Source organism: Puma concolor, chromosome B3 (genome assembly GCF_028749965.1).
Source record: "Puma concolor isolate L17-30 chromosome B3, mPumCon1.1.hap2, whole genome shotgun sequence".
In the NCBI taxonomy this organism is placed as follows: Eukaryota; Metazoa; Chordata; class Mammalia; order Carnivora; family Felidae; genus Puma; species Puma concolor.
Genome location: NC_141672.1, coordinates 22,278,047 through 22,350,135, shown reverse-complemented (window position 1 = coordinate 22,350,135; position 72,089 = coordinate 22,278,047). Strand labels below are relative to the sequence as shown.

Below are 72,089 nucleotides of genomic sequence, written 5' to 3'. Positions count from 1 at the left end.
CTTGCCCCATATGTGTTCATCTTTTATATGTGGTGTGTGTGTGTGTGTGTGTGTGTGTGTGTGTGTGTGTTTGATTTAGTTTCTAGGGTGGAAAAACATCTTTGCCAACAAATTTATGCTCCTTCAGTGAGGAATATATGAGAAATTGATTTAAGTCTCCTCATTCATTCAACCCAGATATGTGGAGCATCGTCCGCGTGCTGGTTTTATGCAGGAGTTGGAGATAAAGATAAACAAAATACAGCCTCTGTTTTTAAGGAATTCCTAGTGGAGTGAAGAGGAGATAGGTATGCAAACAGGTAATTGCAGTACAGTGTCACAAATGATATAGTGGAGGTGGCAATAAAGTGTTATGGGAACACGGAGGAGGGAGGGGCAGGCTTTGTTTGGGAAATTAGCTGGTTTCACGGAATACGGAATACATGCTATCTGCAGATGGTGAAGTTGCAATACTTAATTTCCACATTGTATCTTCAACTTCCAGATGACATTTGATTGTTTAAGGGCTCAGTAACAAATCTTTCCCTTTATCTGTGGTCCCTCTGTAACAGAGCAAACAATTGCAATCAACTGAAATGCATCAAGGCAAATAGTGTAGGGTTAAAAGTAAAAGCCACTCTGCTGATGTGGCTCGGCTCCTGGCAGCTGCAGAAAGCACTTAATTTTATAGTTTTTCTGATTAAGGCTTTTTCTAGCCACTCCTTCAGTAGAATAGGTAAGCAAAGCAAACAGGGTAGCAAGCAACATCACAGATCTTGTATTTCAGTCTTCCTTGCTTCTGGCATACTTAGCAGGATGTCATCTGCCTGGTGCACAAGGAAAATAAAATTGCTTGCATGGGGCCCCAGTTACAGTGAAGAAAGAGGGAAGCAGGAAGGAATTCAATCTTTGGCTTAGAGAAATCTAATTCTCTCAAGGTGTATTGAAGTCTGCAAAGCAGTTATCTTTCTGAGCAGCTAGATGAAACCTGGAAATGTAGCTCCTAATAGCCTTGGTGAGATTAAGTGAAGTTTCTGTGATTGTGGTCCTTACACGCAGGTCAGGTAGGGTTTGACACCCATCCCCCCAATCAGCCTGTACCAGTGGTCCCACCTCGTCCACCCCATGGTTTTTCACCTCCTCCCTGCTGCCCCTAATACACTGGCATCTCTGTAGGAGGAAGGAGGAATGAACGGCTTGACAGCTTGGAAGGATACGTTTAATAGTAATTGATGGAAGGGACCCAAGAAAGCCACCATTCTATTATTCTTGCAGCAAGAAAGGTTATCAGGGCTTGATGGAGCCACGCTCTCTTGCTGAAGTATTTTGTGACTGAGGAGACTTGGTGTTTACTGGACTTGCAAGGGGAAAGGGGAGAGGCTGAAAGGGAAATTAATTTGAACTGTAATTGATATAAGGTCAGTCACAGGACAGTGGTAGAGAGCAGAGTTGTGGGATGGTTTTGGGGTGGGGGAGACAATAATGCTCCAAAGGTGGTGCAGGACCCTTTGTTGTAAGAGGTGTAATTTGCAAACAAGGGGTCAGTTTGTGGGTCTGGTGGGTGTGTTTGATGATAATGGATGTATCAGATTTTCAGATGGAAATATGGGTTGGTAAACACACAAACAGATCCAATGTCACCTAATCTAATATTCTTTGCATGTAGCAGTCAATCTTCTGAAGAAATTCAGACTCCTTAGACAAAAGCTATTTCAGCAACCGCTGCCTGGAATTATACTTCAGACTTTGATTTCAGTTCAGTGTTTCTTCTTTCTTTTTTTCCTGCCTCCCTCCATCCTTCTTCTCTCTCTTTTATCCTTATTCTCTTATGACTTCAGTAGCCTCTTCCTACAGAAGGAAGAGGGAATAATGCCTTCGAAGGAAACCCTAAAAGTCCTTGCCTGTCCCAGCTCAGGCTGAGGAATGACTTTCCCGAAGAACAAGACTCCCAAAGATTCACGGGAAGTGTAGCTTGTTTTCTTTTCTGATCATTAATAAGGCAGATGTACATTTATCATTTCCTAGTGATTCCTGTAGTTGTCAATAACATAAACCAACTCAAACTGACTTAAGGAAGACAAAGGTGAGAATTTGGTGTGTAGAAACAGTAAGTTAAAGGGGTGCTTTGGGGTTGCCTCTGTTAGATTGGGGACCTCAAAGGATGGTGTCAGCTCCCCACCTCTGCCCCCATCTCTAGACTCTGCTTCTCCTTGTGTTCTTCATAGTGATGGGCTGATGGTGGCCCTAAGCTCATAGCCTACGGTATAAGAGTCAAAAGGAAGTACTCCATTCCAAATTTTATGTAACATTTTCTTGGAAGGAAAATTGATAGTTTCTGTCTTGGTAAAGTGCCCACTGTGGCTTAAGGAATGGGGGACAGTGACGGGTCAGGTCTTGTGTGCATCTTGTAAGCTTCTGTGGGAAGGTGAGGCACTGTGGTTGAGCTGGACAACATGCAGTAGGAAAGGGACAGTTTCCAAAAAGAAAGAGGGGTGCTGAGTAGACAAATATATCTGATATCTACTATGGTGCTGTCTTGGTTTGTTTCTCTTTCAGGTGGCTATAGTTCTGGTAGAAGATAATTTTCTCTTGGTAGAAATATAGTTTTGATTCTTCTCTTTAGGCATCTCAAGTCCTTTAAATAATCTGGCCTCAATTTACATTTTCAGTTTATTTTCTATTGTTCTCAGTGTCATATCTGGGCTCTAGGGAGACATGACCACTCACTGTTCTCCAAATATTTCCTTCTCCATGGCTTTGTACTGAGGACCCTTTGTTGTCAGAATTGAGGTAAACTATGCTTTCACAAATTAAAAAGCAGAATATTTATGTCTCTTTTTTCTCTTCTTTCCAAAATTGAACTAAGGGTCAGACTTTTTTTTTTTCTTTGAGGATGCAATGCCTTGAATAGCATTTGAATAATATCTTGGGCTTTTTTTTCTGGTTCTTTCATTGCTGTTTCAATAATTGATTTAAGAACCATTGTATTGTATTCTGCATTGTCCTCATCTATATTGTTTTATAGCCCTCTAATTAATTTTTTTTTCATTTCATTAAAGAGTATTTTTATCTCTCCTTTTTCTTAAATGTAAGTATCCTGGACAATAGCAAAAAAAGTGACAAAGGCTTCAATTAATATGTAGTCAGAGGACAATGCAATAGAAATAGTGACTATGAATGTCTAAGAAGAAAATTAGGCCCTGAGAAGAAAAGCCCCCAAAGTTTCTCTAGTATTTTGGTTAAGGATGCCTTTGTTTATTCTTGAATGTGGATTGTCATTGTGACGAAGCAGCAAAAAAAAAAAAAAATAGGAATGAATATTAGAGAGGTTGTTGTAGTAGGAGAAACTCCTTTGAAATTATGCTTGTTTTGAATTTTTTAAGCATTATGAAAATGGAAGTATCTTTATTGTCTGTCTTTTATTTCTAGATTTTCAAGGACCACAAAAGTGTATGGGAAGGGGGAAAGTCCTTGTGATTTTACCTTATTGATTGGTGCACTACTTTCATTTCTAAAATGCCCTTTCTCTCATTTTCCATGCTGCACTCTTCAACCCTTAAGACCCAGCTGATGGTTAACTGTCTCAGTGAAGCTATCCCTGAGGGCCTCAGCCAAAAGCACTCTCTGCCATCCTCTAAAACAGTGGTTCTCAGAGTGTAATCACCAGACCAACAGCAGCAACACTACCTGGGCTCTTACTGGAGATGCAAAATCTGCCCCCCAACCTACAGATTCAGGAACTCTGGCGGTGAGGCTTAGCAACCCCTGGTTTAACAAGCCCTCTGGGTTGTTAACCGATACAGTTTGAATACCACAGCTCTGAAACTGTCTCATATTTACATAGAGAATGTATAACATCTGCTCTACCAGATACCGTGCTCCTGGGAGGACATCTATGTCATTTTTTATTTGGAGGCCCCTATAAAAGGTAGAAGACATAGAGACATGAAAGTTTGTAGATTAATGGGCACAATAGGACATAGAGCTTACATTAGCAAGAGAGAGGGAAACAGAGCCTAATCCAGTTCCTCAACTTTCCAATTTGCCTCCTGCTTTGACTGAATGGACCGGATAATTACTAAATCCCTATTTCACTTTATGGCCAAATCCCCATTTTGCTTTATGTGGTGTCTGTCTGAACACAGAACAGACGTACTCTCCTGCTATAGTCACTAGATACGTGTTCATTGATGGTGATCTGCTTCCCTTTTTGCAACCCAGCAATTGCAGTATTATTGCTTAGAGCTTTTGTGGAGTCTGCTGGTCAAGTTTAAGTAAAGGGCAAATCCACTTTAAATATATAGAACAGTCTATTAAACATTTTTTTTGTTGTTCTTCAGAAGACACTGTTCCGTTCCATCCAAACAGACTCTCGCTCACTTCAGGTGTTGCCCGTGAGGCTGTGGAACTCTCTGGGTGTCTAACCTTGCCCTCTTGTCATCAGCTATTAAAACTGCTAAAACAGAAGAATGCTTAACCACTCCAGCTGTTAAAACATTAGTACATGCTTTGGTGAGCTCAAATTTAAATGCTTTGAATGGCCCTTTAGGGGATCTTCTTCTTTTTTAACTTAGAGTTCAGTCAAAATTCAGCAATAGTTGTAACTTCTTCAGTTCCTGGATGTGCTCCTATTTCTCCATTTCCCCCCAAATGGCCCAGTTAGCCATTAGTGTCAGGATTACTTTTTAAGCTGTTAGTTTTGTATTTAGAATTCACCAATCAAACTCTAATGACATTTTGGCTTTGCCTTCTGTTTTTCACTCCAAGCTTTCCCAGATTTTTTTTTCTAAATCTAAAATTCCAAATGATTCTTCTAGGATGAATCAGGATAGGATTAGTGAAAAGGGAATCAGAGGGAGCCTTTGTCATCTTACCTGCCTAGTAGATCTAGGATGCAACCACCAGGCCTATCTCTGTTTCCTGAGCCTTACCACAGTTCCTTTCTCTCTTTTAACTTCTTTTGCACCTGTACACATGCCAGCTTCTTATACAGTCTCTACTAAGTTTTATAGGATTTCCCCTTAAACTCTCTGGTTTGCTCATTCTTCCATATATTTCCAATTCACTTGGACTTTCTTCAAAGAATGTATTCAATGTTCCCCAAGTTTTATAACTCAATCTCTTACCTTTGTACAGAACTCCAGATTTATGTTCTACCTGCATTCAACTTGGTTGTCTAAGGTCCTGCTACTCAAAGCATGATCTGTGTATCAGCATCATTGCCATTACCTGGGAAATGTCAGAAATGTTGGCTCTAGGGCCCACCCAAAACCTACTGAATTAGAATCTGCATTTTAACAAGATCCCCAGGTGATTTCTGTGCATGTTAGTGTTTGAGAAGGACTATTCTAATAGGTACCTCACACTAAGTTAAGCCAAAACAGAAATTTTGACTCCTTTTTCTATCCAATTCCTCCCTAGGTGCTCTTTCTCATCACCATCATCCCCCATATCTCATTTCTTTCCTTCCCTCACTCCCCTCATATACTCCATTAAAAAGTCCAATGAGTCCTACCTCCAATGTGTGTCATGAATCCATCCATTTGTACCATTCTCCTTGATGGATATTTTCCATCACTATATTCACTGTATCACTCACTCATCACTGTTTGATCTTATATTTCTGTACTTGTGTTTTGTCCCCTCCTTGCAACTAAAAGGTAAAATCCTTAAGGATTTCTGTCTTGTTCTTCTCTGTAACCCTAGCACCTAAGAGGATGAATGCATGGGGAAGATGCTCAAAAAACAGTAGTTAATGAACGAGGGTTTCCCCCCACCCCCCCCCCCAACGGCATCTATCATGTATGAGATGCCTCATGACAATGTGAATAATTAATGCTTTGTGACTTAACACTGGCTTCTCTCTGGATCCTAAATTCTTACATAGAGAATTGTTTCATGCTAAAGAAACAAATTTCATTTTGAGCAAACTGGCAGGTAAATTAACAATCAGTAATTAGAATCAAATGATTTGAATTCATATCCATATTTAGTCACATTCCAACTGTGTGATTGTGGATGTTATATTAGTTTGAGTTTCAGTTTCCTCATCTGTAAAAGGAGGGCATTGCATTACATGTCTTCTTGATTGAATGTATCCTATGAAAAATGTTTTACCTACCCATTTCCCTTCCCCTATTTTTCAATAGTTACCTGGTACTCATCAACTGATAGGCTATTTGTGCTCCTGTGTTATTGCTACCAGATATTATGGTAATAACTTTGAATCTGTGATCATTTTTAATTGAAGCTGAATATATTTAATTATATAATTTTGAGCTGCGTCAGTTTAATTGCACCAAAATAACAACCAGAAACTGGGACGCTATGAAAGACAGCTGACAAAAGGGTAAAATAGTATGAATAAAGCTTGATATGCACTAGCTGACCTATTATATCCTATACTTGTATGCTAGTGATGGATTTTCTCTGTTTATTGTTCTCATCAACAAAGTAAACTTTATGTAGTCCACCTTTACATGGACTTTTTTTTTATTTTAGAGAGAGAGAGAAAGTGTGAGTGGGGGAGAAGAGCAGAGCCAGATAGAGAGGGAGCCTCAAGCTGAGCATGGAGCCTGACACCAGGCTTGATCCCACGACCCTGGGATCATGACCTGAGCTGAAATCAAGAGTCACATGCTTAACTGACTGAGCCATACAGGTGTCCCTCTGTTTACATGAACTTTTGATCATGTGGCCTACAGTTAAAAAGAAAAACACAATACTGACACATTTTGAAGCCTTTGGAATAGAGTTTCTCTAAGATCTCTCTCTGTTTTAAAACCTATAAACATATACAAATAGGTTGCCTTTAATGTTTTTTAAATACCTTGTAATAAATTACAGACAGATTTATTTATGTAATTCAATAATTTGTGTATCAAGATGTAGATATAAAAAAGTACATAGGGTTTCTGGTCAAGATGAAGAAATAGGGCCCAAATTTACTCTCTTATCTGAAATAATTAAAAACTAGTCAAAGTTTATGAAACGACTATTTTTGAGATGTTGATCAACAAAGGACAAATAAGATAAGCCCTAAAATTTCCTGAATGCTGTCTAGGCTGTGACTAAGGGGAGAGGAATGTAACTGAGTTCTTCCTCAGTCAAAGAGATGGAGCTGGGAGTCTGGGGAAGCCAAAGGAGCTGCAGCCACAGAAAGGAGAGAGCCATAGAGATATGAAGGCCTCTATCAAGTCTTTTCCCGAGCGTTGATCTGTGCATGTATGAGGAACTACTGAGGCTGGGGAAATAACCATCCAAAATGATTAGAGAGGCGTGTTCAGAACTGACACAGTGTTTTGGAAGAAATGGGGAGATATTGGTCAACTGGTACAAATGCCCCATTATAAGATCCACAAGTTCTGGGGATGTAATGGATAGCATGGTGATTATAGCTAATAGTACTGTGTTGGATACTTGAAAGTTGCTAAGAAAGTAGATCTTAAATAGTCTCACCACAAAAAAGAAATGGTAATTAGAAAAGGTACAAAAGGCTCTATGCTCAGCAGAAAAAATTGAGAAGTTGATTGTCTCCAAAATTAAGACAATCTGCAAAATGAAGAAAAGCCATAGACTGGGAAAAAATATCAGCAAGTCACATATAGGACAAAGGACTTTCATCCATAACATACAAAAATTCTCAAAATTCAATAGTAAGAAAAGAAACAACTTTTTTTAATGGGCAAGATGTTTGCATAGACACTTTACAAAAAATATGTGGATAGCAAATAAACACATAAAAAGATACTCAACACTATGAGTTATTTAGGAAATGCCAGTTAAAACCACAATGAGATACCACTGCAAACCTATTAGAAAGTCAAAAAGGAAGAAGAATGAGAATATTAAGTTTTGGTAAGATGTGAAACAAATGGAACTTTTATACACCGATAGTAATAATGTGAAATGGTACCCCCAGTTTGAAAAACAGCTTGACAGTTTTGTACATAGTTCAATATACACCTACCAAATGACCCTGCCATTCCATTCCCAGCTACTTACCCAAGGGCAGTGAAAACATACGTTTACACAAAGGCTAGGTCATGAATTTCACAGCAGCTTTATTTATAATAGCCCCAAACCTGAAAAAACCTATTTGTTTATCAAGAGGGGAATGGATAAAGAAAATGTTGTATAGATGTTCAGTAGCCCCCTGTATCCAAGGCTTTTCTTTCTGTGGTTTCAGTTATGTGGTCAACCAAGGTCCAGAAGACCATCTGACGTATCATCAGAGGATCAGTAGTTGCCTAATGCTATGTGGCAATGCCTGTGCTACTTACCCCAGTTCATCTCATTATGTAGGCATCTTATCATCTCACATCATCACAAGAAGAAGGGTGAGAACAGTACAATGAGATATTTTGAGAGAGAGAGAGAAAGACTACAGTCGCATAACCTTTATTACAATATATTATTATAAATGTTCTATTCGATTATTAGCTATTGTTAATCTCTTACTGTGTCCAATTTATAAATTAAATTTTATTATCAGTACATATGTATAGGAAAAACATAGTATATATATATATATATATATATAGGGTTCAGTACCATTGCAGACATCCACTGGAGTTCTTGGAACGCATACGCCAAGGATAAGGAGGTCTAATGTATAATGGAATGCCATTCAACAATGAAAATGAATGGACTATATATACAACATGTGAGTAAATGTTCAGAGAAAGGTTAACACTGACAGGCCTGAGACTGCTTTCTTACAAAGGCCTGCTGAACTGGTTGGCCTTGGCTTGTGTCTGGGAACTTCGATTTCAAGAGTGTTCTCACCATCCCCAGAATTGTTAAGAAGGACTCGGTGTACCTAAACTGCACAAACAGTATCGTTTATGTTGAACCGCTTGCTTTTCTTTTGAGAGTCTGGAAGGTTGAAACATTCTGGGCAGGTGCTGCCTACACAACCAACCCCCAATAAAAGCCTTGGGCACTGAGTCTCTAATAAGCTTCCCTGGCAGTTAACATGACACATATGTGTTGTTATAACTTGTTGCCAGGCTGGGGGAGGGGAATTAAGTGTATCCTGTGTGACTTCATTGGGAGAGGACTCTTGTTTCCTCAGGACTTCACTTCATGCATCTTTTCCTTTTCTTATTATATTTTGTATCCTTTTTGCTACAGTAAGTCATAGCCATGGGCAGTTAAGTCCTGTGAATTCTCCTAGCAAATCCAGTGGTCTTGAACTTATGAAAGAAGCTAGACTCCCTCTTTCTCAAAAAAAGGAGTACATAGTATATACTATATGATATTTTTAATATGTGTGTGTGTGTGTGTGTGTGTATCAATCATACTATATAAGTTTCTATGGGTATGTTCATTTTCCTAATTATAGAGCTGGTTATATGCAAGAATACATATGTTAAAACTTACCAAATTGTACATCCTACATATGTGTAGTTTATTGTAGGTCATTTATACTGGAATAAAGCTGTTCTTAAGGAAAAAATAGGACATAGCACTTTCTATGTAATAGGTAATATTTTCAGCACTTTATGTGAATTATACTGTTTTGTCTTTCTAAAACCTTGTGAGGTAAGCACTATTATTATTCTCAGGAGGCTGAGTTTTAGATAGGCAGCATTACTAACCAAAGCACACAATAGTGAGAGAAAGAGCTTGCAACTTAACCCATGTCTGGCAGAATTCCATCTACTGTTTTATATTCCATGTATGAAACATAAAATTAATTTTGGTAATTATTTTTGAGATTCTCTTCTATGAATTCCATTGGCACTTGAATTTGAGGATTATAAGATATCATTAGTTCAGCTTTGTGTCCTCTGTCTCTTTGACCTGTTAACCATTATTGCTCTGCCATCATGGCCTTAGGCTTTTAGGACCACATAGACCAATGGCTTCTGTTTCAGAATTCACTTACACTGACTCCTGGTGCCATTACTCAAGGTTCCTACTTCATCACTCTTATCTTCTACCCTTGGTTCTGTGCTTTAAGCCCCAATTCTGTTTCATATTTGCTATTCAGCTACTGGCTTACTTGGTCTCTTTTTCCCAGCTCATTATCTTTGGCTCTCTCCAACTTATATTTTGACTATTGATTCCCTGGGATTCTTGGCAATGACAGCAAGGGACCCTCTTTCCAGCCCACCCTGACTCCCAAGCTAAAGCCCATCTCCAGAAAAGAAAAGCCAGACATTGAGGTCCGTGAATCAGGTAAAGTTTCAAAGATTAAGCTAAAGTTAAAAGAGAATAAAGGAGAACGTCTGCTCTTATGTTTTGATGTATGTAACTTATTGCTGTTTAGAACTCTGCTGTACATCATCTATTGTTACATTTGTCACATCAATCAATCAGATGCAATTATGAACCTGCCAACTTTGTCCTTTTTATTCAGCAAAGCTGTCTAATTCTACAGCTATTAATAATCTTCTTAACTCTCTTAGTTTACCATCCCCCCCTTTTCCCTACTTTTATCCCCAGCATTTTGATCACTGGTACTGAAAATGGCTTGTGAGATAGTTGCATGTAGAACATGTTAGGAAATTAAACAATATTGGTTGCACCAGCCTGAAGTAAGAGGGAATTATTTTCACGGTGGTGCCTGGTATGTGCATTTTGTAATGCAAATAATGTAAGCTGTTTTGAAATGGAGAAAAAAGGTCCTTCTCTTAGAGTGTGGACCTGAATGTTATCACTGGATTGTGTAAGAAATAGTTTCACTGGCATAGGAGGCAGTATAATCACCCAGAATTTCATGTCCTGTCATAGACTTGCAGTCTGGCTGGGAACTAGAGAGTTCACATTTAATTTTATCTTTCTCACATCTAGTAATACTAAGGAGTCATAGTGAAAATAAATTCTTGCCTCAGTAGCATTTGGAATGTTAAATTGGCATCTAAAATTGTGACTCCAAAAGCCTTATTTCTGTGGAGCCAGCGAGTCTATCTGTGAAGGTTAAGGGCTAAGTGTGTGCTTTAGCCTGGCTGCAAGTTTCTCTCGGCCCTATGATCTTTCTTCATGTAATGGATACGATATAAGGAAGACAAGGATGCAATTTTATGGCAGCTTACAGGAAAGAGAGAAAAAAATCCTTGAATTTTATAACGTTTGGTGATCAGGCCAAACTCTTTGTCAAGATATTCCTCTTGGAATAAAAAAACAATCTGCTTCCATTCAGTCTCTGGAATTAGATCTACCAAGTTCTGACTCTTTTGCTTTTAAGCCATTAGATGTGAACAAGTTCTTAACCTCTTTGATTTTGTTTCCGTATCTATAAAATAGTGGTGGTAATATTACCTGGAAGGTTAAATAAGTAAATAAGACTAGTTATTTGACCATTGGTAACATAAATGGCAATCATGTTGACAAACCGTGGGACTTAAAAAAAAATCCCCAACCCTCTGAATTCCTAAAACACATCCATTGTGGAATGTGTGAAATGGTATTTTCTTCTCTACTCACCAAGAAAATGGTTAAAAGTAGATCTTAGTTCTTATTCTCTTCTGCCTGATTTACATTTTAGTGATTGCCTCATCACCGATTTTACATTAAATACAGAGGTGTGACTAAATAATTCTGTCTTGAAGCATAAATTAAGAACGCAAATGTACTTAGAATTACACCTCCCCCTCCTTTCTCTCTTCCTCCTCCTTATCGACATAAAATACCATTTACTGAACACCTACACACAATGTGTGGTGCATCGTCCCGTGCGCTCCTAATTTTCTCGGCTTTTTCTAAAAGGCTTTTTATTACAGAAAGGAAATAAATCATTGAAAAGTATGACATTTTTCTGTAAATAAGTAGGGGTTTATGTAACTCTTGAAAAGAGATAGTATAAATATGTATTTTAGTAACATTTTATCACTAACACGGGTGACAGGAGTTTCCTAAACAGGAACCATATATTCAAAATAATGAGACAAAACTGTTAAGTTCTGGAAGAAAGAGGCAACTATTGTTTGTTTTTCTGTTTCTTTGGGTACCCATCAAAATGTGTTTTTCTCCTTCATGCATCGTCTTGCTTTTCTCCTAAAAGAGAGCATTTTACCAACTCCTTTAAGGAGTGAAATGGACAATAAAAAACATTACGGCATGTTTCCAAGTCTGTCTCCTTAAAAGCTAAATAATATACTTTTTAATGAACAATTGGGGAACCAGAAAATGGAACTCCCTTCCTGTTTGATTAAAAGGATGTTTAACAGGAGCTCCTGGTAGGCTCAGCAGGTAGAAAATGTGGACTCTTGATTTCAGGGTCTCAGGCTCATGAGCTCAAGCCCCATGTTGGACATAAAGCTTACTTTTTTGTTGTTGTTGTTGTTAACGGATGTTTGGGAGATAACATTTAGCCAAGAAAGTGGATGGAAGACATAAAAAAGAGGTTTGTTCTTTTGCATTAAATATCTGGAAACCGCCTATTACATGTTTCTTAATTTTTTGATTATGTGTTTAAAACCATACTTTCATTTTGCCTGGCATCTGGTAAAACTTGCCAAAGTAGACTTTCCAGTTGAGTTCTGTTGGCCTCATATTCTCTGAAATGGTGCACAGAAAGGAACATTATCAGTGTCTTAGGTGGATTTTGGTTTCAATACTATCAATATGTGACCTTAAGCAAGTTCTCTAGAAAGCAGGTCAAGTCTACTGATGATTTGTTAACCAAATAACCAGTTTTTACCAAATTTTCTTGTGAAAGTTTTAACAAAATATTAGTAAGTTTAGCAAAAGTATGATTTACACTAAAGTTGATATGCTAGCTGACCACATGGTCAAAGAACTTAAAAATGATTAAAAGTTCCTATAAAAAATGTTACCTTCCAACTGATATTTTGACGTTTCATACACGTTGGAATTGTTTCCACTCCTTCTTTTGGATTTGAATTTGGATGCTTTTGACTATCATTTTGTGTTTTTTCAAACTTAAATCACTTTTAATATTCTGTTGCCAACATCTTAAATGACATATCAGCTTTCAGTTTGTATCTCTAGCCATTTAAAATTTAAATTTAAATTCAATAGCATGTGAAATATCACAATTTTAAATTAAATTTTAATTTTAAATTAAATTGAATTTCAACTTGAAATGGAATTATGTCTATTTTAAATTAAGTCTAATTTTCAGTTATTTTTATTAAAGAAAGATTTAATCACATTAAGCATTTAAATTCAATTAAAATTTAAACTTAAATCCAAGAGCATCTTAAAGAAATAAGAATAATCTTATTCTTAAAAAAAAAAAACCTCATAGGAAATGCAGAAACTTTGTTTGCTGATAAGAGATAACTGGGGTAGGCCAATGTACTGTTATTTATCGAAATACCAGATGTAAAAGGATGAAAAAGTTCAAAGCATCTAAAGAAAGTGACTTTCAACATCTTTTATGGCAGATACAATGATTAGTTCTGCTAATATTCTTTGACAAGACAGAAAATATGAGGGAGAATTAAAAAAATTTGTTTTTAGTTTATTCATTTATTTGGGTGGGGGGAGAGACGGGGAGAGAGAAAATCCCAAGTAGGCTCTGCACTGTTAGCACAGAGCCCGATGGAGGGCTTGAACTCACAAATTGTAAGATCATGACCTGAGCCAAAACCAAGAGTTGGACACTTAAGCAACTGAGCCACCTAGGCACCCCTAAAGGAAGAATTTTAAAAATAGACTAAAAAATCCTAAAATTGCTAAAATCTGACAAAACAGAAATGATGTTAAAATAAACTTAGAAATCCGTAGAAACTGAAAGATTCTTACAATAAATGCTGACATTTCTGTTCTGCCAAAAAAAATGTTTTATTAGCAGAAATAAAAATTCAACCTTCCTTCTAAAGTTCTTAAAATATTCCTATTTGATTTTCAGTTTCCTCATCGATTCAAACTATAAAAATTTTCATTAAATCAGTAAATTTGACAAATAGAACAAATTAGACATGTAGGAAGTTGAATTTGGCTGAACTAATTTTGAGGACATTGACCTACTGCTGGTTGCTATCTTCTCTAAACCTCACTTTCCATGTCTATAAAATGAGAATGACAGTAACATTGCTTTCTTCCTTCCTTGTTCTCTTATCTGTATTTCTCTTGTACCATTTGTGTATTTCCATCAAAGTATCTTCCCTGTAAATATTCCCAGGGCTCGACACATGGTAGTATCATAATATTAATAATTGCTCATTTCATGCCAGACATTGTGCAAATGCTTTACCCAATTATCTCCTTTAATGCCGACATCAAGCCAGTGAGAAAGGGACTATTATCTCCTCACTATAGATAAGGAAACAGATGTTCAAAGAACTGACTTTATGAAAAAGAGGCACAGGGAGCAAATAATGGAACTGAACTTCAAACCCAAGTGGTGTCACTCCATGCTTGCTGAACTGTATTTCTGAGAATACCAATCGGTCAGCTCTTTTGTGTGTATGTGTCTGTGTTTACCGTACAGAGCTATTCTGTTGTCTGGTTCATTTGTTTCTTTTAGGACTAAATACATTTTCAAATGTGAGGCCCTTTCAAGAGGCTAACATGGCATGCGGATGCAGATACGTCTTTCAGTGCAGATGTGGACTGGGCAAGGATGAGAGATGAGCAATGTGACCTGATGATTAACTACAAGAGAAGGGGGATGAAACATATACAAGGGAAGACAACTTTCCAGATGTGCTTGTGCTTTGACCCTCAGTAAGACTGGTGTGGATTATTCTGAATTCAAGAGATATTCTAGGTCATTAGTCCTCATTGCTTCTCATTAGCTTCTGTGGAATTGCATAAACTAGATTTGTTGGAGATGTGTAATGAGACGGGGCCACAGGCACCTCTCTGTCTCTGTTTGCAGGGACTTCTTGATGTCTTTGTCTTCGGCAGTTTAATGCTACGAATGTGGTGAACTTACGTATTCTGGAAATTAACAGAGAACACCTGGTTATCCTTTTCTGGGCTTAAAGCCTCATTTGATGTAAAATGTTAGTTTGCCCATTGAGAAAGACTTGTCTATCCATCCATCCCTTAATGTACTATTACTACATTTCAGACACTTCTAAACCTTACAGCTACCAAGATGAAAATGATATTGCCCCTGACTTTTGGGGTTTATGATGTAATAGGAGAGACAGACAAGCAGGAAAAATTAGGATGCAACCAGATATGTACAATGTGAGGGCTGCAAGATAATGATAATTTCTAATATTACTGAGAGCTTAGTTTGTACTAGACATTGTCTCAGAATTTTATATCACTTAACGTCATTTTATTCTTATAAAATCTTATGAGGTAGTTACTCTAGTTATGCTGAATTAAGATGAGAAAACCAAGACAGAGATTTCAGATAACTTGTCAGGGTCATAGAAGCAGCAAAGAAATGAACCTATATTTGTATCCAGATAATCTCTCACCAAAGTCACGGTACATGAAACAGTGCGATATTACCTCTTGCATGGGAATACAAATAGAGGCTCCAATGGAAATGTAATACACAGTCTCATTGTATTCAAGTTATAATGAAGATTGGATACTTAGAAAAATGTCTGCCTTTGGGAAAAGAAATATAAAATTAAATAAGCATGTTTCAATCGAGGCAGTAACACATGATGCTTAAGAACCAGACTGCTGGGTTGAATCTGGGCTCACCCACTCATTACTAGATGTATAATCTAGGACAAGCTGTTTAATGTCACTGAGCCTCAGTTTCCTCATCTGTAAAATGGAATAATGTTAGTATATATATAGCTCATAGGTTTTTGATGAAGTTACATGAGAATATTTGCAAAGTACTTAGCAAGATGCTTAGAGATTAGTAAGGAGTTATCAATAAATGCTAGCTTTTATTAAATGTAATCAAATAATTTACAAATTAATTCTTTACAGCATGGAAACCCATACTGTATCTGTTCTGAGTTTTGAGAGAAAATACAGTAGAAGTGGAGTAACTTGTAAAGTGGCTGGTGAGGTAAAATATCAAAGAAAACTATGACAACAGGGATGCCTGGCTGACTAAGTTGGTTAAGTGTCCGACTTCTGCTCAGGTAGGATATCACGGTTCGTGGGTTCGATCCTGGCATCAGGCTCCGTGCTGACAGCTCAGATCCTGGATCCTGCTTCGGATTCTGTGTCTCCCTCTCTCTCTGCCCCACCCCTGCTTGTGCTTTGTCTCTCTGTTTTTCAAAAATGAATAAACATTAAAAAAATTAAAAAAGGAAAAAAATATAACAACCAAAGGGGAAATTTGGTTCTAAGCTAAATAAGCTAAAATGAAAAATTGAAGAAAGTTCACAAGTTTGGATTGACTTAAATATTACTTAAAAGACAGGAGCCCAATCAATCAGTTTCAAAATGATAGAATGAGGAGCTCAAAGAACCCCAAAAAAACATAAACAAAAAGATCTGCACCCAGATATATACCACAAACTGTTGGAAATCCAAAAAACAAAAAGGAAAGAAAAGCTTGAAAGTAGTAACCTAATGTGTCCAGGGGACTAACGATATGAGGAATGACTTATAGCTCATGAGAAACAATGAAGCCAGAAAGTAGTGAAGTAACATATTCCCAGTGCTGAAAGAAAAAAATCTTATCAACCGTGACTCATATTATCAGCAAAATATCCTATAAGAGAGATGGCCAAATAAAGACATTCTGCAATAAACAAATACTGAGGGACTTACTTGCAAGGCACTTTCCATATGCTAGCTGATTTCATCTTGACCAAAAACTTGTTAAAGTTTTCCTTTTTTATTCCTGTTTTGCTGATGGAGGCTCTGTGAAACCAAACAGATTAGGTAAATGGCTTGAGGCCATACGGCTAGTGCATGGGATTTGAACCCGGATCAGTGGGCTATCAGAGAGTGTTCATGCTCCTTTGCCTTCCCAGGAAGCTCATTCCATTGGCTGTCCTGCTTCTAAGCTACTCTCCTTTAAACTGATCTCCCTAGTGCTGCTAGATGGACCTTCCCGATATCACTTCTTTGATGTTCCTTCATCATTCAAAATCCTTGATTTTTTTTCTTGCTCATGGCATGAAGGCCAAATTCTTTAGCCTGATTTCTAAGGACTTTTAAAATTTGACCCTTATGTACCATGTAAACATGATCTCTTAATATTTCCCAAGGTGATTGGTTTAAATCATATTTGCCAATCCCATCCTCTCCATCATCTGAAATCCTCTTTGCTTTTTGGGTTGAGGGGCCACCTCAGAGTTTATGTCTTTTAATTTTTCTCTGGCATTGCCACTCTTTCTTTAATCTTCCTTTTTACATATTGCCATTACCCTCTTTGAATCTGTGTGTGGCCATATATTGTGAGGTTTTTTATATGTATAATACATATATATCTATCTATTTATATATGTATGTAGTATACATATCTATATCTGTATCTGTATCATCTATATCTATCTATCTATCTATCTATCTATCTATCTATCTATCTATCTATCTACATATATATGTATATATATCTCATAACCAGATTGGAAGCAAGTCTTCTTATTTTTCTTTATGTCTTCAGCAAGACCTAACACAGTACTATCTATATTATAGCAGCATATTAAATATTTACCAAATGATGTCTTATGTTTTTTGGATAAAAAACTAAATATTAAAGTCAAATAGTAAGGAACCCTCCCCCCCCCCCAACATATCCTGGTATTTAAAGTGATCCCATTTGGTTGGAAAATTATGTCAGTCTGGTCTTGTTAAAATCAAATCTGAAGGAAACAGAAACCTTCTCTCTTTTCATGTTCTAGTCTCAGGAGGCCACCAAGATTTTTCAAAGCCAAACACTTATGAATTTCTTTTCAACCAACATTGCTATGTACCAAGGGAAAATCAAGACAGCTGTTAGTGGTCGTGGACACTCACAGCTCATAAATTTGATAAGCAAATATGGTAGCCAACTGCAATTTGGTGGGGTAGAATATTCCTACAGATTTGGAGTGTGCAACATTGTGTAATTCTGGGGCTTATGAGGAACAAGTGAACCCAATTAACTGACTCCAAAATAGACTCTCTCTTAGATATATTGTAACAGTGGTGAAGAGGGTTAGTATTCGTGGAAAAGTAATTGATTTCCTAGTGGAAGCTGAAGACTTAAAAAATTGCTGTTTGGGGGATTTTTGTCTATGAGACTGTTTTCTTCCCAAAATGTGATCTTTAAAGCCACAATTGGGTTGATTGCTAGTATGGATGTCTTTCTGTTTCTCTTTTTCCTTAAACCTCTCCTCTGATCTCATTCTCTCTCGCTTTGAGAAAAAATAAAATCAAATCTTGTTAGGGGTACTCTTTGCCCCAATACATACTAGTTTCATTTATCTCCTTAAATATGTCATAACTATACCTTCGTTTATCCGAATTATCTTTCTGGCTATGTGTTAATTCAATTTACCAAAAGTAAAACCAGTAAGACACTGTGATTGGTAACTGATGTTGGTTCTCTGCCCAGCTCCTGATTAAGGTTCTTATCACCTAAGGGAAGTGGGGAGGAGGTGTGTTGGAAGGGAGGGAGGTGAGTTAAAGTAAAGAAATAGGAGGGACAGTTTTGGGGGTAAATGTGGTGGCTGGATCCTCATATTTCCAATGTTCTCCCATTCTTACCTGAACTGGGGCCAGAGGGGCATAAGGGTATGTCTGTAATTGTTGCTATCCTGGAAATCTCAGGTAGATAAAAGAGCCAGAATCAATATTTCAAAATATTTAGGACAGAGAAGATAAATATGAGGTGAAACCAAGCCACAGTCATGGGACTATCTGAATTTGGATTATGCACCCCCTACTTCTCAGCTAGCAAACTGCATGCCCTTCTTGTTCATCTTGCAATAATGTGATCAGGAATTTTATGTGAGTAAGTAGTTGAACTCACATCACTCTTTGGAAGAGTTTTTCCTGTACTTACTAAACTCCTGCTATATGCTGGGCACAATTCTACATGCTAGAGATACTCACTGGTAAGTAGACATAGACCATTCCTTTTACTGCTTAAAGTTTAGTAGAAAGGGCAAGTGCCACTCTCCTCTTGATTTTTTTTTTTCTCTATATCTCAAATCAAGGAGAAGGAAAACATTTACCCATAATCAAAATTTATTTTATGTATGTTACTGTAATCAACCAGGCATAAAACTCTAGCATTTAGATGGGGTGATCCAACAGTAATAATAATTACAACAAAATGCATATGGAACTTTGGGATTTATAATACACTTTCACCTATATGATCTTTTTTAACCCCAGTGAGCTTCTGCTTTCTCATCTGGAAAATAAGGCATAACAATAGCTATCTTACATGGATAGATAGAGATAGCCAGTCAGCCTAGGGTTATGCCTGCCAGTTGTGAAGGTCTGCATTTTATAGATGCTAAACCTGAACTTTAGAGAGGATATGTGAATTGCCCGTAGTTGAATATAAAGCCAAAGGGGGGAAACGGGACTTAAAATATAGTCTTTGGACTCTGAAGTCTATGGTTTTTCCATACACCAGTTGTTTCTCAATTGACCCATCAATCAAGAGGGAGAGAGGAGTATATCCTCTCAGAACTTCTCCAGACTTAGTGTTCCAGGAAAGTTGGTTACATTGTACTCTTTTAGGCAGTCCATATAATAATAGTACAACCAAACAGGAAAGAGAGAGGAGGAACAGAGAACATTACTTTAAGATAATAGTAAAATTCAGCCACAAGCTAGCTGACCACCCAGAAATAATCAATTTTGTGCATATCCTTCTAGTCATTATTTTTGAAAGTATTTTATTTCCAGGCTGTTCTTCTTTCCTTATGCTCTAGTTCATAGGGAGCTGATTACTTTTGTTCCATAGAATATTAGAGAAGGAGTGGACCTTTCAGGCTATCTAGTCAAACTCTTTTAGTATTCAGATGAGGAAGTCACAGCTAGAAATGTGTATATAGGCTAAGGCAAAGTCCTAAGGGGGAAAACAATTAGTAACTTAATGAATTATTTTCTGCAAGTAATTGCTTACAAAAATAAACATTCTATGGCTTGACCATAGTATAATAATTGAAATTTTGTCTGAGTTTAAATTTAGACAACGTTTTGACATGTCACATCATTGGTTTAGACCCAACAGAGCCTTTGCAGGGCCTGATATAGGATAGGCTCTCAAAAATATTTGCTATGGGGGCGCCTGGGTGGCTCAGTCGGTTGAGCGACCGACTTCGGCTCAGGTCATGATCTCACGGTTTGTGAGTTAGAGCCCCGTGTTGGGCTCTGTGCTGACAGCTCAGAGTCTGGAGCCTGCTTCGGATTCTGTGTCTCCCTCTCTCTCTGTCCCTCCCCCACTCATGGTCTGTCTCTCTCTGTCTCAGACTAAATAAACATTAAAAAAGATTTTTTTTTAAAGTGGCTCAAGGACACTCAGTTATTATGGGGAAGATCCAAGTTTTGAACTTGGTCTTGTTCCAGAGCCTATGCTCTTAGGAACTTTGCTGTACTGTCTTCTAAAAGCTTTGCTGTGGAAGGAAATATGGAGATCATGTAGTGTAATACTTTACTTACTTGCTTTACCGAGGAGAAATCAAAGTCCTAGAGAAGTTTTGGTGACTTGCCCAGGGTCACAATTATTTTGTGACAGAGCTGGAACCATGACAGTTTCTGCCCTTGTGTGCAAGACTGAATTAATTGGAGACAGGTTGTGGTGACATTAGCCTGCAGGTACCAGGCACTTTTCTTATCGCTACCATTCATCAACCAGTTTTGAAAAGCTGGAGAAATGGGGTGGCCCACGTAAGCTTTTAAGCTTTTTTTTTTTTTCCTTATGTGAGGCACTTAAGTAATTCTGTGAATAGAGACATCATTCTTGCTTGCTCTGGATAAGTGACAGTTTCTTTTGGGGAATACATAGCATTAGTCCATTGGCTACTCAAGATTCTCTGTATGAGGAAAGACAACCCAAAAGAAAAACTGAGTGGTGACTCTGTGCCAGGGGAATTAAAAGATGCTGGAGATTGAACAGGTGATCTTTCTCTCTCCTCCCAGGCAGTGTCCTCCTGAAAGAAATCTGTCCGCAATTGTCCCAGGAATGAGTTTCTACTACCTTCCTCTTCGTGGCTGACAAAATAATAAGAAAGATGAGAAGGGCATATGTGGTTTCATTTCCTCCTTCTAACTAGAAAAACTCCTCCAGTAAATGTCTTGAGGCTAACTGGGATATGCACATCAAAGAGAATTTGGCTAACCTGAAATGTCATATTTCATGGGGAGTTCAACAGGGCAATTTATCAAAATTGACCCTCTCAGAGAAGGACCAGCCATCCTTAGTAGACCCGAGGTTGCAAAATGCCACCACATTTGGCCATAAAATTTATCATGTCAGGAGATCTATAGTCAACACTATGTGCTGTGAAATATGACAGTGCTGCTGGGGTATTTATCTTTGTTGCGCCTGACAGATTAGGCTCGCATTTCCACTTCGTCCACTTTTTACCCCAGTGCCATCGATAATGACCTATCAGGACAATCTGCTTGGAAAGAAGACTTGCAGCTCCAATAAGCTAGGATGGGGTGGAGTGAAAGCCCATCCCCAGGCACATATTTTGGGTGTGCTCTTGTATAAAGCTGAGAAATTATTCAGCGACTTTCTTCTTTTCCAGATGATATTTTAAGAAAAGTAACACTTTAGATGGGAATTTAGGCTCTTGACAAATTGACACCATCGGAGACACATACATTTAACTTTTTTTTTTTTTTTCCATTTTCTCATTTCACAGAAAAGAAACAAAGGGACGGGCATGGTGGAATATCTTCATTTCTGAGTCGCTCCTTGGGCAGGATTGTAAGGGGGGTAACACAGTTGTTAACCTGTCTGCCCCCCAGCTCTGTGTTCTCACTGGTGTACTACTGCTTTTTTACCTAATGTTCTCAGAATCTCTGCATTATCTGCTTTTTCCTAACTTCTGCTCAGTGCACATTCATGTACACCATTACATGGTAAGAGGTGCATATGGTTTCCTATCTTATGACTATTTTTTATTATAATAAATATAAAGTTACTGAATTAGAAGAATTTTGGCATTTCAGTTCTTAGCTTCTCCCTGGTAGTGACAGTGGTCGGATAGCGGGAATATCAGTTTACCCTCAAGCATAGTGGATTGCACATTAGAAATAGTTTAGGGGAAGACTCAGAATTGAGTTTATGAATTTGGGGTTTGAGTCCAAACGCCATGGCTTGTGCTGATTAACTTAGGGCAAGTCCTGGAAGCTCTGTGTCTCAGATCTGTGAAACATTTGATAAAATACAAGTGGCTCTTTTCAGGATTGGTGTACAGATGAAATAGAATTTTATACATACCTGTATATGTGGACATATATATATATGGTTTAATAAATTGAAAAGCATAGTAAAAATGATTTTTCCTTTTTTTTTGTAGAGGAAACAGAAAGAGAACTGGATTTGAAGTCAGAATTTGTGTATGAAAATTGTAGTTTTCCCATGACTAGTTCTGTGATTTCAGACAAATCATTTACTTGTTCTGAGTCTCAATTTTTTATCTGTTAAAATAATGAGAATAACTTTTATAAAGTTCTAATAGGATATATGTGACATCCTTTAGAAATTCTGAACGTAATACTTATTATAGAAAGTATATTCATCTTATTATAGAAAGTATTTTCGTACCATAAAGGAACTTCCATTTGACCTCAAGTTATTTAATTCTAAGAGGTATAGCAGGCAATCACCAAAGGGAATCTGGTCAACTGGGTAATTTGGATTTTATAGAAGGTTAAGATAGAAAGCATTCCTAGGAAAAACATAGCTATCCCTAATACTAAGACTGAACAGAAATTTGTCCCCAGGGTCCTCAAAAAGAGGATACGGTGACCAATGTCCTAACAATCATTATAATAAACACAAGGACAAGAAGTATCAGGCTGTAAATAAATGTTTATTTTACAATTTTCCCAGTGTTGGGATGCTATAAAATAGACAAAGGACAAATACAGCTCTAACAGAATAGTTTATTACCACAAAACCGTTGGGGCAAAAATCCTCCTGATCCCCAGAGAATCATTGCCCTGGCACAGTCACGGTTACTCAAAGAGAACTCAAATCAGTTGCAATGATTCCTAATGACTTTCTTGCAAAGTTCTTCTGGCTGCTATTCAACCCCCTATGCCACAATTTCTGAATGGGCAATAGAACTCGCATTTCCTGCTGACCTGTTTGACCTGCTGATTACTGCTTCCATGCCTGAAGAAGGAATTCATGTACACAGTGGAAATCCTGATAGTAATCTCTTTTCCAGGGAGCCTACATTAAGTAATCTGAGTGCTTGTTTAAAATGCAAATTCCTGCTGAATCAAAATCTTACAGTAAGGGATCTAAGAAACTACCAAGAGTGATTTTGTATGTGAATTAAAGACTAAGACCAGGACTGGAGATTGGATAAAAGGTTGTAGCTCACTATCAGGTCCTGATGGACTCCACACGGGTAAATAAAGCCCCCTGTCCGTGTCTGTGTATGTAAGGCTGTTTCTACAAAACACTAGAAATGGGGTTGGAATTGCCTAGAATTTAGGGAGACTCCTAACACATGATTTTTTGGCCACAAGAAGCAAGTTAACTGTCTGGGAATAGCGCACAGCACCATTTTTGGATAACTTGCAGTCTGGCCCTAAAGCTCAGCTAGTTGCCTTGTGACCCACAGAAAAGCTTCTTTCCAGACACCACCCACATCTCCCCTCTGAATTCTTGGTCTAAATTTACGAGCCCAGTAAACTTGAAGTAGATGTGTTGCTGGTACCTCTGACTCAACATGCTTCCAACTAACACTGTGACTTTCACCTGCTTCTTTTCCTGTATTCTACCATCATAAGTAGAATGTCCATCTTCCTGTGCATCCATGCAAGAAAACCCAGAGCCAAATCAGCTTTTATTCCCCACCCCACCCCCATTCCCACACCTGTTCAGTGATTGATTCTTCATCCAAACTACGTCAATTCCAACTTTCTAGTCCCTCCCACAGTGCCTTAATCTTAGACCCTCAGCATCTTGTAACTGGTCATTTGCTACTACTTCCTAATGTATATTAGAACATCAGAATCAATTTCACTGGACGTTCCTGAAACATCTACTTAATTCATCACTGGGCTGGGTGTTTCCACATATTTATGTCACTTCATTCTCGTAAAATTCTGTTTTTATTGTTCCCATTTGCACCTGGAGAAATTGAAAATTGGCAGAGTTGTGTGACTTAAGTAAGATCCCATAATTGTTGTCTGGCAAAGCCAGGATTTGAGCCTGTCTTCCAACAACTGGTCCAGCTGTCTCAAATTTCCCACCTGTAATCACCCCTTCTTCACCCTGCTGCCATGGCCATCTTCCTCTGACAGACTGAGTCACAGCATTGAAAACATCCATAGTTCCCTGTTGTCTATAGCAGTGTTTCTAAATTTTTGATTATGTGCCCTTACCAATAAAAACTTTTGACTACACGTCCCATGCATATAGGTTTATGTATTTATTTATGAAATACTTGCATTTACCAAGTATATTAGTATATATTACTATACATATATACAGAAATATGTATTTTAAAGGAAAGAGAATAAATACAAATAAAGTTATAATATATTTTTTCATGCCCCTATGGATTATTTTTCACTTTCTCAGGGGGTTTAACTGCACTTTGGACACCACTGATTTCAAGTTCAAGGGCTTCTATGATCTGGTTGCCACCCAACTTTTTGGGCTTATCTTTTAGAACTTTCCTTCCATCCCTCTCTATCCAAGACTAACTACGTTACTCACAGTTTCTTGTAAATACTATGCGCTTTCTTGTCGCTATTTCTTTGCTCCAATTGTGCCATCAGCTGGAAGTGAGCATTGTCCTTTCTTTGCCAGAAGAAAACTAACAACAGGTATCAGCTACTGTTTGAAAGTTCATCGTTATGCCACTTCGCTTTTACAAAAGACCTACATTAGTGCTTGTTTTCACCAACTGAAAGAAACCCGAAGAAGATTTTTGCTTTTATGAAAAAAGGCAAAGAGTGAAAATAGCATTCAGCATTTGTTCTGCAGTGAGCTGTGATAGAGGCAGCGCGCCCCTCCAGCAGGCAGAGGGGCCCCCGCCCAGCTCCTTCCAGGGAACTACATCAGCATCTCAGCATCAAGCCGCCATCACTTTGAACTGTGTCTGTGAGCATCTGTGCTTTATCTCGACTTATTTTGTGTATCTGGTAACGAGATGTGTCCTAAGGTATCAGAAAAGCCTAAGAGAGATTATTTTTTTGGTCTGAGAATGCTCAAAAATTGTTCCATATAAGTTAATGGTAATTGCACACCCTATCAGTTTCAGTTTTACTCTATCTTCTGAAGCCAGAAGGAATCTCTCTAACATGGAATCTAAGTCCCATCCACTGCTCCATACCCTTCAGAGGCTCCCCATTGCTCTCAGGGTAAATTCTCAACACCTTCATTTGGCTTACCACCATGATCTGGTCCCCACTTATCTATCTTCATGCCCCCTTCACACTCTAGTTAGACTGAATGTCTTTTAGTTTCCCAAATGTATCATGCCTCCTGCCTCCCTCTTCATTTCCTCCTTCAAATGTGGTTGTTGTGCAGGTAAATGAGGAGGGAGAGCCCTGATCTGCAGCATTTGACAATTTCCAGGGTGCAAATTCTTTACTACGGCAGATTTCAAGCTACCAATGTGTTCCTTGAACAGGGAATGGAAGAGATGTATGCACGCAATGTACATAATTGGTCCTCGCAAGTGGGTGCCTGCCTGCTCCAGCATATCACTGGGCTAAATCTTCTAAATTCTTCGGATTCGGGCTTAGCTGCCCCTTTCCTTGGGAAGGCTTTCTTGATCATGCCCTATGCTTCTACTGCAGCCTGACCTTAGCCTGTTCTCACACTTACCACATAATATTGCAATTTCCTTCACATTTCTCTCACTCTGCTGCTAGAATGTGAGCTCCGATGTGTAGGGATTGTGTCCTGTTCACCATCATCTCTCCAGAACTACCACACTTGACATATGTACTAATTGATTTGTATGTATTATTCATTTAGTTTTCCTCTAAACCCAATGGTAGAACATTTGACCATTATCACCATTTTACAGATGAGAAAGATTGAGACTTAGAGCGTCTAAGTATCTGGCTCAAAGGCACACAGCAAGTGGAGGATAACAGACACACACATACATGCACAAACACAGCACACACACACACATACCCACACTCTACCTCAAACACTTATCCACTGTCTTGTTCTGACTTAATTTTGTTTCAGTTTGAAAAGAGCTAGTATGTTTACATAGTCAGTTTCTGTGAAGAAGATTCAAGATCTAAGTCACTTTAATTCAGGGCTCCTACAGAGGAATAGACTCTCAAACACTGTCACTGACATTATAAATTAGTACAAAGTTAATGGTAAGTAGTTGGCATTATGGTCCTTTAAAATATTATTTGTTTTTAATCAGTGATTCCATTTCTCATAAAATAATCAGAAATATAGACAACACTTTGTGGCCAAAATATTACTCCTAAAGGTTTTAAAAATAACCTTTTTGATTTAGAAGAGTTTTAGATTTATGGAAAAATTGCAAAAGTAATGCAGTTTCCATATATACTACATCCAGTTTCCCCATCATGAACATCTTACGTTACTATGATACATTTGTCATAATGAATGAACCAATATTGATACACTATTATTAATTAAAATGCATACTTTATTCAGAATAATTTCCTGATTTTGGTTTTATTAAATAACCTGTTTCTATTCCAGGGTCTTATCCAGGATATTGTATTACATTTTATTGTCATGTCTTTTTAGGTTCTTCTAAGCTGTGGGTTTCTCAGACTTACTTTGTTTTTGATGACCTTGAGAGTTTTGAGGAGTACTGGGCACGTGTTTTGTAGGATGCCCCCATATTAGAAACTGTCTCATGTTTTTCTAATGATTAGTCTGGGGTTATGGGTTTGGGGAGGAAAACCACACAGGTGAAGTCCATTCTCATCACATGCTATCAAGGGTACATACTATCAACATGACTTATCACTGTTGCTGTTATCTTGACTACCTGGCAGAGGTTGTGTTTGTCAGGTTTCGCCACTGTGAAGTTACTTTTACCCTCTTCCCATTCTGTACTCTTTGAAAGAAAGCCACTACAAGCAGCTTACAATTAAGGAGCAGGAAATTATGTACCAACTTTAAGAGCAGAGTATTTACATAATTTGGAATTTTTCTCCATGGGAAGATTGCCTTTTTTCCTCCATTAACTTATTCATTTAATCATTTATTTATGTATATAGTATGAATTAATAGATATTTATTTTGTACTTTTGGCTATAGTCTAATTCTTCATTATTTTCTTGCTCAAATTATTCCATCTTTTGAAGATTTTTTAGTTGGTTCCTGTGTCCCTTTGACATAACCCATCATTGTGGTTTTTTTGAGCACCTCCTTAGTTTCTACCACTACTGAAGTCTTCATACTCTCCTTGTATATTTTTTTGCTCTCTGTCCTAAGGTCAACAATTCTTCCAAGGAGGCTTTGTTCTTTTTATTGAAGAGTAATATTAGAAAACAAGACCTGGGCTTGTTCCTTCTGGGCTCCTTCAGCTGACAAAGTGAAAAAATATATGTGTGTACACTAACCCATGTATATATACAGACCTATAACCATTTCTAAATGTAACCATCTGTATTTTTATTAAGCTAAACATGGGTTTATCCCAACTCTAATCCTTGACTACATGGATCACTTTAGCCTCCACCATTGCTTCTCTGTAACCTCCCACTAGAATAGGGAGAACTCAGTTCTTACCATCCACCATCCATTTACTTAATTCTTCAAATCCAGTTATACTTGTAGTTTCAGAATTGTCAATTATACCATCATGGAAACAATTTTATCAACAAGAATGCACAACTTATGTATAGTTCCTTTTGCCTTTAGTCTTAGGGAATCCACACATTCCAAAGTTATTTAGGTTAGAATGGTTTCCCCATCCCTGTCAATGAAGTTGTTTCATACATTTGTAGCACAGTCAGATCATTTTGCTACAGTCTATATCCCATCATTCGATCCCTGAACTCCTAGATCAGTATTAAAAAAATTATTTCAATTATTCCATATCTTAAGGTTTACGCTTTTTGCTATAAAATCCTATGGGTTTGACAAATGCATAGTATCTATTAACAATTACAGTATCAGAATAGTTTTATTGCTTTAGAAATTTCCTTGTGCTTCACCTATTGAACCTTTTCCCATTCCCAAAGCAACTGTTTATCATCTGTATAGTTTTGCTTCTTGCAGAGTGTCATATAGCTGGAAACACACAGTATGTCACCATTTAAGACTGACTTCTTTCACTTAGCAATGTGTATTTGAGATTTATCCATGTCTTTTCAGTGGCTTGATAGCTCGTTCCTTTTATTGCTGAACAGTATTACACTATATGGAGATACCACAATTTATCTATTCATCTATTAAAGGACACCTTCTTGCTTCCAGGTTTTGGTGATTATGAATTCCCAATGATTTTTTTAAAAAAATAGTTGAATCATTGGAAATAACAAAAATATTCAACAAATATTGAACTAATCTTTGGGTACACAATTGCACATCCACATAATGTATTAGAAGAGTTTTTAATGACACTGGAAAATGTAAGTAAATGTAAGACACAAAAATTATATATTTAATGTCATCTCAATGTTATGGAACATGCATAAATATCTATATCTGGAAGGAAGTACAACACGATGTTCATGAAAGTTTTCTCTGGGGATTGGAATAATAAGTGATAGTTAATCTTTAAATATTTTTCCATATTTTTCACAAAGGTTATTTCTTTTATAACTAGGAAAAAATAAACCAAAATCATTTCTAAATCACAATTCATGCTCTAGATTTTGTAGAGAATGGTGTTTGCATATGTTTAGAAGGATTTCTGGAATTTTCCTCTTCTTCCTTCATTTCTTGGAGGTTACTTTTTTGGAGTAGTTCTTCTTTGCTGTAGATTCAATCTCATTCTTCTGACTCTCAGAACCTTTGAGGGTTTTTATGTGACTTGGTTTCCTTTACTTCCTCCTCTCCATCTCTCATTAAAGTCATGGCAAATATCACCAACCAGATCTTCTTATTTTCCCATTAGCAGGAGGACACTTGGGCCAGGTGGCAAGCAGAATTTTCTAGGATACCTTGCATCCCATATTTGACATTATTGACATACCCTTGGCACTGGGTGTCATAAACCTTCAACCTATTACATTTTAAGGTATTTTTGATTATTATTTTTATAGTGAGGGGTGGAGGACACAATGGCAACTAACACGCATGAAAAGAAAAAGGGGAAAAAAACTAAATTAAAGTGAATGCATGTAAACCTAGCATACTACTTCTGAAAGTTTAATTGCTGCTGTTACCTCAGGCAGCTATATTTCTCCACAAAAGCAGAACTAATGAGGAAAGTTCATTGTGGTTTTGAAGGTAGATGATTAGAAGAATAACAGAAAGTACAGTCCCTCAATTCTTATGTTTTTAAAGGAGCTCTTAAATTTCTGTTTCTGTTTTAAATAAGTTGATATAGCATATATTTCTGTGACCATTGGCAAAATGATTTAGACAAACCTTATTTCTTTTGGAATATTATAAATTCATTATGTTTTCACCAAATGTTGAAACCTTAATTTTAAGATTTCTTCTCTCTCAGCGCTAGGGACACTGGGAAAAAAGATGTTTGTATTAATTTCAACTCACACCCTTAACCACATTGGAAGTTCTGCAATTCATGAAAATGGATACATCCAGCTGGCTGTCAACACCTGAGCTATGCTTTCTGCAGATTTATTTTGAAAGAAACACCTTTGAAATGGGGAGAGAACTACATGCCAATAGGGTATAAAATGGTTCTTGCCAATGTCTGACTCAGCAATGGTATCCACAAAGCCCAATTCTTCTGGAAAAGAGATGATTCCAAGCCAATGGAGGCTGGTTAACATTTTCTGAGCTTCTACTTTTTTTTTACAGAAAATATATTATTTGTTGGATTTTGGAAGATGGATAATCCTTAGTCAGTCTATCCATTGAATGAGTTCATGGTCTAGCAAGAGAAGTAGGAACACAAATAATTCTCTACAAAATTGTGCAGTAAGTGATATTATAGGGATAGGAAGCATGGCGCTGTAAAGTGCCATTTTTGAGGAAGTGAAGGCACTGTGGAGAATCTTACAGAGCCATTCCCAACTACCTGCCCATAGTAATTCTTTAATTTTATGTCATTTTTGTTGGTTCAGATAATCTTGGAATAATATGGGTGATTTGAGGACTGTTAAGCATTTGGATAACTTGATTGCTAAATACTGTGAAGTCTATGATACTGCTTTTTTTAAAAAGGAGATCTAATCTTCATAGTCTGGAGCACAGACCTGACCTAAATTGGCTAGTGGGGAAGGGAGGGAGCCACCTTAAGTGATAAGTCTGGCTCATGCTTCTTGGACAAGCTCCCCCACCCCAGGCATGATCCTTACCTTATTGTACCTTTAGCTTGCACTTAGAAGTCCCAAAGAGCTTAGGAGTCCAGAAGCAATGTATAATGGAAAAACACTGGCTCTACATTACCATACCTATTCAGAAACCTGAGACTGTAATCAGAATGAAAGGCTGGTACATGGTAGTCTTTAGACCTCTTATGTTGGACACAGAAGTCCAGGACTTCAGTCAGTAAGTGGAAATGAATCAGCAATATCAATAGGTAGATGTTTTTGTAACAGAGATGTTCAATAGGCATCAATGCACTCCGAGTTTATTGTTGGGGGGTCAAATTACCTTCCTATGATTTTTGTATGTCTCTTTCCTACTAATATACATTAGCAAATGTTATGAATTGCTATAAGCAAAAGAACCTATCATCATGTCAACTGTGCTTTGAAAGGCAGTCCTTATCTTATAAACGTTCTGCTTTCTAAGAGTTAAAGTGAGGGCCATTGTCTGGACTTAATGATGACTTTCCTCACAGTAACAATACTGGAATTTTAAAAGCAGAAAGTGGAGAACCTTATTTATTGGATTGATTTAGGCATCAGCCTGTGCTGCCCTTAAGTTTTTATTATGCAAATTTTAAACATAATACAAAAGTATAAAGAATAGTATTAAAAACACTATTCAGGTTTTAGTAAATCATAACATTTTGCTATTTTTGCTTTTGAATTTAAAAAATTTATTAAATATCACAAGCTAATTATGAAGAGAATTTTCTTGACAAAAAGCAGCAAATAAAATAAAATAAAATAAAATAAAATAAAATAAAATAAAATAAAAATAAAAACCAAACAAAACAACCAGGCTCCATTACTGCTCATGCCATATTTAAAAGCAACTATTTTTTTGCTAAAGTCCTCCAAACTTTGAACTTGGGTTTAAATGAGTTTTCAGGATTTGGCTCTTACCTATCTCTCTTGTTTCATCACTTGTCACTTCTGCTCTTTACCAACCCCAAATCTACTACACTCCAGCCATACTGAATTTCTGCCAGTTTCTGGAAGAAGGCATACTCTTTCTTTCTCACTTCCTCACTCCAGCAATGCTGTTCTTTCTGCCTAGAATGCCATCCCCTCTGCCTCTTCTCCGGAGTTATTCTTAACCAAATCTCAGTCTCTGTGTCCTCTGGAAAATTTCATCTGACATCCAAGTCAGGTGACTTCTTAGGGGTTCTTCCTGTAGTGGAGTCTTTTTTCTCTTTTGAATATCAAATACTGGTTAAAATAGTGAAGATAATAAACATGGCAGATAACAATTAGTAAAGAAACAAAAATATATCTTGAGGTTTATAAACATTTTTGAAAATTTGTTTAAATAGGTTTAATGTTAAAGAATATAGATCCATTGAAAGTTACATATAATATCCAATTATTTTATAATGTTTATGTAGTGTTTCTGTGTACTACCTTACATTAGTCTTTCACATACTTATCATATATATGTATATATACATGCATACATATATGCACATGTGTGTATGTATATGTGTGTGTGTGTGTGTGTGTATGTATGCATATTTTTTCACAGAGATTAAAAAACAAAACAAAACAAAAAAATTGAAGACTTAGAAATATGTGGCCTGTCCTTCATCTCTCTCCTATCTGTTGGAATCATGGTTTCAGGCTTCCTATCTCTAGAATATCATTTAATGCCTAACTTTACAGAGAGTAAAGTTTGTTTGAGTATATGTTATACATCCAAATAGAGTGAAGTTTTTGAGTATGTACTATCTGGAACATTTACTAATATACCATGCAATACCTAGTATAACATCATCGTATAACAGTTTTTCAATTAATTATTGATTTAAAATGGAATTTTTAAAAATGAAGAGAATCATAACTAAAAATTTTAAAAAGCACTTGAAAATAAATGTGTATGCATCTTGAAAAGCTTAAAAAGAGACTTTCCATAATCAACCTCAGAAACAAGTTTCTTCTATACTTATAAATTTGTTCATTATATTTCCTAATATTTATTGAGACTCCTGTGGTTTTGGTCTTGAATTTACAATGATGAACTAAACAAATGTGGAACTTTTAATCTAGTTCAGACTTAGACATTAAAAAAAATAAATCAATTATTTAGGCAAAGAAGAAGAACAAATGATAAATGAAGGGGTGCTTCTTTAAATTGGGGTCTGTCTGAGAATGGTCTGTCTGAGGAGGATATATTTCACTTGGGAATTGAAGTCTGAATAAAAGAGAGGTATATTCAGAGAAGGAGGTTTTGTGTATGTTTGTTTGTTATTGTTTTTTTTAACACAAAGGGTAGGGAAAGGGGGCTCAAACTGATGTTAAACAAATACAGATCATACAGAGTTTTAGACCAAAGATGGTAGAAAAGAAGACCCAAAACAAATTCTGAGTTTCTGTGATTTAAGTCTATTTTTCTTTGTGTGTGTGTGTTTGTGTGTCTGTGTATGTGTCCCTATTATGTAGGGTTTTCAGTTTGAAAACAACTTCAGTCACATATTTATGTTTAAACAAGTGATTTATATGATGACTACTCTTGTTTCCAAGATGTACTGTGTGATCAGATATGGAGGGTTTAAATGCTGAGGGAACAATCTAATTCCCAATCATTTGGGAGGTGACATCACAGTTTCCAAAGATGCTCCTAACTTTTTCCTTTTTTAGGTTACATGTGGATTTTACCCCATCCAATTGTATATTATTTGTAACTTTCATGATGAAGACCTCAAGCACTCTTGGTGGTTTGTGGACGTTTTAATAATGATTTTTTTATAGAATGTGTTTTGACTTCTGCTGGTACTTGTTTAATTAAACAAGTCATGAAACTGACTCAGTCATGTTCATGACTCAGTCATGAAACTGAGATGGCCCTAATGCTATGGTACCTATATAAGCAAAGCAAACTCTAAGCCTAAACACAAATTTACCAAATCAAAACCTAAAAACAACCAGTCACAAACAGCCAACTAGGCTTTAAGCCAATCAATAATTTCCTTACTTTGCTTCTACCCTTTTTCTATAAAAGTTTGCCCCAGCTCCTGTGTGTGGAGTGCTTCTAACCACTTCCTGTTTGGTGCTGTCTAATTTGAGTCAACTTTTGCTCAAATAAACTCTTAAAATTTCAATATGCTTGTTTATCTTTTAACATATGTAGTGAAAACAGAATGCATATATCAAGCACTGGTAAGGGCTTTTAAGGTCTTGTCTACCAAGCACCAAATCCCATTCAAGAATCCCAGTTCTCTATACTTTTATGCCTCTACTATTAGAAGCTTATTACCTCCCAAGTTAGTCTGTTTTATCAACTCTAGTTTGAAGGCCTTTTCTTATGTTTGTGTAAAATCTCATTTCTTGTAAACTTTACTCATTTTGCTCTTGGGGAAACACAAAACAAGTCTACTTTTTTTTTTTTTTTTTTAACTTAATGGAATTTCAAACGTATATCCAATTTCTACATTATTCCTTTCTTAGCTACACATAATCACATTCCCTTTGTTTCTTTCTCATGTACTGGTCTATCTATCACTGAGAGATTATCTTCTATACCCTAGACACTGTACACTTGACCTCATAGAATTACCCTTTTCAGTTACTCTGTATCTTCGATTTATCTTTCACATCTCTTAAGTGCTTGTTAATTTCCTTCTCAAAGAAAATTTAAATATTTGTGACCCATAGAGAGTTTTGGCTGCTTCAGGAATTTTGTGTTTTACCAGAAATAAGTTCTTCCTTGATTTTTTCCCTTTTCTTTAATGTTGTGATTTTCTAATGTGTTCACAGTTTCTATCAACTTGATATTCCTGGCAGAGATGGTTTGTCAAAGGATATGTCTAAAGAAGTAAAGATAGTATTTCCCAGAAAAATGTATTTCACCTGTCTTCTAGTGAATGAAATTCTGTTAGACAGAGAGGCTTTTCTGTAGAATGGTTTTAAAGGAAATGGTTTTAATAGGCCTATTGTCAGTGAGTATAAATACTTCATCCAGAAGACAACTATATATTGTGAGTGGATTAAATTATTGATTTCTAAACTGAGGTTGGCAGGTGCCTTGAGAGTTCTTTGTAGTTACCCACACAGCTAACATGGGGTGTGTGTGTACAAGGGGTGGTACCCAGCTCAAACAGGGAACTAGGGATGCTCCACTTTTATCTGGGTGTGTGTGTGTGTGTGTGTGTGTGTGTGTGTGTGTGTGTGCCTGTGTTTTAAATTGAGCTTTCTCATAAGACTTACTTGAAGCTAAGTCTTTAGTTGGCTAAAACTTATTTTGAAAGCCACTGGAATCTTCCGAATATTTTGGATACTATCTGAGGATTGTTCCTTATAAACAGTGGAATATTCCCATTAAGCTTCTTGGTAAAGCTAGAATCTTTTGTGGCATTGGGATTTTATTTATAACAATTGACAAAGATGCCACCCACAAGGGCTAATGACAGTAAATGAAGAAGTAAGGATTAGGAATAGGTAAACTCAGGAACTGCTAGGACCCTGCTGTCATGCAAATGTCCTTGATAATGCAGAAAGGGGAATGAAATTACAGTTCATATGGCTGTCTAGAAACAGAATTGTTCCTATGGAGAATGCTTTCTACAGGTTCCCTAGGGCTGTGCAGCTCTTTAAATCAGCAAGCCCCTTTTATTTTCAATCACAAAGTGGAAAAAAGCACCTTCTTTTCTCTTTTTCTCTTTCAAGAAATCCAAACTATAAGTATTGTTGAGTCACCTTACCTCTCTTTGAAGAGGGAAATGCCATCTCTTTGTTGGGTGAATGTAGAAGATTTGTGAAGAAAAAAAGAGTAGGGAAACGGATCATAACAGCATTGGATTTAATATTTTCTTCTTTTTACAATGTTCTGCCTTGCTTGACATGTTTACTTTACAAACACTTATTTTCCTGGCTCAGAGTTGCTCTCTGAACACCACGGTGCATAATTAATGTCAAGGTGGAAGGGCATTATGCTGCAAATTCTGCTCCCTCTGCTCTGAATAGCATTTTTAAAGCCAATTTAGGTCACACATGGTTCAGTCTCTTAGAAATTTTTCTTAATTGTTCAGCTAAAGAGAATGCCTCAGGGCATTTGTTAACAGACATTCCAATGGGCTGTCTATCCTGGGGTATGTGAGTGTGCCCAGAACAGAATACAGTATCTCACAGGGTGCTGTGTGTGTGAGGGAGGATGACCTGTGCAGGAGAGAGGGTATTCCAAGAAGGTTCTTTTTTTAAAACCTCAGAAATACAACACAATGTAGCTAAAAAGTATGTGACAATTGTCCCCTGTTTTCAAGAAGAAAGCTGTTCTTATTTTTCTCACCCCAGTAAGCTTCTGAGGTTCACATGGCAAGGAACATGTCAGGCTAGGAACCAGATACAAAATACATTTTTAAATGGACCATTGCTTTTATGTTCAGTTGTCATTTGCTACTTTCTCCGAGTCCTCTGCTGACTGGGGCAAGGCTGATAAATCTTGCAGTAGCAGTCAATGGAGTCATCATGATGGAAAGTTCTCAATCTTTTTTTGGGCATCTGTAGACACTAAGGCTTGAGACAGAAGATGGGCTGTCTTAGGAGTGACGGTCAATACTACTAGTGGGGAAAGGAAGAAAATGGGGGTTCCTTTAGATGAGTCATCTGCACAGAGGACTACCCCAACTTAGAGTAGAATAACACTAAGTGGCCCCTCCTCCTTCCTTCCATTTCTTCTTTCCCAGTGAGATTCTGCTGGAACCCCAGAGTTGATATGGAAGGAGATTACATTATGACACTTTGGCATAAGGATTCTTTTGAGATGAAGACAATTGAGAATCAACAGGTACAAAAAGACACCTTCTTGGAGTTTCTTTGAAGCAGCAACTTCTGGGAAATAAGACTACCATAAATTCCTTTTTCAGGAGAGATCTTCCTCAGGGAAAAAAAAAAAAAGAAAAGAAAGAAAACCTACCCAAATTCCCTTCCCTAGGGGAGTTTTATGGCCCTGAAGGAGACAGAAAGTCCACTCATATTTGTATAGACAAACATCACAAATGTTTTTATTTCTTGATTTTTCTTCTAAAAACCCATTTATCTTTCCTGAAGAAAATTATTTGTTTTTTTCAAAAAAGTCTTTTCTATCCCACTTCCTTTATTTAAATTAGGTATATAACCCTCTAACTTCAACCATTTAAGGAGCCAGCTACTTCTTTCATTGGCTCTCATGTGCATACAAAAACCCCTTTCTCTAGTTAATTTCTTTATTTTTCAGTTTAATCTGCACATCCTGTCACCAAAATAAGAGGGTAAAAGAAAAATTTTTCCACCTTTCCACCAGCTTCCCAAGTTCATTACGTCATCACATAATGCAGACCACATTTTCACACATTTCCTTTGCATTATATATAGACACAGTGAATACTTGTGTAGATTTGCCATATGTCTTAAGCAGGTCATTAAGACACAAAGTCTACAAAGAGAATTCTCCTGCAAGGGATTTAGCGAGAGAATGCTGCAGGCCAAACCTGAAAAGAGTGAGAACACAGGAGGGGTAGGGAGGGAAGCTCTGCAAAGATGTGGATTCCACTGAAGTCCAACCTTAGCCTGATCCCACAGGGAGCTATGGACCATGGTGCACATGATTGTCCCAGCTTGAAGCAGGGGAGCTAGTGGTTTATATCCCATAACAGTCAGTCATTGGCGATGGGCTACCCTGGAAGGAAGGTCTAACCTTGCAAGGATTCTAGGGGAATGGCTCCAGTCAGGCTCCTGCAAGCAACTCTCACGAGAAGAATACATCTGTGAGCTGCTAGGAACCAAACTCAGAACAGTTAGGAGATAAATGGAGTCTTGCCAGAGCACCAACAGCATCTGCTACATCATGCAAAATATCCATCTTGTATAGTAATTTGTTTGTGAGAAAGATATCCCAGGACTTATTATAGTTAAGCTAAATCTTTGTTAGAAGAGGATTATTGGAGATAATGGGCAGAGGTCAACAGACATTTGCTGTAAAGTGTCAGATAACAAATACTTCAGACTTTGTAGGCCAGACGGTCTTTCATTGAAACCACTCAACTCTGCTATTGTAGCATAAAAACAGACATAGACAATATATAAACAAATGGGGAAGGCTGCATTCCAATAAAACTTAATTTATGTTATTAGATCAGCAGGTGTGTGTGCAGATTTGCTCATAGTTTGCTGACTCCTGAGAGAGGGGAATAAAACAGAGATGAATACTCAGCGTTTCCAATTCATCTACTCTTAGTAGAATTAATTTTCATTTCAAATAAAAACCTCACAACTAACATATTTTCCAATTTTGGTTAAGAGTATAGCATTTGCAATTACAAAGACCGGGATTCCACTTTACCACTTTCCGGGCTACCCAGTGCACAGGGTATTGCTGAAGAATAAATAAGAAAATGTAGCTAATGCACTCATAATATGGTGGTTGGTTCTTATTAAGTGCTTAATTAATGATACCCTGTTGTCATTGTTATTCTTTCCTATGGAATATGGTTTTATAGTTACTTTCCTGAAATTATCACTATTTTTAGTCAGGGTCTGATTTACTTCTAAGACATTATGAGAATGAAAATAAAGTTTTGCAGTATCGATAAACGTCGCTGCACAAGGGAAGGTCTATATTCTCACATCAAGTTGACCCAAGACCAAGATACCTACTTCTGATTTCCCAGTCTTTTCCTCTCTCTCTTGCTCAGCAGAGATAGATGGGGTAGAGGTTTACAAAATAGATCCTCATCTAGAGATGGAATTGATGTTGTGGAGGAATTAAACTGGATGGTAGTCTGGTAGAAAATCTGACATATAAATGGATCCTATTTGCTGTAACAAAGATTTACCAGCTGAGGAAAATGGGATGACCTGAGATAGACCTTAACTTGGCCACTCCCATGATCACCACCTGCCTCAATTGCTCACTGAATGCCTGAATGAATTTCTAACTCTATTGGGTGTAAGTCAAAACAACCTTCACTTGTTTCATTTAGCTTCCATTATAGGATGGAGGCAAGCCTTGGATTGGGGGCTTGATTTAAACCAGAGCTGTCTTTCTCTGTTTCTCAGGCAGGAAAAAAAAATATGAGCAAAAATTACTCTTGTCTCTAAGGAGCCTGTGGACTTGGCCCCTATTTTGGAGAAGAAGCTGGAAGGCCCAGCACTGCTGATACAGATTCATTGAGGAAGTGTACTCCTCAGAGGCAAGCCATTCGTCATTACTCACTCGCTGGGCTTTTGCTTCCCAGACGACTACATAATGTCCAACTTGGACATACAACTCTGCATCAGCCCAAGGGAAACAAATGGCACCCCTTTGGTAGATTAAATGGATTGGGCCATCCAAGGGAATCTGTTTTGTGGAATCATTTGGCTTACTGCACAGCCTCATGTTACAGATAAATGAAATTCTTTAGCAAAGAAGCCAAACCTGCTTTTTAGTTATTTTTCCAGAAGTAGAGTTATTTGTTGCCAGAAAATGTTCAGCTTCATGATAGTGGGGGACACTGCAATGTGAGAGCACTGGACTGGGGGTATCCTTTGCATTGCAAATCAAGTCCCAATTTCTCATCAGCTGTAAATACCTCAGTCTCATTTCACTTACTTCCTCATCCATATGTTCCAAGCACATTGGCTTTCTCTCTCTCTCAAACCTGTCAAGTGTATGCCATTCCAAGGACCTTGCACTCTCAGTGGCTCTGTCTTGAATATCCTTTATCCAGGTCTTCATAAAACTGGTTTTGGTGATCTTTGATTTGGTTCAAATGTCACTTTCTTGGGGAATTCTTTGCTGACAACTCCCTTTGAAGAGGCATCCACATCACACTCAGATACATTATCCCAAATTGTTATCTTTATAGCACTTTTCATTATCTCGGACTCTCTTATTTGTTTATCTTTTTTATTGTTTGATTGTCTCTTATAAAATACACGTTTCATGAGAATGATGTCCTTTTCAATCTGTCTTCAGTTTTTAAACAATGCCTGGCACAAGGTGATGCTTAATTAGTATTTTATGAAAGAATGAATTAAAGAATGAATCAGATGGGGCGCCTGGGTGGCTCAGTTGGTTAAGCGTCCGACTTCAGCTCAGGTCACGATCTCGCGGTCCGTGAGTTCGAGCCCCGCGTCAGGCTCTGGGCTGATGGCTCAGAGCCTGGAGCCTGCTTCTGATTCTGTGTCTCCCTCTCTCTCTGCCCCTCCCCCATTCATGCTCTATCTCTGTCTCAAAAATAAATAAACGTTAAAAAAAATTAAAAAAAAAAAAGAATGAATCAGATAATCTGGATCATGTTCAAAACTAGTCCTGTACAAATTGGAAATCTTCATATTCTTTCTGGGTTTCAGTTTTCTTAAAATGAAAGGACTAGATAATCTTAAAGAATTTATATACTTATATTTGGTGACTCTATGGAGATTTTTTATTTTAACTGCCTTTAGGTTTACTAGCTATACAAAAATATATATATCAAGCTATCAGAATCAGGAGTTACTACTTTGCATCTTTCTCTGTGGCTATGTCCTCACAAGGCCAAAATAACCAAATGATTCCATCAGATCTGTTATGTGACATGACAAAAAGTTTATTTTCAGGTTATATGAGCACAATTCAAGTTAATAGTTAAAGAAGAGATTAAACTAGAATAGTTGACCCTTAAAATCCTGAGATATGAGATATAAGTATTACTTTTCCCAATTGTCAGCAGATTATTTTACATTGAGAAGTGATCCATAGCGATGATAGTAAAATAAGGGATGCTCACTAGAGTTATGCCAATAACCCTTAAGATATCATCAGTATTGACTTCAATTTTGTTTTGTCTTGAAGATAATAGAAAATCTCTCATAACACACATCCCCCCATTGCATTGGCCTGGTCATTTATCTTGAAGATGACACTTTTATTAGCAGGATGTTGAATTCCTCTTCCTAGAAGACTGCAGTTGTCTTACAAAACTGCTCATTTTTTCCCCTCCAAGTTTATTGAGAAATAATTGACATACAACACTATATAAGCTTAAGGCATACAGCATGATGGCTTGATGTATACATATTGTGAAATTTACATAAATTGTGAAATCCAGCTAACATCCATCTTATATATATACAATAAAAAAGAAGAGAAAGAAAAAAAAGAATAAGAAATTTCTCCCTGTGATGAGAACTCTTAGTATTTAGTCTCTTACTTTTCCTATATATCATACAGCAGTGTTAGCTATAGTCAACATGTTGTACCTTAAATCCTTGGTATTTATGTATCTTTTTTTTTTTTTTAATTTTTTTTAACGTTTATTTATTTTTGAGACAGAGAGAGACAGAGCATGAACAGGGGAGGGGCAGAGAGAGAGAGGGAGACACAGAATCAGAAGCAGGCTCCAGGCTCTGAGCCATCAGCCCAGAGCCCGACGCGGGGCTCGAACTCACGGACCGTGAGATCGTGACCTGAGCTGAAGTCGGACGCTCAACCGACTGAGCCACCCAGGCGCCCCGGTATTTATGTATCTTAAAGCTGGAAATTTGTACCTTTTGAACACCTTCCTCCAATTTCCCTGGCATGACCCTTTGCATCCAGTATCTGTATGTCTGATCTCTTTTTCTTTGGACTGGTTTTAATTAGTTTGTTTTTTAGATTCTACACAGTAGTAAGATCATACAGTATTTGTCTTTCTCTTTATGACTTATTTCATTTAGCATAATACCTTCAAGGTCTATCCATTTTGTTGCAAATGGTAGGGTTTCCTTGTATTTTTTTATGGCTGAATAATATTCCATTGTGTATCCATTCATCCATTGTCCATCAACGGACACTTAAGTTGTTTCCATGTCTTAGCTGTTGTAAATAATGCTGCTGTGAACATAGGGGTGCATATATCTTTTTGAGTTAGTGTTTTCATTGACTTTGCATATATTCTCAGAAATGGAATTGCTGGATGATACGATAGTTAAGTTTTAATTTTTTGAGGATCTTCCATACTGTTTTCCATAGTGGTGTACCAATTTATAATCCCACCAACAGTGCACAAAGGTCCTCTTTTCTCTACATCTATGCCAGCTTTTTGTTATCTCTTGTCTTTTTAATGATGACCATTCTAACAGGCAGGAGGTGATATTTCATTGTGGTTTTAATTTACATTTTCCTAATGATTAGTGATATTGAGCATCCTTTCATGTACCTGTTGTCCTTTTGTATATGTCTTTTGGATAAATATTGATTCAAGTCCTTAGCCCATTTTTAATTACATTATTATTTTTTCTATTGAGCTGTATGAATTCTTTTTATATTTTGGATGTTAATCTCATCAGATACATGTTGTGTAAATATTGCCTTGTTCCTGATATTAGAAGAAAAGCTTTCAAACTTTCACCACTGAGCATGATGTTAGTTAGCTGTCATATATGGCCTTTATTATGTTGAGATATATTCCTTTTATGCCTAATTTGTTAAGAAGTTTTATCATGAATGGATGTTGAATTTTGTCAAATGTTTTTTCTACACCAACTGAGATGTTCATATGTTTTTTTTTATTCTATTAATGTGATGTATCACATTGATTGATTCACAAATGTTGAACCATCTTTGCATCTCAAGGATAAGTCCCATTTGGTTGTGGTGAATGATCCATTTAATGTGCTACTGAAATCCATTTGCTGGTATTTTATTGAGAATTTTTGCATCTATATTCCTCAGGGATATGGCCTGTAGTTTTCTTTTCTAGTAGTATCCTTTTCTGTTTTGGGTATCAGGATAATGCTCGTTTTTGATTGGGGAGTGTTTTTCCCTTTTCAGTTTTTTTGAAGAGTCTTGAGAAGAATTAGCATTAATTCTGCTTTAAATGCTTGTTAAAATTACCAGTGAAGCCATCTGGTCCCGGGCTTTTTTCTCCATTGGGAGATTTTTGATTACTGATTAAATCTCTTTACTAGTTATTGGTCTGCTCAGGTTTTCTATTTCTTACTGGTTAAGCTCTGGTAAATTGTACATTTCTAAGAATTTTTCCATTTCTTCTAGCTTATCCAGTTTGTTCGTGCATAATTGTTTATAGCCTCTTATAATCTTTTGGATTTCTATGGTATCAGTTGTTTCTCCTTTTTCATTATAATTTTTTTGACTTGGGTCCCTTCTCTTTTTTCCTTGGTTAGTTTAACTAAGGGCTTGTCAAGTTTGTTTATCTGTTCAAAGAACCAACTCTTAGTTTAGTTAATCTTTTTTCTTTTAAGTTTATTTATTTATTTTGAGAGAAAGAGAGAGAGAGAGAGAGAGAAGCAGGGGAAGGGAAGGGAAAGAGGGAGAGACAGAATCCCAAGCAGGCTTCGCACTGTCAGTGAGGAGGCCAATGCAGGGCTCAACTCATGAACTGTGAGATCATGACCTGAGCTGAAATTAAGAGTCAGACACTTTGGTTAATGTTTTTTGTTATTTTTCTGTTCTCTGTTTTTATTTATTTCTGTTCTAATCTATGTTATTTCCTTTCTTCTGCTAACTTTGGGCTCCTTCCCAAGGTGCCCAACTTTTCCTACTTCCTTAAGGTGTAGAGTTAGGTTGTTTATTTGGGGTATTGCTTGTTTCTTAATGTAGGCATTTATTGCTCTAAACTTCCCTCTTAGAACTGCTTTTGTTACATTTTACATGTTCTGGTATGTTGTGTTTCCATTTTCATTTGTCTCAAGAAACTTTATTTTCCCTTCAAGCTTTTCTTTGATCCATTGGTTGTTTAGGAAGGTGTTGTTTAATTTCCATGTATTTGTGAGTTCTCCAGTTTTCCTCTTGTTATTGATGTCTAGTTTTATGCCGCAAGGTCAGAAAAGATGCTTGGTATGATTTCAGCCTTCTTGAATTTGCTAAGATTTGTTTTGTGGCCTAACATATGGTCTATCCTGAAAATGTTCCATGCACACTTAAGAAAAATGTGTATTCTGCTGTTTTTTGGATAGAATGTTCTGTATATGTCTGTTAGGTCCATTTGGTCTATAGTGTCACTCACCAATTGCTCATTTTTGTGCTGAGATCACATGCCATGTGTTAGTGGTTGATATTATTCAGTTGACTCTATACATTCACACTTCATTCCATGCACATAGCCATGCGTATAATTTTAGAAACGAAAGAAAGAGTTTTTATCTATATATTTCATTTTTTTTCACAGACATTTATCAAGTATCTACTATGCCTAACTCTTTGGGGAATGTAGACAAAAAAGTAGACAGCATGGACCCTGCCCTGATTTATATTCCATATTATATATTGTAAACATTAAACACCTACTGTTTACCAGGATCAGCAGAACACTTTCCCTTTAATTATGTCATTTATTTGGGGTACCTGGGTGGCTCAGTTGGTTAAGCCTCTGACTTCAGCTCAGGTCATGGTCTCGCAGTTCACGAGTTCAAGCCCCATGTCGGGCTCTGTGCTGACAGCTCAGAGCCTGGAGCCTGCTTTGGATTCTGTGTCTCCCTCTCTCTCTGCCCTTCCCCCACTCGTACTCTGTCTCTCTGTCTCTCTCTCTCAAAAATAAATAAAACATTAAAAAAAATATGTCACTTAATCTTCAAAGCCATCATGCTTTATAGATATCATTATCCAAATCTGGCAGATGGGAAAACTGAAGGTGAGAAGTCCTTACAAGATTAAATTTTCGCAAAACTAGTACTTAAAATTAGTTTTCTGATTTCAGGTTCAGTGCCCACTGCAGAAGGACAAATGATACATAGCATGAATTAAATGACCACAGAACATGGCAAGCTACTCTAAATACAACAGGTGAGGCAAACATGTACGTCTATATTTCTACTTTAAGGAGGTGAGTGTATTAGTCATGGTTCTCCAGAGAAACAGAATCAATTGTTTGTTTGTTTATTATAAGGAATTGGCTCACACAATTATGGAATCTGCCGAATCCCAAGACCTGCAGTCTTCAAGCTGGTGACCTAAAGGGGCCAAAGTGTGAGTTCTAGTTTAAATGCTGGCAGCCTTGAGACCCAGAAAAAGCTGATGTTTCAGTTCAAGTCTGGAGGCAGGAAAAAAAACCTGTCTGAGCTCAAGGTAAGAGAAATTCCCTCTTAATCACGGGAGGGTCAGCCTTTTTGTTCCAATCAGGCCCTCATTGACTAGATGAGGGCCACTCACATTAGGAAGGCAATACAATGTACTCAGTCCAAGGATTCAAAGTTTAATTTCAATCAGAAACAGACACACCCAGAGTAATGCTTGACCAGATGTCTGGGCATTTCATGGTCCAGTCAAGTTAACATATAAAATTAGCCATTAACGTGGTTTGCCCTATTCTATCTTGATAGGTATTTGTAACAGAAGTCCTTGGTTGTTTCTGCATTACAATTCTTATGTCAAGATTAAAAAAAAAATTTTTTTTTCTAATGTTTATTTATTTTTGAGACAGACACAGAGCATGAACAGGGGAGGTTCAGAGAGAGAGGGAGACACAGAATCTGAAACAGGCTCCAGACTCTGAGCTGTCAGCACAGAGCCTGACGTGGGGCTTGAACCCACGAACCGTGAGATCATTACCTGAGCCGAAGTCGGACGCTTAAACAACTGAGCCACCCAGGTGCCCCAAGATTTTTTTTTTTTTAATTGAACCAAATACTTGTATTTTATTTGTTTTACACTGCCCGGCATCCGTTTTTCTTTTGTATCAGTTCCTGATATTCTTTTAGGAGATTACCTCTCTTCAGTTGCCTGTTCTTGGGGGGACTGTACATCAAAGTTCCCTACTTTTCTCTACCTGAAGGGCAGACATATGACCCAAGCTAATCTCAGCAGATTCTCACTCTGGGACTATGAATCTTGAGTACAGTGACATAAGGAGGATAAATGATTGGGTTCAACTATTTCAGTGGCAGAGGCTCTTTGAGTACATCCTGCTGCGTACACGTTTGGAACTGCCAGGTTTCAAGTCCAGTTCTTTATTCTCTTACCAACATCCTTCTAATAAATGTCCTTTTCACTTAAGTTAGCACATTTGTTTTTGTTGCTTACAATGGAAGTATCCTATCAGATACAAAAGCATTGTACGATTCCTCACTTTTTTGTGTCTAGGCTCAGTGGGGATGAACATCTACTGTTTTAGATTTGCCACTGAGATGGATTTCCCAAAAGATTAAGTATTCATTTGAAGCCTGGACTACCACTGAGAATTCTGTAGCAAAGCTATTTTTTGAAGTGCTTTCATTTTTACATTGTCAAATTTGGTTTCCTTTGACTCATATGGTCCCCACATCCTGAGATGGGGACTAAAGCCATTATTTTTGCTTAATCTTAAGATCTTCTTATAATACTCACTTTTCAAGTGGGATTCCTGGAGTTATTCAATTTTCTATGTAGCCTGCTTTAACAAGGAGTAAAATGGCTGATTATGCTGCACTTTTTCTAACACCCTCATGGAGTTTCTGTACAATAAGTACTCATTACCAAACCTCTCCATCCCCAATGAAGAAGCAAAGACCACAAGAGACTAAATGCCTAGATGGAGAAGCTTAACAGCCTGGAAGAGGATCCAGGAACTGAACTCAAAGTTTTTTCCCTCATTGGTTTCAACAACCTGACTGTGTAGTGTTGATCTCTCTCCCTTTCTCTTTTGTGCATTGACCTGTGCTGCTCATAGAATGTTCTACTGTGTCTCCAAATAAGACTCCAGGAATGGTACATGCCATGGATGCATTCAAGAACTGGATCCAGTCAGAAACACCAGCAACAACATCTGCTTTAGGAAACCTCAGCACTCCAGCCATCTCTCCCATTGTTCTGCTTTGGCTTGGCAGATGAAAATGTTCCTCTTTGACAGTTTAATTTGGCTTCTTTAGACCCTTATAAATCCTCAAATCACCATCTGGGTTCTTTTTTTTTCCTATCGCTATATCAAGTGCATCTCACCATTGCTGCTTTTTTCATATTCATATTATTCCTCTGTCCCCTTGTTCTTTCTGGCTCATATTTGAGCAGTGTCATACTCCACACATGATCCCATCCTTACTTTTCTTTTATGTGTATAGAATGTATCATGGGTAAACCTTCAGCTCTTACAATCACATCAGCAAACATTTAATGCTGCCTTTTATAACCCGAACACGCTTTGTTATTTCTTTCACATTTCATGCCTCAGTGGTTGTTGTAAGTTCCCTGCTGTATTACAACTGCCTGTTCAGACAGTTAATCCTCATATCCACTGGGACATCACATATTGCTAAGGTCAGAATTTTCCCTTCTGTGAAATTGTGCAGTTTTACTCCTTAAGATATATCATGTGCTCAGGGCTCAAGCTTTAAACATTTCAAGTAACTTGCCTCCCTTATTATGGCAACTGAAAATATTCACAGGTCTACAGGGCCAATTCACAGACTTTTTCCTGAGCCATCCAGAAAAATGAATGCAATACTTAAAAGTCTACACTTCTGCATTGTAACTTTCCTACTTTTGGCTCATATCTGTGGCATCTAGAACATATATATCTTTTCAGAGCATACCTTTGTGTTTTTATTTTCAGCAACTACATTTGGCATCTCAAGTCAAGCATATGAAGCACTTTATAGAAGCATTTTCAACAACCTGACTTAATTCAGCATGACTTTTATCTTTATAGCCCCTAGACAGGAATGAGAGTCTTCTCAACCCCATATCTCCATTGTCATAATGAAAGTGAGAAAATACTATTGGCCTAGCAGTGGCTGTGGGAGGTTAGAGGAGGGGCAAATATTCTAATTTGTCTAATGCCTTGTGGGCCTTCCTTCCAAGATTGTGATAGCCCTATCTCCTCTTTCCCAAGGTTAACTTTTCCTTTTCTGATCCTTGAATTGATTGTTTCTTTGATCTCCCTTTCTGGTCCAACAAATGGAGCCCAGGTACCCTCTGCCTACAAATGTCCTTAGGGTCCTCTGTGTCAGAAAACCCATTTCTCTCAACTGTATTGAAGCCCCTGGCCTCCTTTTCTACTCACCATCCAAACTTTGAACCAATAGTATAAACTTGAAAGTTCTGTTTCATCACCTCTCATTCATCCCTGAAGAGTTTAGAGCAGACATTGCCATATTGGTCCACTAAGACTGCAAGGAAGAGTGGTTAAATTGGCCAAGAGGTGGGGGTGATGCAATGTGGGTAAAGGCATATCAGAGATGGGGAGTGGCAAGAACAGAGGCCTGGAAGCAGGACTGAAAAGATCCATTTTGTCAGAGTCAAGTGCAATGGTAGGACTTTCAGATAAGAAAACAGGTTTATCTGGTAGGAATTTTTCATCTTGTGAACTAGAGAAAATTGAAAACACAATAACACCTTGACTTGCTACATGGAGCAAAATGAGCAGAGAGGACAGCCCTATGTATTATTCTCTGTCACCACTCTTCCCATGATTTTTCCATTGTCCAAGCGATGATTAGAATCCTCATTTCCAGGCTCCATGAACCAGTGCACAGGTTTAAACAACCTTAGCAGACAGACTCTTGGCTTATGCTCTCTGTTAATAACTTTACTTTGCCTAACAGAGACTAATGTCTGTCTCTCAACAGTACACAGTCCGGGAGAGTGTTTCCTGTCTGTTGGACACTTGCACACAGAGTTCAGTTCTGCTTGGGGACTACAAAAATAGGATGTGCATGAAAAATAAAATTTGAAAGATAAAATTTAGAATTATTCATGTCAACAAGCGGGTCTGCTCAGGTCAGATGATTGTTCAGCAATCATTTCCCTTTCTTTGGTGTCTTAGGGTATCCTCAGTTGAAATTCTGGGTTCCCATTTAATAACTGCTCCAGATATGCATTCATGTTGTCATCTACTGGTTTTTGTCTTGTCTCCTACTCAATGAAAAGAATCCATTTGGGGAGGGACTCTCCCATCAGGTGACCAATAAGCCTGGCTCTTGGGAAAGAACAGTATGATGGCCAAGAACATGGACTGTCATGGCAGATTGCCAAAGTCAAAACTCAACCTAGTTATGTAGCCTTGATTAAGTTACTTAACTCTTTGTGCCCCACTTTCTTCATTTGTTAAACAAGGATAACGATAGCAATTTTCTCATAATATTGTTACATAAAGTGAATTAACACATGCACAGTGTTTAGAGCAGCATTGTGACATTGTAATTTCAAGCTATTGTGATGTTCAATTTTCACAAGATATCAAGAACTCCTGAGGGTCTTCAAAGCAACTTTCTAAGACAAAGGGCAAAGTTCATAGTGGCAAACAACCAGCTGATCCCATTCTTTTTTATAATGTTCTCCATTTGTCCCACAATATGTCATAAGATGTGAGTAATCACATTACTTTCTTGGGAGGGGGCTGGAATAGGGAGATAATTAAATGATACTGTGCTGGGAGAAGAGTTTCTTTTAGTATATATATAATGAAAAAAATGTTGTAGACATGAGATAGGCATAAAGTACCTTAATGCCTATTTTGCATACACTTTGTCCCTCACTCACTCCAATGAACCATGTTGGTCTTCTTTTAAATTATCCCAGGACCTAAAAGGCTATCAGGACTATTAAAGAAGAGTTGATACTGATGATAGTGTGTTCACGGGCTAATCACAGCCCAAGCCTTAATTATTGATGATGACAACTATACATAACCTTTGAAGATATTTTTTGTGTATCTTAGAAACAACTAAGAACTAGTTGACTATATAATTCTAGGAAAAAAACTGGTGATGTCAGTTCCATAGAGTTTTGAGGCCTTGTTTCTCCTCTTTCCCCTTCCACGAATGAATTTTCACCCTCAGAATGAGCTCTTGATATAGATTTTCTATACCTGACCTTTTGGGTTGTTTGTATTAAATGTTCCATAAAAGTTATTTGGCACCTCTCTTCCCTTTCCTGCTCTCTGCCCATAGCTCAACTTCATATTTCCTTTATGGTGGGAAAATCCGGGAGGCTGTCAACACTTGATATTGCTCTGAATTTCAATGGGTAATGACGGCACTGATGGGAGGTCTGGGGTCTGCTCAGCTGAGCCTTGGAAGCACAGATGTTCCTCTAAGAGCTTGCCAAAGTTGGCCAAACTCTCCATTGTGCAACTGGGGCTAAAACAATTTTGTAGATAGAAAGTGTCCCCATTTCTGGTCCTCCTGCCTCCAGACAAGGCTGGAGACACTACAGAGGTAGCTTCTCTCATGGGATTTCCATACTCTGTGCTCTAGTTGGTGGTTTGGAGTTGCAGTTCGACAGTCTGGAACCAGCAAGAAGGTCAGTCTATTCTCCATACTGCACTGTAATTGGGAAGTTCATTTCTTCTGTCCATTCAGTTCCAACTTTAATTTTACTCCTTCCTCTGGCTTATTATGATTGTGCCAAGGACTGCCACCATAGTCTGGACTAATAGAGAGAGAGAATTTAATGCCGTAGGTGTCCTTTGTCCTGCTGCTTATGTCAAAAGTGCATAGCGTTGAAACCCTCTTGAGAACGCTGGTTTTCAAAGCTGAAGATTGTGATCTGATGGCTCTGACATCTGGACATGAGAAACAGGCTTAGTGAGAGGTTGAGAGACAGTTGTGTGACCTCTCAAAACCTTCAACTAAATCAAATGTACTTTTGTTGGGAGAAAGATAATGACTGGAACAGATGTCATCTGAAAATGACTATCTGCACAACACTGCCCCATTCCTTAGAGAGATTATAAATTCTCCCCTTGGATGATAATCCTGTTTTCTCTAACCAGGTTTTGGGTTGTATTCAGAGAGAGGAAGATGATATTGTAAAATCAGAATTTAGAAGTCTTTGGGAACTAAAAGTACACTAAGTGTATTAAAAGTTTATGATGAAATCTCACATGAAGAAGAACTCCAAATAATTTATGTAGATACCTTCCTTTCACAGAGGTGGAGCTTAGTGACTTCCTCCCAAACAGCACCAGATAGAGAGGGGGTTAACAGAGTGAAGTTACCATAGAGAAACCTGGTAAATACTACCTCAGCTAAAGGATCAAGGTCAACACCAACAATCATAAATCATGTCAACTGCATGTGTACTCCGGATGTGATATGATGAAAATGACACTTTGCCTCTGTGATCTTTTCCCCAAACCCCGTTACTCCAGTCTAATCATGAGAAAAATATCAGACAAATTTCAGTAGAGAGGCATTCTACAAAACACCTGACCAGTACTTCTCAAAACTCTCAAGGTCTTCAAAAACAAGGAGAATCTGAGAAACTGTCACAGACAAGAGAAGCTTAAAAGAACATGACAACTAAATGTCATGTGAAATCCTAGAACAGAAAAAGGTCACCAGGCAAAAACTAAGGAAATATGAGTAAACTATGGACTTCAGTTAATTTAAAAAAATGTTTATAAGATACCAATCATTTTTTAAAATTATTTATTTATTTATTTATTTATTTATTTATTTATTTATTTATTTATATTTATTTATGGGAAAGCACAAGCAGGGGAGGGGCAGAGAAAGGGGGCAGAGGATCTGAAGTGGGCTTTGTGCTGACAGGCTGACAGCAGTGAGCCTAACGTGGGGCTTAAACACAAGAAGTACGAGATCATGACCTGAGTTGAAGTCAGACTCTCAGCTGACTGAGCTATGCAGGTGCCCTACCATTTTCTTATATCTCAACTGATTTAATTCTCACAGTGCGACCATGCCTCCTTTAAGGGCTGGGGCTTAGTATCCTAAACCCATGCTTTGAGAAATATAGTAACTCACTCACTATATGAGCTGGGATTTAAACTTAAAATTATATGACAACATAGAACAGATTGCCATATCCTATGATTTATATATCAATTTCTTATGCTAAAGCTATGATAATTCATTACACTGAAGTATCATAACTTTCATGGCTTAAAACAACACCCATTTATATCACCATTTTGTATATCAGTAGTCTGGGTACAGCATGGCTCAGTGGGGTCTTAGAGTTTCTCAAAGCTGGAATCAAGATATAGGCAGAGCTGCCTTCCTTCCTAAAGCCCTGAGGGGTGACTCTGTTTTTAAGATCATTCAGGCTGTCTACCAAATTCAGTGTCTTGTGGTCATAGGACGGAGGTCCCCATTTCCTTTCTGGTTGTAGGGCTGCAGTCTCTTTCAACTCCTTGAGGCCCCTTTCATTCCCCATCACATTGCTCCCTCCATTTTCAACAGCACCTCAGGTCTTTCTCATGCTTTGAATCTCTTCAACTTCCCCTTTTGCCCTCAGCTGGGAATGAGCTCTGATTTTAAGGGCTCTTGTGATTCCACAGGCTTGCTGGATAATCTGCAAATAATCCACTGGATATGGGAGTGGGAGACGCAGGTCTCCATCTCATTTTCTCCATCTCATTTTTTTCTACCACAACACAACATCTTCACTGAGGGGTAAGATGACTGCAGGGCAGTCCCTGAGGGAAACTAATTTACTGGCCATATGTTACATTCAGATTCTAACTCCAGATCCTTTCAAAGTGATAAATCCATAAATTCTCTCTTAAAAGATGAATCGTTTTTCAGTGTAAAGCTTCTAAACTTAGAATTTATTTTCCAATCTTTGCATGTATCTAAGTGGTAATGTTTTCCTCCAGAAAGCTGTGAATAGCTTGCTTACAATTTCTTTCCTGATTCCCTTTTCCTCCATCAGATGTGACCTCCTCATTCTTTCCTTCCCCCTGGACTGGAAGTTCCATGGGCAGAGGGGCATGTCTGTCATATGCACTTGCAGCCTGGTATAGTGAACACAGGAGGCAGTTGGTCGTTGCAGAATGAATGAATGAATGAATGGGCATTCCCTCAGAACTGAGGAAATGGGCTGGGGCACGTGGGTGGCTCAGTCTGTTAAGCATCCAACTCTTGACTTCAACTCAGGTCATGATCTTACGGTCGGTGAGTTCAAGCCCCACATGGGGTCTGCACTGACAGTGTGGAGCCTACTTGAGATTCTGTCTCCCTCTCTATCTGTCCCTCCCCTGCTTGCTTTCTGTCTCTCTCTCTCTCTCTAAATAAAAGTAAACTTAAAAAAAAAAAAGAACCAAGGAAATGTGGTATTCTGAGAGAGTAAGAAGTCCTCACTCAAGCTCACCTCCTCTCTGCCTCCTTCCAGGAAGGTACCAGGACCCTGAGGGGGCCACATTCACAGGGGTGATGTCACTGTGCACTGAAGTCTACAGCCTGGCTTTGGGGCTCTCTTTCTGGTGCTCAGTACTTTCTTTTCCCTGTGGTAGAGGTTGTGAACTGACACAGCAATAACATTCCTGTAACCAACTTGCTGGCACTCTCTGGAGTTTCCTCTTCCACATAACAGGGGAGAGTATGGTAAAATTCAGGAGCTTAAAGAGAAAGACAGAGTTTTGAAAGAAACAATGGCTTTGAGGTTCAGACTGCTTGGGTACCCACATCAACTCTGTCCTTTACTAGCTGTGTGAGTTTGGCAAAGATAGTTACCCTCTCTCTGCTCCATTTCCTCATCTGTCAGGTGTTGATAATGGTAGCAAATGTTTCATAGTGGATGAAAACAAACTCATGTCTATAAAGCATTTTACACAGTGCCTGGCATCTAGAAAATGCTTCTCCCTTGTAGTCAGTGTGCTCATACACTCACTACTTAAGCATTTGTTCAAATCTTTCCTTCTCAGCAAGACCTCCCTGAGCATCCTACTTCATATCTCAACCTGTTCTGCCCATGAGCCAATTGGCACTCCTGATCTGTTTACTCTGCCCTTGTTTTTCTTTATTACATAGGCTTTCTCTAGATATTCTGATACATTACATTTCTTTTTTAATGTCGGTTATATATTTGGAGATAGAATAGGGGCTGAGATGAGAAGAAGGCTACTTGTCATGAAATTTTTGTGTTTCCCTTTTAGAGATTAAAAACAAAACCCTCTAAGCTAAATAAATCCCTATGGCATCATAGTTGACGCTTCTACTGAGCTTTAATTTAAGCTTCAAATCGCCCCCACATGGTAAATAAATACCAGATAAATATCTGGTGACTTTACAATGTCTTTTGTGTTTTCTACAAGTTCAACTCCTCTGGTCCCAACTGTGGTCACCACTAAGCACAGATGATATCCACATTGTATTTATACCCATAAATGAATAGTCTCAGGGATCCACTTGGATTAAAAGTGTTAGCAAGTACTCTCCTTGGTCTTGGGCTATCATTTAGGGAGGGCTGTTTGGGACCACAGAAATTTTAAGTGGCACACTTTTTACGGATTTTCCTCCAAATTCCTCTAAGGCTGAAATTATGCTTACTCAATAATCTCCCTGTGGCGCTGTGAACACTTTCTTCTCTAGTACCTCTTATGGATAGTTCAACTGCAAACACCAACCCTTCCCCCCCCATCTCTTTCCGTAAACTTATCTCTTTCCATACTCTTATCCCACTAATGCAAGAAGGTCTGCCACCCTATTTCACCCTACTATGGTGTCATTTAGAAATCTACTTCCAACATCCTTTTGCTCTGGTCATGATAACTGAACCGAATTTTCCTTTCACATTACTCTGTTACTGGTAACCCCCTTCAGGATTAAATCTCATTTAATTTACACACACATTGTTGAAACTTCTACTGAGGTTTAATTTAAACTGCATATCCCTCCCACAAGACAAATAAATACTAGATAAATATCTGGTAACTTCTTTCGCTTATAATCAATCCCTTGATGTTCCCTAGAAGTTTGGGACTAAGTTGGAGTTTGGTATATTTCTTCCAACATCCGGTCCAAACTTTTTTGTACTTCTCAAGTGACAGTTCTATTTCATAAAGACTTTCCCAATTTTTCTGACAAGCTGTGATCTCTGCCTTTATTTTAATGTCTTCATTCAAAATTGTGCCCCCTGTTGACATTCTTATTATCCACTTTCTCTTTCTTCATTTTAGTCATCTCTGGTATTTTAAAATGTTGGTTTTATTATTATTTAGGTGAGGCCATAAGATCAGGAGACAACTGGTACTGAAAGAGTTACTCACAGTTCCCAAGAGAAAGGAGTGTGCCACACTGTGCAGGGCCACACAGGTTGGCATTGGGATCAATTAGGAGGCAACAGGGGAAAACATGGGCAAGAGCCTTTATTGTGGTTTCTGTGGGAAGGAGTGGGAGAAGCGGAGTAAATAAGTTAAGACTGGCTAATTTAAATAATTTCAGCAGGCTCTGGAGGGCAGAGACTGTCCTGAGTTGTCTGTTACCTGCTCCCAGGATGATTAGGGCAGGTAGATCTTGGCCGAGAGCCTAAGAGACAGATAAGGGAGGTGATTAAGGGGTATGGATTTTTTAAAAAAATTTGAGAGAGAGAGAGGGAGAGAGCACACTAGTGGTCGAGAGGGGCAGAGAGAGAGAGAGAGAGAGAGAGAGAGAGAATCTCAGCAGGCTCCATGCTCAGTGAGGAGTGGGATGGGGCTGGATAAGGACTCTGAGATGATGACCTGAGCCAAAATCAAGAGTCGGATGGATGCTCAACCAGTGAGCCACCCAGGCACCCCGGAGATATAGGTTTTAAATGGATTGGTTTTGGATGGGTTGGTTTTCATATGAAAGGAGCACTTGCAGGAGAGTCCTTTATAGACTCTAGGAATTAACTAGCCCTGGGAAGCACAGTCTTTCAAGTAGCTCCAAGTCCTCAGATGTCAGAACATCAGAAAATACAGAATATAAACAGGCATGCTTAATATATCCAGTCTCCTAGATTCTCTCCAGATCTCTTGATTAGATTTCTTTCTTCTGTCCCACTTAAGTCTTTCCCATTTCCAACACTGTTAACTTGATACTATGTTTTCACACTCAGGAATTCAACTTTCCACCAATACTCCAACCCTGTCAGTGCCAATGGTCACCACCATCACTTAAACAACCAAGATGAAGCACTGGATTAGATAATATAGCTACACTTCACACTCACTTTGGACCTCGTTCTCTGAAATTTCTCTACCACCTGCATACCTCTTGTCCTTTATTTATCTCTATTTGTTTATTCCACTCAACAAGTTCTTTATGCTTATTTAAGCCTGTGATGCCTGGAAATTCGTTTAATCCATCCTCTCCATTTTGAGTTCATGGACTTCTCCAGGCACTTCCTATCAATTTCCAAATGCTATTGATTGACCCTCATGATGTCTTCAGTTTCACCTTCCACTCTTACTTCCTTCGTGTGGTTTCCCTTCAACCAGAACGAACAAGCAAACTTGTTTCTTCCCCTCTCTAAATGGCATATACATTACTGCTGGATTAATCTTCCCTAAATATAATTCCTGTGATGAGACTCCTGCACAAATGCCTTTATCGACTTCCTTACATCCACTGAATGAAGAACAAACAGATTATTCCAGGATTAACAACCCTTTATGGTATGGCGTTTTGCTCTTCTCTTGGATGAAATATGCTTTGCTAGTCCCTGGCTAGTTGTAAACTTTCCAAAGGACACTTGGAAGACTTCAATTGGAGACTTCAATTATTTGCACATCACTAGACTGTAAGCTTCTTTGTGGCAGAAACTTTATTCATCTTTGTGTTTTCCATAGCTATTTGCATTAAGCCTTATAAATAGTAGGTGTTAAAGATTACTTTGAATGGGATAGAATCTCAAAACCTTTCATTAAGAATCTTAGTCCTGCAGTTACATCCTAATTAGGTGCCATTTTGAAGGAAATAAAGATATTTTATAAGTAATTAAACATACATATCCAAGAAATTACAAATGTTTGTTTGAATCAAACAGTTAAGCAAAGTCCCAGATTGCCACATGTATCTTAGTTTGCATTATATTTTGTACTATCAGCTCTCCTTGTGCTTTCAATGGTACATTTAGTGCTTAGAAAAGGGTTAAGCAAATGCTTTCTGTTGTATCCAAAGGAGGAGGGAAAAGTGAGACAAATTAAGTTGTTTATATAAAAGCCAAGAGAATCCAAGACACAGAAATAGTCTAATACATCATGAACTCCCCCACATTGCAGGCTTTGAGAGGGTAGCTACATTATCTTGCTTGGAGACAGCGAGGGGGAAGAGAACAGTGGAAAGTCTGATTTATGATTCTGTATTGAGCAGACAGGCCATTCCTTAGTTTTCCACCTGGCAGGTGAGAGGAAGTAGAAGATAGAGTCATATACTTTCAGAAGTAAAAAAGTTCTTAGAGGTCATTTGGTTCAATCTTCTGCCAGTATCAGGAGTCCTTCCCAAGTGCCACCGACATATGGCTTCTGTTGAACATCCCACTGAGAATGATGATTGCTCTATTGAGGGATCTCATTTCACTTTAGGACAGAACTAATTATTAGGAAATCCTTCTTTCTATTGAGTTGAAATATGCTTCCCATAACTTTTACCCAGTGGCCCTCGTTCTATCCTCTGGAGTAACACAGAATAGATTTAATTCATCTTTCTTATAATTGCCCTCCAAATAGCTGAAGCTCACTATCATGTCCTCTATCAGTCTTTTCTAGAGGCTAAATAAAAATCTCTATTCCTTACATAAATGACAATTCCAACGCACTTTATTTCCTTCTTGCATTTGGAATTTATATCATGTCAATTAGCATATTAATTTGTGCACATTTCCACTCTCTTTCTTCTTCTTTGTCCTATCCTAAGTTGAATTGAGAAAATTTTTTCCTGATTCTTTTATTCTCCCAGTCACCTTTTTCAAGATCCACCCTAGGTCTTCAATATTTCCTTTAAATATAACATCCAGAAGAGAAAGGAGATAGGAAAAGCAACACATTCTCTTAAAAGAATGTCTTTACAATGATTTTAAAGGAGAATATGTTGTTATTGTGGTAGTTAAGACTATGATGAAATTATTTTATAGGAATAATGAGAAGATGAGACCATGAGAGACTTAGCACAGAACATAAAGCCTGGAGACTTTGAGGAGGTCTTCCTTAGGCTGCCTCCCACCTGTGATGTTCCTTCTCTTTCCCTCCTAGCTGGGCTATAAGGCTCTGACTGTCCCTCTGCCTGAACTGTAGAGAATCTGGGGTGAATATGACTCTCTTGATCTTATCAGTGTAGTTCTCTCAAGGTAGCTTCAAATTACAATGTGATGAATAAAATGAAACACATATTCATGGCTTACAGAGAGCACAGGGTCAACTAGAGCCTTCTGGACTTGACCTCCTGAACCTCACTTTAAGTAGTGGTACAAACTGATGAAATACACCAGAATACTAAGTGGAGTATATGACTTTTATTCCTACTAAATTTATCATGTCACTTTTTGTCTCTCCCTTTCTTTTATTTTCATTCCCTTAAGAATCTCTTATGGCTTGATTCTGTCCTCTAGTGAAAATTTCTGTCATCTTTCATTTGATAAGTATGACATTTATGTCTTAATATAAACTTTAGATAAAGTTATTGAATAGGATAGAACCAAGAACTAGACCCTTAGGTCTGTCATTTGGGACTTCCTCCAGACAGACATGGGTACTTTAATCAATATCATTTAGGTTCCAATGTCCTACCCTTTGTGAAAACACATAACAGTATTATTAGCCAGGAAACATTTCTGCATTTTGCCCACAAGGGTGTCCTAAAAGCTTTGTTATAGCTTTGCTGAAGTCTTTGGTAAGACTGCATTGTCTTACCAAATTTCCTTCTCAAAAAGAGAAGAGAGTATATTTTTTCTTAAGCTCATTCTGTTTCCTAAAAATCATTACATTCTTGTGAGTATACCACCATTCTCATTAGCCATTATTATGGGTGTGTCAGTACAATACATGAGTTTTATTAGTCTGTACTTTCTAGAACCTTTTTCATTTTGAATTTTTATTTTCATTTGGTATTTTTCCTTCTTACTTATGAATGTTTCAAAGACACTGGCATCATGATAATAACTCAAGTTTCACTTAGTACCATGACTTAACTTAGTGTGGAAACTGGTTTATTTAACCCTTTATGATCCATCCAGATTTCAAAGTAGTTCTAGAAAAATCCCCATGTTCTAGAACAGTGCTGTCCAATAGAATTTTCTGTGAAGTTGGAAATTTTCTATATCTGCACTGTCCAAAACAGTAGCCATTTGTCACATATGGCTATTGCGCACTTGAAATCTGAATAGTGCAACCAAGGGACTGAGGTTTAAATTTCTGATGTTTTAATTTTAACTTAACTTGAAATAGCCATATATGGCTAATAGCTACCATTTTAGATGACACAATTCTAAAGATTCTGGACTTTTTATTAACAATACATATTTCTTCAGAGCCTCTTATATTGGAATAATTTTGAATATTCTGTCGAATTAAAAAAAATTTAGCATGCTTCTCATCATGGGATGGCCTCTATCTTTTCATGGAGGTGTTTAAAATCTGTTTTACTTGGTATACATAGATATCTCTACCTCTGCTCCTCTTCAGACTCCCTAGGACAAAAATTTTAAGGTTCAGTATGGCACTCAGGAAGAGCCATTCCATGCACAGATGGTTGAAATTTTGTTAAAAGGTATAGGGGTAGATTTTTTTCTCTTTTACAGACATTTCCCCTGTCACCACCCTAACTGTCACCTTCTCAATTAGCAGGGGATGAACTCTTGACGTTTCAGGGACTGAATGCAGTCTGGATAGGCACATCTTCAACTGGAAAAGTGCAACATGTTAACAAGAAATTAATGCTTACAACAGGAACACATTTCTTAAATAAATTATTTGAAGGTTGGAGCCACAGAGTGTTGTATAAAGAGAAATTAATGCTTTACTAAGACCTGATGCAATTAGAAATGGAACGATTTTTACACAGGGGTACATTGGGAAAATGTCGCTTGCATCCACATTTTTGACATTGTAGCCTGGGTTGCTGTATTGGCATGTCATGACTTTGAAGGGGTGTGTGTGTGTGTGTGTGTGTGTGTGTACAAATGTGCAGAATCCTATAATTAATGTATAGGCAAATCTGTATCTACAATGCTGTATATTCATTCCTACATCTGAGTTTTTATCCTATTTCCTTATGAATAGTTGATTCTTCTGATAAGAAAACTAGGAAGAGCCCTAGGATTTGTTAACTGTTTTTGAAGCTGTGGTGTGAAGGAGGGACTGGATACTTAATCCTCAAAACTGTATGGTTTACTAACCATGAACAATAATGATAGCCTGCACTTGTAGGCTTAACTGTGGAGAACATCTTGCTACTCTCAGCTTCCTCTGGGGCCACTTCTCTGTGGAAGTGGAAGTTAGGTTGGTCTGACAGGCATAGCTCTCTCATTCCCTGACTCACAGTGACAAATCTGGGACACCACAGGCTCTCAACCCTCTTTGTTTCCTAACTGATTTGAAGGATTAGCAAAATGACCAGACCAGGCCCCTAAGGGTATTCAGTAGAAATAATGTATTGGTAAATGGACAAGGGTTTTGAAAAAAACAAACAAAAAAAAAACTCCATAACAAAACAAAACTCCTAAATAAAGTGCTAAGTGTTATTTTATGCCTCCTGCTACACAAAACCCATTTACAGGCTTAATTCCCTTGTTGTTGTTGGATTTTTTTTTTTTTTTTTTTTTGACACAGTTGGAAGAGGAACAATTAACTCTGGCCATTGTATTCTAAGTAATTACTGATTACCCCATACCTTCTCAGAAAATTACACAGAATGGGAAATAAAACCAAACAGTGACCTGTAGGTGGTTTCTAGTGTTTGTAACTAACAAACACTGTGCCCCAGCTCCATTTACGCCAGTATTGCTTAACTGTCCCCAGCCAGCGATGATGGACGATAGTACTTGAGTCCAGAGAAAGGAGCCCTGAGGCCCTTACCGCATCACTGCGCTAATGGACCCTGAACTTGTTTAAGAGAGAGCAATTAATTCTTAGACCAGCTTGGCAGCAGAGACTTCCAGAGCTGACTTTTCTTTGTGTCCTAGAACCAACCACATCATATCTACCCTTGTAGGCCAAACATATATAGAGCAGGAGGGAAATAGAGAATGTGCGTGAGCTCCCCTGCCATCCCATATCTTTATTTTCTGCTGTTTGGCACATACTTGATTTCTTGGTAAATTCCTCTCAAAAAGTGGGAGTTCTCCACCTTCTTAACGAGGAGTAACATCACCTACTTGCCTTTCTTTCTCCCTCCTTTTCTCCGTCCCCACTCACTTCATAAATATTGATGAGGTCTCTATTATGTGTCAGGCACTGTGTTAGGTGGTCAAAAGTGGCAGCATATGCAGCCTAAAATATAGTGCTCTGGCATAGGGATTACTTTGAGCTAAAGGCACTTGAAAAACAGCAGGTGCAAGAGAAGGGCATTCTAGTCTTCCCTCTTCTGCCTGAAAACAGGAGATTAAAAACTTCCATGTGAAAGATATTCTTGCTGTATTGGGAGAAAAGAAACATTCCTCAATGGGGAGTCAAAGCCGAGAGAATTCTGTACAAATAGACCTTGTCAAAAGAATTCTTATCTTCCTTTAACCTCTCTGGAATATTTAGTTTCTTTTCCACAATTGCCTCTTTTTGTTCAATGCAGTATAAAAGTACTTAGGCTTTGCCACTTCTTTGGATTCCATGTCACATAAAATTTATACAAATCTGTATGCTTTTCTTCTGTTAATCTGTTTTATGTCAGTTTAATTCTAAAGCACAGACGAAAAATCCTAAGAGGGTAGAGGGAAAATTTTTCCTTCCTTACAGTGTGATGGTGACATAGGGATTATCAGGTGATTTTCTGAAGCCAATAGTCTCTGCACCATTGCTCTTCCTTTCCTAAATTTCCCGTCTCCCCTCACCCCAACACAGGCTCACTGAAAAGAGGTGCTGATTTCAGTAGAAGCGGGGAGGTTTACTGGAATCATGGGAGAATTTCGAGGTAGGAAAAGAAACCCAAGTGGACAAAAGGAAGCAAGGCAATAAAAACCTCTAAGTAACACATTTAAGATTTGGCTGCTTTTGTGTTAAAACCATTAGACATGATTAACACTCTGGGTAACTCAGTAAATAAGAGCTTTAGTCCCTTTGAAATAATTCTGGGTGGTGGGTGGAGAGAGCAGAAGGAGAAACATAATTAGGGGGTAGGTGGAGAGGCAGGAGGGCCCTTCTTCAGTGTTTACGTGGTGGGGGGGGTTGCTTTTTTAACACGCAACTCAGCCAGTTTACCCTTCCATTGTTACATGCTTAATGATGCTTTATTCTTGTTGCATAATTGAAGGAGATTACAGTTTAAAAGTAATATTTAAAAATGGATTATCTAAATGTATACTGCCTATTATGTTGGCTCAGTACATTGTGTGTATAGGTAGTAAAGCATTTTAGGGATTAAGTCGTAATTAATTTTTTATCACTTTAATTTCTTATGTGACTTCTTATGCTCCTTTGCCTGCATATTCTCTAACAGGAATTTTCTGAAGATACCTGAACATTTTTATCCAGCTGCTAAGAAATATCTCTTGGTACAACTCATATAGAACCAACCCAGATGAGGACATGGTAACAGGGGGAAAAAGGAACAGTTTTCCTTGACAAAGTTCCTTTCCTATATAAGTTATGTCTATTGTAGGTTGCTTGAACTAGCTGTTTAAGCTAGATTTCATTGAAAGTTGGATTTGGGGAATTGTGTGTTGGTGGGATTTGTCTGCATAAATATGTACGTAATAAGCAGGATGCACATTATAGGCACTCAATAGATATTTACTGAATTGGTCATAAATGAGAGGTTTCCTCACCATGACAATTACTTTTTTACACTATAATATATTTAAATTGAGGGCTTTGTCGGGTTAATGCAGTATTCTAATGGCACCCTGAAAGGGCTCTTGTGTTGTAGATTTCTATAAAAAAGAGTAAATGCCCAATTACTTAAAAGCCAAAACACCATGTCCAAACATGAAAAGAGATTCCATTCAAACTGGATATTTCTGGAACATCTGATTTTAAACAAACAGCCCTGTTACCTCTATAATTAATCTGACAATGTTAAGTTTTACCTGAGCCCTGGGCTCTTGCAAAAGAACAAAGATGAACAAATCCTCCCACTCTTTGTGTTCCTGGAAATGATTTAGTGCAGAGAACGATCTTTCCTCATATGACCTAGATAAGACTCATGGACAACCCCCTACTCTTGTTTGCCCATGATAAGGCCAGACACAGTCCCTTCAAGTTTCCATTCTTCACCTCTTTTTAAAAAAACATTTTTTTAATTTATTTATTTTTGAGAGACAGGGTGCGAGCAGGGGAGAGGCAAAGAGAGAGAAAACACAGAATATGAAGCAGGATCCAGGCTTGGAGCTGGCAGCACAGAGCCCGATGTGGAGCTTGAACTCTCGAACTGAGAGATCATGACCTGAGCCAAAGTCAGAGCTTAACCTACTGAGCCACCCAGGCACCCCTCCATTCTTTCCCTATTAAATGATTAGCTAACCTGTTTTGTCCCCACTCAACAACTGAAACAAAGTGCTTATTAACTAAACTTTGATCATGGTTCCTTCGTTCTCCCAGATTACTGAACTTTGCTCCGTTTCTCAGCCTGAGCCTGTGCACAACCCCTCCTTAGCAGCCTTCTATGGACTGAAAGTTTGTATACCCTCCAAATTCATATGTTGAAACCCTACCCACCAATGTAATACTAAAAGGTGGGGCCTTTAGGAGGTAATTAGGATGAGATGAGGTGGTGAAGATGAAGCTTTCATGAATGGGATTGGTGCCCTAATAAGAGACCGGAGAGAGCTTGCTCTCTCTTTCTGATCTCTGCCATGTGTGGATGTAGCAAGAAATAGGCAGTCTCCAAACTGGAGGAGCTTCTCACTAGAACTGACCATGCTGGCATCTGATATTCCAGCCTCCAGAACTGTGAGAAATAAATTTCCATTAGGTATGAGCCTCCCACTCTATGGTAGTTTGTTATAGGAGCCTGTACTGATTAAGATTCAGCCCTTCCTGAGACTGGCCTTATGATAAAGCATTCTCTTATCTACTATCCCATCACACCATCTTTTCATCCCCCTTCTCCATACCCAGCTCTTCGTAGCCTTGTTTACTCCTACTCTATAAAAGAAGCATCCTTTTTGCCTACCTCTTGAGGCACTTATAGATCTTACAGAGTGTTCTTCCTACTTCAGTGCCCCCACTCTTTCCCTATTGCAAGAGGTTTCCCACATTTACCACTTGCAATAATTCTTTCAAATAGTCTCTCCCTACCAAGTCTGAATTTGTCTTTATCTGACATCACTTATACTTGTTAGATACTATATCCCAAGATTCTCAGACACATTTAAAGACTTCCTAAGAGATTTCAAGAAAATAAACCAGTTGTGAAATTTTTCTTGCTGTTTTCAAAGTTTTAGAATAGATTCAGACACTCGGGTTGCCAAAACTAGTTCTTCTTGCAGTCTGTACTTGGAAACTTCCAACCCTCCCTCTGTCTAGCCCATATTTGGTTCCCTACTCTAGGCTAAAATTCTCTGTGTGCACCTTCTTCTTGAAAACAAGGCTATTGAATAGACCTTAGACACTGAGGATTTGTGTCTAGTTTCTATTATTTGACAGCAACCCCTGAGTTCTGTGGCATGAGGTGATCTCTAATTTTGCTAAAGCCTCATGCGCTGGGGGACTGTATGGTTGGAAATGTGAGATTTAGCTGCCTGAACCTCACTGCGCCTTTATTATCTGGAAACAGTGTTAAGAGAGAAATAATGTTTTAGATGTGTTCACGTATTTTGGGAACCCTTTGGAGTGCAGGCTTTCTGCTATGTTCATTAGCTCCTCCAGCTCTCAGGACAGTTTTTGACATACTATGTACACTCATCAGCTATTTCCTTCAATATATTATTGAAAGCAACCATATTTCTGGGCCTTCTGCTGCAGATCTAGAGGTAAAACAGCTTTCTGGCTCTTCTTATGAGTGAACAGGTACATAAGGGAGGCAGCATTTTCCTCCTGACTCTCATCTCAAGGTCAGAGCAGGAAGAGAGGGCCTGTGCTCTGCAGAGCATTCTTCACATGGTTGTTACCTATCCCGTTGGGCTTAATTCTGTTCTTAATGAGCTGCACACCTGTGTCCCTGGCTGGTTGCCCTCCACACAGTGGGAGGAGGCAAGGGAGGGCAAATTCCTCCTTCCTCCTGAGTCCTAGGATTCCGAGTGTGCCTGCCTGTATTTTGTTGAGCATCCCAAGTGTGGGTGGTATTTTGAACATCTTCCCAGTATGGTAAGCAGCCAACATCAGCTTTGTTATGCAGATTGAGGTTAAAGATAGTGAAATTTCTCAGTCTACCCCAGCACACTACAGCCCCAGCAAAAAAGGAAAGCATGCCTGATGTTTTATTATTATTATTATTTATTATTTTAATTTCCGGTTGAGTGATTGCTTATCTCAACTCAGAGAAGATGGTGTCAGCGTTGAGCTTTAGGGTGAATGGCCTTACAGTAAAGAATGCAAAATGAGGTTACTTTATAAGGATCTGGTGTCCAGAGAGAGATGGATAGTAATAACTCAGATTTCTATTTGACCATTATCACAGTTTAAGAAAATTGCTGGATGAACTTTTATCAGTTACAAAATATATTTGGGATAGTAGAACTCAAAGTGTAGCCTTTGCAAAGTGTGCAGGATTTATGTCAGGAGTTACCATGGAAGCACCTTAAGGCATTAAAAAAGTCCCTCCCTGGAGAAACTGAGACTGAGGGACAATTAAGAGTCCTGTGGTGGGCCATATCTGAAGACACATGCCAGACATATTGAAGTGTAGACAGTAGAGAAAGTAAATGATGTCTGATGTATGACCTCAATATTCAGAGTCCTGAAATGACACTCTAGCTGTGGCTGCTGGTTTGTTTGAGCTTCTTACACAAGCAACTTTATGTAGCACCTTCCAGGGTGTGAAAGGGATCACAATATGCCACCCCTAAATACGTCTCTTTGGCATAAGGATTATTTTGATTTGAAGGCAATAAAGCAACAAATGCAGAAAGAGCTCTTTGCTCTCCCCCATCTGCCTAAAAGTAGGACATATATTTCCCTTTGTGCAGTTGTTCCCCAACAACCCTTTCCCACACCAAGAGAAGAATAACCCTTATCACTAGAGATAGAAAGTAGGCACAGAGGTAAGTCAGCATAAGCAAATGTTACTAAAATAGCCATTATCTTTCATTCATTTTCCCCAATATATTTACCTTCTTAAAATTAGTGCCCCTAGAACACTAAACCTCTTTTCTTTGTTACATCACTTTTCACAAATGTATTTTTCTTTGTTAAAATGATATACAAACCCCAAGATCTAACTGATTCTTTAGGTCTTCACTTCTTTTCTATGAAGGCCTCCATGCATATAAAAATTAAAATATTAACATCAAACAAAATTTGTCTGCCTTTTCTCCTGTTAATCTGTCATTCATCAAATTTACAGGCTCCATTTATGGAACCTAAAAGGGTACAATAAAGATTGTTGTAGTTTTTCCCCTTTCCTGCAGATACTATCTCAAATTTCTCTCTCTGTCTCTCTCTCTCATTTTCTCTATGTCCTTCTAAGTTGCCTAAGCCATTGGTTACCATATTTTTTTTTATCCTGTACTTTTATCATCTTACCAGGAGGCACACAACTCCAATAAATGTGTATTTACTTATAGATGACATACTAGTAGAGCGACACTAGTATTTCTATGCATTTTAAAATACACATAAAAATAGAAATGTTGAATAAAAAATATCAGTGTTCTGATATACTCTTTTCTTAACTCCCCAGTGGATCTTTGAACCCTCATTTTACTTTGGAGAACCGGCTGTAAGGTGAGCTTCTTTCAAGAGCCAGAGTGAAGTTTTTCAGATGCAAATATATTTCTATCACTCACCTGTTTAAGACAAAGATGGCTTTCCTCTGCACTGTGAATGAAATCCTGTTCCTGGAGGCCACGGGCCCTCCTGCCCTGTTTCAGTCTGACCAGTCTCCTTCTCCAGCCACTTCTCTGCTCCTTTGGCCCTGGTTCATTAGGGTCCTTCCATATTGTTTTCCATTCCAGTTTTTCAAAAGCTGCAGTCTCATGCCTGTCACTGAGTTTTCATGTAAGTTAGTTTGAAGGCTCTTACTTCTGTTCCTCACACAAATAATTTTTGCTCATTCTTTGAATCTTTTCTTTCACGTCACTTCTTCTAAAAAAAACTTCCCTGACACCCACTCTCTCTTTTCCCACTAATCCAAATCAATGTTCCCTATACCAAGCTCTCATCTCATTCTTAAGTTTTCCTTCATGGCACTTATTACAATGGATAAACTTGTGACATTGCTTGAAAACTATTTCTGCCAATAACTTCTGTGTGCCCTGGAACTCTCCTCCTCCTCCTCCTTCTCCTCCTCCTTCTTCTTCCTGTAGCATTTTATCCTGGTGCTTAGCACAATATTTAACACATTGTAAGCACATGATACAATTTTGATAGTTGAGCAAATGAATAGTGAGTGACCATATTTTCCAAACCAAATACCATGGCATGTCATTTGGGGGAGCAAGGGTTTGGAGTAGAGACTCTTCTGTAAAAAAAACAGCATGTAGGACTGGTGAATTTCTTTTTTATTCTTGCCAACTACATATCAAGTTGGGATTTGTAGGTATTGTGATATGAATATCAGACAAAGATTATATCCAAAGAATGAACATATTGCAGAACGCTGTAGGAGAGTGCCTCTCCTTCTCAACGTGCCTATCACTTAGTCAATTGTAATGCTGCCATTTTTGGCAAAAAGCTGCTGATGCTACAAGTCCAGATCTCACTTTTATTCAGTTATCTTGATTAGGCAATAACGCAGAATTCCTAAATTATTCACAAGTCTCAGGCATTGCTGAGGACTAGCAACTGTCAAACAGGGTAATTGTCAGCCAGGCAGGAGGAAGGACCTGATTTAAATGTATGCATTTAAATTAACAGGAAAAGCAGAACTAGAAAAGTGACCCCATCCCTTCCTTAAGTGCCTGGACAATTAAATGCATAATGGATTTCCCACAGGGGTCCTGTGCCAGATGCTTCTCATCTCCCTCAAACAGAAAGGGAGATGCCATTCCCCGTGTAATCCAGGGCAGAGGGTCTGACATTGACTGAGTGACTATAGTGTTTGACCAGTGCTAACCTGAATAAACACATGTGATGGGAACATATTTTGAAATATAAATTGGGGCCTTTTTTCCTTTTTTAATTACCTCCTGTGATAATCAAGCCTAGACAGCTGTATACTGCGTTGAAGGGAAGAGGGAGGCCACCGTAGAGTCAGAGCACAAGGTCAAAGAAACTTAGCTAGCTATTTACTTATTTCTTCAATAAATAATTAGCATAACTCCTAAGTTGTACTAGGAGTTCTGGGGATGCAATGCAATCAAAACATTGTCCCTACCTTGTGAAACTTACATTCTACTTGGATAGATACTAAACAGAAACTAAAAAGTAATCAATATAGCTACTGTAACAATGATAGTATTCATAATAAAGTCAGGCTAAAAAGACAGAACATGAAGTAGGTGAGAATATGTAGATGCCACATTCAATAAATGTCATTTAAATAGTATTGCCAGGTTTAGCACATAAAAATGCAAGATGTTTCTACTCTTGAAACCAATATCACACTATATGTTAACAAACTAGAATTTAAACAAAAATTTGAAAAAAAAAATACAAGATGCCCAGTATGTAAATACAAGGGCCATACTTAAATTAAAATGTTATTCATTGTTATCTGAGATTCAGATGGATTTAACTGAATATCTTCTGTTTTATCTTGCAACCCTACACTTGAATTGATTCTTGAATAATGTGAAGAATCTGGCTACAGGAAGTCCTAGAGAAGAAGCTGGCAGGCAGGGGATTCACCCTAAATTAAAGTGCCCTAAATTAGGAACAAGGAGGAGAGACTGAGGATGGGGATGAGAGGTTGTCCAGACCAGACCTGTGAAGGGCCTGTAAGCCATGGTATGGATTGTGGATTTTATTTTAGTGTGATGGGAAATCATTAAAAAAGTCATCTGTGAAGAAAAATGACATTATCTGCTTTTTGTTTTAAAGCTATCACTTTGGCTTCAGGGTTGGACACAGCCAGGAGGTAAGAGAGGCAATAGATACAAAGGAGGAAAAAAATTCTTTCTTCTACCTACCTTAGGTTCATTGGCTGGAGCCCTGTAAATTAGATTGGCAACAGACAGATTAACAAGAGAAGAACAAATAGAAGTTTATTGTGTGCATTGTACATACACATGGGAGTAATAATACTCAATGACTAATAACTCCGAGGAGTGATCAGAAACTTGGCTTATATGGCATCTTAACAAAAAAAAAAAAAAAAAAATACATTTGTAGAGAAGTGACAAAGGAAAGGGTCTTTGAGCTTCTAGGGGTGGCAAATTGGGGGAAGGAGGGTAAATATAAAGGAGAAACTGATAAAACAAGGGTTGTTTTAGCAAGATTGATTTTGTAGATTATTTTGGTTTCCCTTTGGGTTAAGAGTCTAGAGTTGTCCCTGGTGATTCAGAATTATCCTGCCCTTCCTGGTAGGGAGAGAGGAGACGGAGAATTTTCTTAATTCTCAATTGCCTTCAGCTGAAGTTAATCCTTATGCTGACATGGCATATTTTGGGGTGGCATATTCTGCACCCTTTTGCAGAAACACCAATGGAGGAGGCTATTACAATAGAACTGGCAAATGATGGTGGGGTTTGAAGGAAGGTGGGCCTGGTAGAGGTGATGAGAAGTACTTAGATTTGGTATATATTCTAGAAGTAGAGCCAATGAGAATAATCAGAGGATTGCACGTGGGGTGATGGGAAGAGAAGAATCAAGAAATATTCCAAAGTTTTTTGGCCTAAGCAATCATTTCAAAAGTTGCTAACGTCAGCAGGAACAACAAATTTTTATTCAAATTTCTGCAGATTTCTCCCACTTTGGCATCAGATAAAAGAGGCTGGAGAAGAAATGGGGAGAGACAGGGAGGAATGGCCATTTGAAGTGGATGCTGATGTATTATTCAGCATCTGGAAACATGTCCAGGGAGCTATATGGGATCTGCGTCACATTTGTCCTCATTGTGACTTTCTGATAAGAACTATGGAACGATAACAGGTAGCAAGGTGTTTGCTATGTTCTGAGACTTGAGTTCTGAGACAGCTCCGCAGCCAACCCACGCCATATGAGCAACTATGACATCCAATGGCCTGGGACACTCAGAATGGTTCCCTCTTCTTCATCCTGAATATTTTAGAATGCTGTAATGACAGTGTGGAGGCAAAGCTGCCATAGATGTGGTAGTCAGGTTGATAGCCCTTCAAAGATGCTCACATCCTACTCCCCAGAACCTGTGAATACATTGTGTTATATGGCAAAGGGGAAATCAGGTTGCAGATGGAATTAAGGTTGCTAGTAAACTGATGTTCACATAAGGAGACTTTCCTGGGTTACCTAGGTGGATTCAGTATAATCACAAGGGTCCTTTAAATGTGGAAGAGGGAGGCAGATGAGTCAGTACTGAGTGATCTGATGGCAAAGGACTCAGCCCGCCATTGCTGGCTTTGGAGATGGAAGGAGGCTGAGAGCCAAGGAATGCAGACATCCCCTAGAAGCTGGGAAAGATGAGAAAACAGATTTTCCCCTAAAGGTTCCAGAAAGGAAAGAAGCCCCGCTGACACATAATTTTAGGCCAGTAAGACCCTTTTCAGACTCCAGACCTCCATTACTCTAAGATACTAAACTCATGTTGTTTTAGGCCGTTAAGTTTGTGGTAATTTGTTGCAGCAGCCATTGGAAATTAATGCACTGACCAATGTAGAAGTGGATAAAATCAGCTGGATGTCTTCCACTGAGGAGAGCAAAGATAGAACATGTTTGTCCTCTCATACACAGACTAGTCTTCAAATCTGCTCTGGCAGAGGGCACTGAAAATAAGACACTTACCTAGATGATTGAGGGGAACATGTAAAATGTCACGTTTCTTTCAATTTTCCAAATCCTGGCCTTAGTTACCAGTTGCTGCAGACTGAATGTGACCCCCCCAAATTCATATGCTAAAATCCTAATCTTCATTTTTTCGGTATTAGGAAGTGGGGTTTGGGGAGGTAATTAAGACCTAAGGGCAGAGTCATGTATGGAATTAGTGCCCTTATAAAAGAGGCTCCAGAGAGTTCTCTTGTCCCTTCTACCCGTCTGTGAACCAGGAAGCAGGCTTCCACCAGACGCCGAAACTGCCGACACTTCGATCTCGGAGCTCCCAGTCTTCGGAATTGTGAGAAATAAATTTCTGTTGTTTATAAGCCACCCAGTTTATGGTATTTGGGTATAGCTGCCAGATCCAGTAAGACAGTAGCTCAGCTTTCCAGAAGGAATTGGAAATTTTGGGGGGTTCTGTTCTACATAGAACACTGGCTTTTCTGTGATTTCTACCCCTATACTTCAAGCTCCTTCAAAGTGCAAACTATGTCTTATTCAACAGTCTTAGCCTAGCACTTAGCAAATTGTTGTTGAACAAATAGAGAAATAAATGAATGAAAAAATGAATGAATGAATGCATCCCTTTCCTTTCAATTTTGACAAATGAGTATGGCAGGCCAGTGTGTTGGAAAATCACCAGTTAAGCCTGAATTCATGCAAGTCATTTTGCAAAGCGTGGTTTGACAGATCCATTTGTTATGCAAGGTCATGTTGTTGTAATTGTTGTCCCTTAGCATAAATATGGGCCAGGGACCAAGCATTCAAATGCAGTAAGTCCTTGGCATTTAATCTCTTCCTTTGTTGCTTGACCTGATCTCTGACGGGCCGGAGGAGAACCAGCCTGAAAAGCAGCCTGCAGCCCTGCCAGACTGCTGTAAGAATGACAGCTCTGGCTCACAAACGGAGCAGGGCAACGTGAGGGGTGATACGGTCAGTCGGCAGGGGATACTGGAACTTAGCTGGCTTGGAAAATGGGGACAGAGGGCGAGGCAGGGCAGAATGAGAGAACATTAGGAGAACTGTGTGAAGTAGTGGGTTGCTTCAGGTTAAATCTGAGATGCATTTGTTCAGTGATTGTTTGCTCTACCGGATGCTTTGAGCCAGGCGCCATGCAAAATACCCAGAGGGAGGGAGGCCACGATGAATAATCACAGCTGACATTTACTTACTTTTTATTGTGTGTCTGCACCGTGCAAGGGAGTTAAAAAGCAGTATCTCATTTAATCCTCCAAACAATTCTGAGTGCAGAACAACCATCACACTCACTAAAGTGATGAGGAAAATTACGCTTGGTGACAGTAACTTGCCCAAGGGCACCCGCTTAAGTGGCAGAGCTGGATACTCAAACTGTGGTCTGAATCAAAAGCCTATTCTCTTAATGACTGCATGTACTGGCCTGGTCTTTAGTCACTGAACCTGATACTTGAATTGCTGTACTTATTCTAGTAGAGGAAATGAGATACACAAATACAGAGGTTGTAATATGAGACCAAATGGGATAAATGCTACAGGAAAGGAGTGAGCTCAGCATTATGGAACACAGAACTGCTGGGAATGCAATTCAGGCAGGATTTAAGGACAAGAGTAAGCAAATAATATCAGCAGCCACTGAGTGTTTACTATGGGTCAAGGGCTTTACCTTCATTTACAAAATATTTACTGAGCACCTACTATGCACCTGACTTCCTTCTGAGTACTTGGGATATTTTAAAAAATAGAACAGAGAGATTCATCTGCTTTCTTGGGTCTTGCATTGTAGCAGAGGGAGAAGCAGTAAAGAATAAGCTATGTCGGGGCGCCTGGGTGGCGCAGTCGGTTAAGCGTCCGACTTCAGCCAGGTCACGATCTCGCGGTCCGTGAGTTCGAGCCCCGCGTCGGGCTCTGTGCTGACAGCTCAGAGCC

General features: G+C 38.3%; 1 long non-coding RNA gene across 1 annotated transcript; it reads left to right on the top strand.

Moving 5' to 3' along the window:
* The first annotated feature begins 18,727 nt into the window (after positions 1–18,727).
* On the top strand, positions 18,728–44,491 carry LOC147579795 (uncharacterized). The gene is made up of 3 exons (XR_015251820.1): positions 18,728–18,875; positions 44,070–44,155; positions 44,259–44,491. It is a non-coding gene; the product is annotated as an uncharacterized LOC147579795 (long non-coding RNA).
* The last annotated feature ends 27,598 nt before the right edge of the window (positions 44,492–72,089 follow it).